Source organism: Molothrus aeneus, chromosome 23 (assembly GCF_037042795.1).
Source record: "Molothrus aeneus isolate 106 chromosome 23, BPBGC_Maene_1.0, whole genome shotgun sequence".
NCBI lineage: Eukaryota > Metazoa > Chordata > Aves > Passeriformes > Icteridae > Molothrus > Molothrus aeneus.
Genome location: NC_089668.1, coordinates 4,136,230 through 4,208,318, shown reverse-complemented (window position 1 = coordinate 4,208,318; position 72,089 = coordinate 4,136,230).

Here is a 72,089-nt window from a genome sequence, read left to right as displayed (position 1 = left end):
AATTCTGATCTCTAAGCAGGCAAGGCTATAGCAAGAATATGAGCAAGCCCTGGCACTCCTCAATATTCTTCTCTGGGGAAAAAAAATTGAGGGACAACCTCTTCTAGTAGATTTAAGGCAGGTAATTAATTTATGTGAATCTGATCATACTTTTGTTTGAGCATAAGGAGTATTTTTCAGGTGTGTGCAAACACAGGTGAGAAAAGGTATTTTCAAACTGCAGATCTCTACTCTCTCTTTCCTACCTAGTGCACTCTGTTTAAGCATGAGATGTTGAATCTCCCTAATTGCTGCTTTTATGGTGTGGGGAAGAGAAAAAAAAAAGGCAGACATTTCACAAAAACAAAAAAAAAAAAGAGGAAAAAATGAAGATTAGAAGATTAGCTTCAGGTCTTCTGAAAAATATCATCCTATAATTTGAGTCCATGTACCTACAAATTCCCAGCAGGCTCTGAGCCAAAGAAATACACAGATGAAATAAACATACAAAAAGACAGCTGCTTTTTGAAATCTAAGAATTGAGTTATATACCTTTTTGACAGCTTCCTGAATCACAGCCCACGTCCAAGATGAGTAAATAGGTATCTGGCCCTTTAACTAGGTTCCATTACATATAATTAAAGACTCACAGAATTAAATGGCCTACATGGAAAGTGGCTTTCAGTGGGCTAAATGCCTGAAGCAATCTCCTTGCCTGAGCATAGAAGTGACACTGGCTTGTGGATCAATATCATCTCTGTTATTAATATCAAAAGCACATTACTTTGTTTTTGCCTGGCTGGGCTCCAAGCCTTGAGCCCAGCTCACATCCAGCCATTTGCCTGAACCATAATTTACTTTTGTGAGTTTTTAAGGTATTGTTTTGTCAGGGCCAATCACCATGAAGTTATAAATGATTCTGAGGACTTGCACTCTCTGTTAGTGGCACACGCGGTGAAATTAATTTTTAAAAGTTTCATGTCAATTACTTCTGTCCTTGAGTTATGCAAGGGGACAAAAGAGCAGAGATTTAAAGACATGAGGGATATCAAACAGATGAGGTAACGACAAACAGAAACAGCAGCTTGGGACCAAATAGACATTACACTATCTTTAATTGATACATTGAATTAAACAATGCTAAAGTTAAATAAATATTGACCACTTAGCAAAAGGACCATTGATTTTTATGATGTACAACATTTACATCATATACTGCTCCAGCCTACAGATTTAGGCTGCAAGACTGTCAGCTCTGGCACAAATATTCTGCAGGACAGCTTGTGCTGCTGCTCAGTCCCTTTCTAGAATTAATGAGGTAAATGTTACCAATTTCCCCTGTTTTTTGTTTCCAAGGATTATTTGTTTTTGAAGAGTTCAATTCTGCCAAGTCAGAATGTGAGGTAGACATGGGACCATGGCCTGGTAGGCAGAGCTTTGCAGTGAATTATTTGGGTATGTACTGATTGCAGGGCTGGGGGCACTGGCCATTTCTGTTCCTCAAAAATCTGCCTTGTCCTTTTTATTTTTTGGGTTTTTTCGTGGGGAATGAAAGACAGGCAGATGCTGAATTTCTGTCAAGTGACAAAAGTGTTTTCTGCATTGCAGGGGACTCTGCAATGGCAACTGCATCCCTTACAGAATAAATCACCCTGTGCTGTAAACTGGAGAGCCCTGACTCTGTTGGGCATCCTCAGAGGGGTGACCTTTGCAAAACCCTCCCTGTATCTGCTTTTTGGAAGCTGACATGTTAATGCTTGCTCTATTAACATTCATTTAATTACTTAAATGTGTTATATCTTAATGATGTGATATCTACCTACCCTGGAAACAAACTAAGACAACAAAATAATTTCTTAGAGAGCAAGAGTTTCCATGTCTGTATCTGTTACAGCTGCATAGCAAAGGTGTATTTTTAAAAAATAGCTATTTTGTAGTCCTTTCACATGTGATGCGTCCCTGGTTGTGAAACATATACAAAATGCCAATCACTGGCATAGAGTTTCTCACAGAAAGTGTGAGGTCTCTTCCTGGCAAAGCAGAGATTTCATTAAAGCAAAATCTGTATGCTTAGTAAGGCCAGCTTTGGTTACATATAGCTTCCTGTGTCTGCAAGAATTGCCAAAACACCAGTTAATAGGTTATTATTTCAATTAGTCCATGATTACTGCTGCTAATCTCTAACTCCTCATTGTTGTGGCTCCCTTTGACTTCAGTTATTAAGAAGCATTTGGATTTTATTACAATTGACAGGAACTCCAGTCTTCTCCGTAGATAGAACATGGCCTGTTGCAAAAGAAATTCAAAAGTAATGAAATGGCTTTTTAAGTTCTGGGTTGGGGTTTTTAGGGATTCTTAAAGTTACACCATAAACATAATATAGAATTAATTAAGCTGGAAAATTATAAGGTTCAAGGAGGAGAAGTTGGATTTCTTAGAGACAAATCAAAATGTCTTTAATTAATTTTCAGTTATAAACAAATCTAGCTTGGTAAAATGAAAAAAAAAATTAACTAGCACAAGAAAAAGGAATTATTGATGACAGCAGGACAGGCAGCTAAGTAAAGCACCTCTGTACTCTGTTGCACAGCTTTCAGCATGGAGATTTGCACATGCAGTAGCGTGAGCTTGGCAATGGCAGAGTTTGGTTCTGGTGAGCACACGGCAGTGCTCAGCTTGTCAGAACCTCAGCTGTTAACAACTGTGTGGAGAGCAGCTGTAGGGATGGGGATGGTGATCAAGGTGTTTTATGTCCAATCTCATGGCTCAATTTGCAGATGGGAATAAACCTTCTAAAGCAATAAACAATAAGAAAAACATTTTGCAAACAGGTATGTACCCATTTTCAGTGTTCACACTGACTCAATTTCAATTGTTGCTGTCTTTAGCAGAGTGTTGGCAGCTTTAATTGCTGTTTGGTTGAAACTCTCCAGGTCTCTGCCCAAGTTTGTGGAAGGGTCAGGGTGAATTTGCCTCCCAGTGAGGGAGGAACTCCACGTGGAGTCAAAAGCTGGGGCTGGAAGAGCTTAGGTTTGATGTTCATCTCTAAATGTGGAAAGGTGCTCTTGGTACCTGATGTTCTACAGGGTTGCCAGCTCCCACCAGGTGCAAGGAAACAGTGAGAACATTATCTTTCACCTGACAACATCACACAGACCTTAACCTGCAGATGTGGGGGAGCACCTTATTATCATAACAAATTAACACCTGAGGGGAGCACATGAAGGGGAGAGTGCAAGAGTCTTCTTGTGACGCCTGGTGACAGAACAAGAGAGGGGGATGTTCTGTTTTCAGAGCCAGTGCTGCAGCTCACTGTGTGGTTCACAGCCTTGTTAGAAGGAACATGAAGTGCTTGACATTTTAACAGCAGGGCAGTGAACAACAAGGAGAGTTTGTTTCCCTCCACCCTTCCCAGCATGCAGATGCCCCCAGTTGCAAACGTGGCAATTTAAAAACATGTAAAATTCATAAATGAGGCCGCAGCTGTGTACAGCTTCAGCAAAATGTTAAATTGCTGCATCACTGTGGACTCTAAATGGCAATAAACCTTCCACCTCTCATAAATTAAGCAGGCTTTCAAAGAAATGGTATCTACGACTGCAACTTTTTATGGATGTTTGGTAACTTCAATGGTTTTGCAAAATGCAATTCCTGCTCAAAAATTTCCTCCCAGGTACATATTTATGGAGAGCTAAAGCTGTGCAGTGAGTTGATAGGTAAGTTTTAATATGACAGTGTCAAAAACTCTATTAGATTTATCCTGAGGCAGTGGCTGTCCAGTAATTACAAGAGGGCAGAACTAACAGTGGGTTTGAGTGCTAGGAAAGTGACTTAAAGGGTGTGTCAGAGGTTCAGGAGATGAACTTGGAAATACTGTGTACCTGAATTTAAAAAGTCATCTTTGAACCCACCTATGTTTTAAAAATTGGTTCAGTAAAAGTCAAGCCTGTCAGGATAGCTGTGACCTTCCCACATAAACTCTGGGAGCAAATACCTTATAACCATTCAAGAGAAGTAACAGAATTCTTTCCTTTTTTTTTTTTTTTTTTTTGGGTTTTTTTTGGTTTTTTTTTTTTTTTGTTTTTATTACCAAAAATGACATTCCTGTATCAATATGGCTGCCATTTTTTACCCTGCAGTGCTGCACTTTTTTCTCCCCCTAGCCTTGGTCATTCAGGGATCTCAAAACACTTCAAAATTCCATCTTTGTCTGTTGCTAGGTTAAAGATTCCTGTTACATGGTGGGTTGTTTAAAACAGGCAGTACTTTGCCCAATAGTGGAGCAAAATCAGGAATGAAATCTGGATATTCTGTCTCTCTTTGTGCAAACCATAGGCTAATTCTGAGGGAAGATGTACACACTTCCTACAAATAGTGGGAAACAGAAAAAAAGATTAGGAAATCCAAAACCTGATATTTTGTGTGCTTTTCCTATATTAAGTTCTTTAGCAGTGGACTAATTTGGAACAAATAATAATGACAGAAGTGCATGAACAAGGATGAAAGATGAGGGAAGATTTTCCTCCATTCCTGATCAAGAGCTGTGTCATGAGCTGGTATTGAAGTTCTTAGAAATGCTTCTGTCTGAATTAAAGTGCAAACGAGACCATATGCAAATACCAATAGTATGAGTTTTAATTGACAGTAAATATGAGAGAGAGAGAGAGAGGAAAGAAGAGAAAGAAATAGAAAAGGAGGGGACAGAAAGAAAGTGGCAGAGACAGAATAAGGAAAATATCACTGTCTGTGGATCCCAATTATCCTCTCCAGCTGGTCCTCTTGGTGGTGAAGGTCCCCCCAAAAAGCGTGGAATCCAATGGGTTAATTTAGGCTCAGGCCAGGTAGGAAAACCCAGGCACAGCCCTGCAGGGGGACTTTGCCACTGTCTCTTACAACAGATTCTGGGTTTGTTGCATCCCTGCAGCCCTGCAGTGCCTCAGGAATGACTCTGGGGGTATTTTGGGGGGTCTTTGGTGGATTATGGCAGCCCCTCAGCTGCCTTTCCCAGCAGTGTCCCCCAGATGTGGCCCGTGGGGTTGGGGGTTCCAGTCTGTGTAAGGGAGGAAGGGTGTTCAGTGCCTCTGAGCAGAGGTTACACCCAAATCTTCCTCCCCCTGCCTTGTTTTGTGGGCAGTAAACCTGGCTTCTGTGGGCTGTGGGAACAATTCTCCAGGGGAGAATTTCTGCTGTGCTTGGCTTTCCTCTGGATGCATTCCCCTCCCTCAGCCTTGTTTGTTGTTCCCTAGATGAACAAAAGCATATCCAGGTGGTTTAACCCAAAGTTCCAGCCAGGTGTCTTCAGAGAAACTTTCTTTGGCTGCAGCTGCTTTGTACAGTTTTTGTTACAATGGGCAAAACTCTTCAATATTAAGGTTTGAGGCATGAACTATTTCAGTCTGTGACAAGCTGCTGCCCCTTGTCATTCCCCATAGGAAGTGGTGCCAAGCTGTCAGGATGAGCCCAGGCACACCTGAGTGCAGGCAGCTGCTCTGCCATCAGCTCTTCCTCCCTCCTGGTCTGTGTGGGCTTTTCTGTTGGTTGGTTTGCAGAATAATGGGGGAAAAAAGTTCCTGAAGGGTGTTTTAGAAGCTGTTTGCAAACTTGCAAATGAGCTACAACATTAGTGGTTTGTGCTCTGTACAGGTCACAGCACTTGGGATCTCATTGTGGAAAGAAAGTGAGGGAGAAGCAATTCCAAAGCTTCCTGGTAAGATCAGCTGTGAAAAGCTTAGCAGAAATCCTCTGTTTTGATACAAATCCTTTGTTTTTAAAGTGCCCAACAAATAAACTATGTCAAATCCCATTTTACCTGTTTTTGGACACCAGTCAGCCATACCTGCATTGTAGCAGGTGTTCAAATGTCTCATTAAAGCAAATGGGCTGCACTCTGAAGAGGTGAATAAAATCCCTCCTGAAATGAGGTAGAATTTCAGACCTTTTGGTTCAGCCCCAAGTCCTCATGTGCAGGGCTAGGACATGAGCACAGTGCCCAGAAATAGTGCAGAGCTCTGAGCTGCACTGGAGCACTCATCTGAGGTGGCATTTGTGAATAATTTCCTTGTTGGAAACCTGACTACACTTATTCCTGCTCCTCCTCTGCAATGTATAATGAAGAAATGATATTTTTCAGTGCATGAAATGGTATCTTTGAGCTTGGTGTTCTGTTTCTTTGCTTTTATTTATAAAAGTCCAGTATTCAAGGGTTTCACAGGGAGGCCTGGCTAACTATGGCTCCTTGTTCTAGCTGCTAAATCTGTCTTGTGTACTTTAGTAAATAAATTTAATATGAATTGAAAGGCAGCAGACCATTCATTTAACAAGATAAAGCTTGACTAGTCAATATTACAAATGAGAAATTCAAATGAACTACTAATGCTATTGGAAGACTGGCTTTCCATATCTATAAAATTTTACTTTCTGCATTTCATATTTTTTAAAAAAAATATGTATCAGCTTATTGTGGGTTTTTCAAATATGTAAGAATGTTTTTATATTTAATTTTCATAGTAGGGGGTTAATAGCACCGCTGAATCCAGTTTATTGTCAGTTCCTCAGGGAGGGGAGTCTCTTACTAAAGCCACCTGTAAAGGGAATGCACAGATCTTGCTCCAGCATCATTTCTACATTTACACTCCGAGGTTTTTGTTCAGAGTTATCTCTGTGGGTATGGATCATGTTAATATCAAGTTACATGTGCATATGGGGAGGACAGCATATGCTCAATACTGGCTTTGTGTTCAGCTCCAGAGGCAAAGCTCATATCTGAACACTTACAGAGGAGGAAACCACGGCTCCTAAAGTCACCTGGGGGAGTCTGTGCTTGCACTTACACACAGGATCGTTTGGCTCAGGAGCAATTCTAACTTCATGTGACAATTTGAGGTGACATTTCCAATGCTGTGGAAGAAAAACCACTTTCCTGGACAAAAAATTAAAAAAAAAAAAAAAAGAAAAAAAGAAAGGATAGGAAAAAAATATACAAATGTATATCAGCATGAGCAAATGAAATGAATGATTCCAGTAGTTTTTTTAAGTGTGCTCCTATGAATAAACCATTTCTGAAATTGTAGTTTATCAAGTAAGGATATTGTTGTTATATATTAACAAACTGTCTGCTGGCCATTCTCATGTCTTATTCCTTCATGCACTAGGGGAGTGTTTTTAGGTTCAGGTTAACCTTGGTGAAATATATCATGGTTCAGTAATGTTTCTTCAACTGTCTGATAAAAGGCCTTGCCCCCAACAACATATGAATATTTAAATTACTGTTAATTATTTATAGTATTTTTTTATTAACACTGACTTACAGCATGGTCAAGTAGCAGCTAAAGCTCATTATGTTCCAAGGTTTAACATGCATCTCAAACAACATTACTGCTGCTGAAGGGAGAGAATATCCATGTTTTTATCCTGTGTTGGTATCTGTAGGGGTGAATCCAGACCACTGAAAGGAGGCACTTGTTGACTCAAACATTTTAGAGAAAGGTTCAAATATCTGGGTGCAAGTGGAATGAAAAGTTTCTGTTTCTAATAGAAACATTTGAAATGTAACACCTTAGCATGGAGCTGGGGACACTTAAAAAAAAATCAAAATCTGTCTGGCACCATTGAAGGCTCAAGTACAATGACTCTTTTTTACCTATTAAAGCCTCAAGTTTAATGAAAAACTTAACCTAATTGATCCAGTTTTCATTTTATCTTTTTTGTGCATGCTGTGAAGAAGCATTTCTCCCTCCTTGATAATCAGATATGTTCCATACTTGCCACTTTTTCTGTAAGCTCTTTAACCCCTTCCTGACCAAGCTATTCTACATTTTCCATTGTTTAGGTTTTGGTTGTTTTTTTTTTTTTGCTGTTGTCTTTTCAGCTCCCTGTTGTTTTTCTGTTGAACTCCCTTTGGGCTGTTGTCAGTTCTGCAGTGAATCTCCATGATACCCATCTATCCAGGTATTTATGTGCCAAGGCAGCGTATCCATATAACCTAACACAGTATTCTGTGTGAGCTAATAGGAAATCCCTACAAAACCAGATTTAAATCTCTCTGGTTGGTAACACAAGGTGGTGCCTCTGCATATGATGACAAGATTTCATTAGCTTTTTTTGTAGCTGCATCTCAATGCAAAACCATATCTAATCTGCAGTTTGCTGTCTCTGCTAGATGTCTTTCAGCACTGCAGCTTCTTTGGATTTCCTCTCTCTCACTGAGTCTCTGTATTGTGGATTATTTTCCCTGGAGGTATAAGTGTATATTTTTCCATATATGAAGATAATAAATGGCAGAAGTAGAGATGAAAAGAAAAACCATTACTTGAGAGCAGAAATAGAAAGAGATGCAAAGAAAAGACTGACAGGGAGATAACCAAAGAAAAATCAAGGAAGAAGAATATGGAAAAATGAAATAGGAGTTAAATAATCAGAATAAATTAATTAATCAAAGTGCAGATCATGTGGACTAGAATAGCAAAGCAGCAATGCAGAGAGCTAAAAGGAGACAGGCATAAGAATAATGAAGGAGAAGTTGAAATGTAATGTATATTTTCAAAATAATGCATTGACTTGCTAGACCTGACTTTTAGCACACTCTGGGAACCATAAAGCCAGTGGCAAGGGCTTATGAGAAACATCAGATTTTTCCCCTAACAAAAGCAGTGATTCTTACTGTGATCATGGTTTTGTTTGCAACTGTCTGATTTTCACAGTGACTCATGATTTTTATGCCACATCACAGATATGAAAATGTGATTTAAAAAGGGTAAGTGAATTGTCAAGTTTATAGAAGCAATTGCAAAGAAACACACATTTCAAATTCTCAGGCTGAATCCACTGTCCCTAAGTTTCTGCAATGCTGTGAAAGAAGAAAGAAAGAAGGAATTCTTGTCAATTCTCACTTCTTGTCTGCATATTATGCATGCTCTTATATCATAGAGACTAATTATGACTTGTTGACCTCTTTTTTTCACCATCTCGTCTCAAATACATGGTCACATGAAAGTGAAAGTATTTGCCTAAACCCCAGGTAGTTGCCAGAAGCGTTTGCTTTGCTTCTCCTCTCCTGGTGTGACCTTAGGAGCTCTCAGTGAGCATCCTGCAGAGATGGGGGGTCAGGGACCACCATTTGGGAGGTGAGGGGTAGAGAAGCCTGGAGCAAGCCCTTGCTGGCTCCTAGGAAAGGCTGCCAGGGAGGGGAATAATGCTGTCAGCAAATGAAAGCAGGGGGAGAGCAGGGCAGGACTCAGCTCAGGAGCTGAGCTGCTCTCAAAGAGCTGATGTACCAGAGATTGCTGCTCATGGCATTCACAGAATTGCCAGGGGCTTAATAGGATTTGCATAGTGCATATGGGAATTCCTAGGGGAGAATGACAGAGATCATTAAATGAAAACAAATAATAAATAAGCTCCTTACAGCCCCCACAGGTACATAAATGTGACTGTTGGTGGGGCAGGCGGGCGAAGATGGATGGCTCAGTGTGTGGAGGGGAGGAATCCAGAGAGGCGTCATGTTCCTCTGTCTCTCTGTCTGTCTGTCTGTCTGCGTTCCCCCACTGCTGAGGAGGGTCAAGTGGCTGTCACTGGCTGTGCAGGGAGGAGATGTAAGCTGTGTCACAGTTGCCAGCCAGTCTGGCTTGAAAAGGTCACCTCCCTGCCACGGGTGGCACTGTCACAACGTACCTGCATGAAGGCATCCCGAGCACAGTGGGGACAGGAACCCGGCAGCATCCCACCCACCCTGCCCTGCTGTCTGCCCATCGTTTGGGGCAGGGGAGAGTGCCTGGAAACAGCTGCCATGAGCAGCAATCTCTGGTACATCAGCTCTTTGAGTCCTGCCCTGCTCTCCCCCTGCTTTCATTCGCTGACAGCATTATTCCCCTCCCTGGCAGCCTTTCCTAGGAGCCAGCAAGGGCTTGCTCCAGGCTTCTCTACCCCTCACCTGCATTCCCAAATGGTGGCCCCTGATTGCCCATCTCTGCAGGATGCTCACTGAGAGCTCCTAAGGTCACATCATGAGAGGAGAAGCAAAGCAAACGCTTCTAGCAACTACCTGGGATTTAGGGAAATACTTTCACTCACTCATCTGGGTGTTATATGACCATGTATTTGAGACAAGATGGTGAAAAAAGAGGTCAACAAATCATAATTAACCTCTCCTCGTAAGGTCACACCAGGAGAGGAGAAGCAAAGCAAACACTTCTAGCAACTACCTGGGATTTAGGCAAATATTTTCACTTGATCCATCTGGGTGTTATGTGACCATGTATTTGAGAGGCAGACTTGTGTCTGATGGGGAGATGCAGGGATTTTCTTCATTAGAAGATTTTCAGGCACTCCATCAGGAACATTATGTCACAGAGGCAGAGCAGGGATACTGAGAGATTTCATGGCTGTAGGTGTTGTGACTCTGTTACTTATTCCACATGATGGGCTGCTGTGGTTGAAATTAGACTAAAGCTTAGGAAATTCTTTAACTGTGACCTTTCCCGTGACTCAGATCACAAAGATTTTCTGTCAGTTTGCTCTGGGCTAGATTTGAAATTATGTCTTAGAAGTGAAAGACACAGTGAGTGAATCAGGCAGATTAAACTAAATTATTGGCTCCAGACTTGTAGTGCTCTGTTTTCTACAAGAGATCAAAAATAAATGTAAACCACTGATATGACATACCCCGTGAAATGGTTAAGTATTTCTTTCATTATAAACATTATAGGAGAGTACCTATTTCCAGGCTTTTATATTACATGGCAGGTCATTTTGCACCTCACAGGAGTTCAAGCCAATGCCAAATCATCTCTGTAGCCAAACAATGTCATCTTTATTGTTTGCTTACAAAAATATCTAAAACATAGTGTTCGAAGAGCAGGAGGATGTTTTTGTTGCTTTCCAAAGAGAAAGGATAAAACTATTCTTATTTTCTTTTAAAATATGCTGATAAATTAGGTAGTAGAGAGAGAAATCTGCAATGTCAGAAAAAAGTTTAAAAGATTTTAAGCTTATTGGTTGCAAAATTTAATTGTGATCTCAGTATGAATGGAGATTAGCATGCAGCTTTGCAGTGTGCAGCATTATGACATGATACCTCTTGGGGATCCACTTCTATCATCTAAAGCTGTCTATTCCTAATAAATGTAAATAAGTCATTCACGTAATACTTTACAAAGTAACTTCACAATGTCTTCTGCATCCTTTAGTGGTATTAATTTTTTTATCTATATAACTGAACCTGCAAAAAAGATTGTAATGCAATGAGGAAAAGTCGCATAAACCCTTCAGTACAGAGCTGGAGGCAAGTTCTGCTGTGGCATGCACTGGTGCTTAGCACCTGGGGTGTCTCAGCTGGAATTGAGGGTGTTCAGGGCTCTGAGAGTTTGTCAGAGCTGTTGTCTCTTGGGACTTCTCAGATGCCAGGGCAGGATCAGGCTTGATAGTCACTTCTGATGATATTCAAAAATAACAGCTAAAAATATCAGTAACTTCTCTAGCTGGTTTAGTTTTTTCACTCATACTTCTAATTTCAGCCTGAAAAGTGTGTGGGGTTTGGGGACTAGAAGTGATTTCTGACTCTGCTTTCTCATTTGAAATTTTGTTTGGCGAATGCACCCATTACCCGACCAGCTGGGTGCTACCTTAGCAGGGAGCATCAGAATTGGCAAATAAAACCTGTCTGAGACCCATTTAACAATAGGTGAGAATGTTTCCATCCCTGAAAACGTTCAAGGCTGATTTGGATGGGTTGGATGAGATCAGGTTGAGGCTCCAAACAGCCTCATTGAGTTGAAGAGGTCCCCACTCATCTCTGAGGTGTTGGAATAGCTGAATTTGAAATGTCCCCTCCAACCCACTCTATTCTATGATTATATGAATCAGAACATTCAGACAAAAGGAAATATTTTCAGCACATTAGCAATCTGGAAGGATCTTCTGGAATCTTCTGGAAATGTGATGGTTAACCTGGTCACCTTAGAAGCTCTAGTGGTTCTAACTCAGCTGGTTTTAATGTGCAAGTTAAATTACATTGGTAGAAGAACCTCAAGTTTTTAGGAAGTATTAGATACCTTCCAAAAGAGCTTGAAATAAAACTAGAATATGCTAAATGACAGATGGAAGACATAAAATCAACCAGGATGTGATGACAGACGTTGGAAGGGGCTGCCCAAGGAGATGGTGGAGTCCCCACCCCTGAAGTGTTCAAGGAATGACAGGATGTGGCACTTTTTGCTAAGATTTAGTTTAGTTTAGACATGATGGTGTTCAGCTAAAGGTTGTACTTGATGGTCTTGGTCATCTTTTCCAATCCTAATGCATTGTTGGTTTCTTTTATATCTCTGATTCTTTATCTTGAAGCCTTGAAGAGTTGAGGCCATTCAAAGAGTTCAATGGAAGTTCATTTGAGCAGAGGACACCCTGCAAATGTGAAACGAGTGTTAAGTACAGATGTCTGCAGTGCTTAATTGCCCCTGCAATTTTGGGGTTTTTTTTCTGTCTATTCATTTTTCCTAGGCTGGCATTTTTGTGCATGAATACCACTGAGAGTTAAGGACTTGCTGTGACTCTCACTCTTACTTATAGGAGTTTTGCCTGCAGCAGTCACATAGTTGAAAAATATAGATCCATGTGACTGCTAAGAGACCACTGAGAAGCCAAGTAAGTAGAACTCATGGCCATTTTGCAATTCCATCTCATTAGACATGTTTTGGGGCTTATGATTGTGCTGTGAGGATAAATAAGTATAAATATTATATTTGCCTCCAGGTTATCTTTAAAAATGTATTTCTCTGTCTCCCTCCCGCTCTTTCTTTTCTTCCTTCTATTTTTTTCCCCCCTCCAATTTTCAGTGTAGTCTGTCAGCTCCTGGTAGGTGAGCTATCAACTCTGTGGTCTCACAGTATGGTGGCCCAGCATAAGGTATTTCACTGTAAAGGGTTGCCTTGTGGTGCCAATTACCTGAGGTTCTAGAAAGCAAAATGTGCAGCAGTGTGATTAAGTCCATGTGCAAATAGAAATTCACATGCCCCAAAAACTATTGGAAAAAGTATCGCAAAAAAAGTATTTGACTTGTCCTCAACGCTGCGTTTTCAAAATATTAAAAAAGTGTCAACAGCTGTCTTGTTTTTTAGCATTTGAGCAACTCCTGTGAATTCTCTTTGAGATACAGAATAGCAAGACAGTAGGGAAAATCTTGGGTAAACACACACCTAAATTTACATGGTTGCCCAGGTGTTGATCTTTCTTGAACACACAAAGTGCAAATGCTTTTTGTGGAACATGCACTGACCCGGTTTGTTACCTGCAGACCCTTGTACCTCCAGCGAGCCCATGGAATTATGCCAGTTGGCACCAAGTGGAATCTATCCCTCTTGCCTCAGATCCAAGGCCATACATCTGCAAAAACCAAATGGACAAGATTCTGAAGGAGAGATATTGAGGTCAGAGGTGTCTGGGGGAAGCAGTGTTTGGGGATTATTGCAGCCTCTCTTGTGTGTGGGTCTCTGCAGACACGCAGTCATGGCTGGTTTGTGTGTTCAGCTTGGGATGGTCACTTCTACACTTCTCCTGATATTGTTGTTATTGTTGTTGTGGCTGCTGACACCAATATCAGCACTGAGCCCCTTTTGACAATTCTTCAGTCTGCTTCACTACTTTTAGTCTCTACATTTTATATTTTCACAGATTTTAAGAGCTCCTTTCTAAAATGTCACCAGGATGTCATCATCAACTGCTGTTGTGTATGAGAGGACAAGACACAACAAGAAGGTTCCTTTAAAGCAGAGAGCAGCACCAGGTTTTGTGTAAATTACATGCTTATTTTGGCTCCTTGGTGCTTCTAGGAGAGGATGCCAGGAAATGTTGTTGCCTTTTCACATTCAAGTTCTAGGAGGATGTTTAGTGTTTTGGGGCTTGTGTAGTTCTAGAACGTGGGTGAGAATTACCACGAGGTGGCAGCTGCAAGCCCTGAGTGTCTGTTGATTCTACCACTCTCCTTTTACTCTGTTATCAACCTGGGTAACAGCTGGACTAGATGATCCTTGCAGGTCCTGTCCAACTGGAATTATTCTGTTTTATTATTCTGAAAATCTAGATGCTAAAAGGTCATGCAGAGTTCCTGAAGGATTTCTGGTTTTACAGAGGATATTTCCACCATTATGCACTGATAGTCAGTATGTGCTCAAGTTAATAAATGAGGCAACTTTGCACAGTGGTCAGGAGAAAACCTGGGATCTTTTATTCAAAAATCAGAAGAGGGTTTCAGAATCAGTGTTCTCTGTTTCTTCCTATACCAGCCTTCCACATTCAGAAGTCCAAGTGACACAGTGCAAAGAGACTGTGCTCTCTTAAATGGAAATGTTTGGGATATCCAAAGTGTTCCTCTGTCTGTGTGTGTACACACACAGGGAGAAAACATCAGAAACAATCTCTGCTGAGACAATCTCACAGATTGCCTTCAAAACATTTTCACTGGCACCATTTAAAGACCCCTCAAAAATATTTGAGGACATTGTTTGCATCTCCAGTGAGGGGCAGTTAGCTGGTAATCAAGAACCAAATGATGGCCAGCCTTGCCAATAAAAGACGCTTTTTGTTTTCCTTTTTTTCATAAACATTTATTCTTTTGAATAATTGCACAAAGACAGTGGGAAAAATTGCATCAAAAGCATTGGCTCAAAGTACATATAACACTATATATACATATAATACTATACATATAATACTATACATAATACTCTATATAATACTATACATATAATACTATACATAATACTCTATATAATGCCATACATATAATACTATACATAATACTATACATATAATACTATACATATAATACTATACGTAATACTCTAAATAATACCATACATATAATACTATACATAATACTATACATATAATACTATACATATAATACTATACATAGTACTATACATATAATACTATACATATAATACCTTAATACTACAGAGTACATGTAATACATAGAAATACTCCCCAAAGTAGGTCAAAACACAGTATGCTGTGAAGAAATCATTATTGCTGCAAAAGAAAAGCAATTATTTATTGCAGGAATTCTGAGTCTGCATGCTCAATAAGAAAGTAAAACTCTAACAGTGAACAGAGCTGATAAGAATTGTAGCTCTTCATGAACAAATGCTATCCAGAAGGCTTCACATGTTTCTTTTTGCAGTAGCATGCAAAGTCTCAGTACATAATGTCCACAGCAGAGAGATTGGCTGTAGCCCCTGGCAGGGAAGAGGTTACTTTGAGCAGCAGTGCTGTGTAGCTGGGAGCCATGTGCAGACAAGGCTCGTGCCTGGTGCTGAGGGAGGAGTGTAATCATATTCTCTCTCTGGTCACATCAGGCATTGGTCTTCTCATCACAGAAAGCTTCCTCACAATTGCAGCAATGCTTTTGACTTGGTGAGGGACCCTTAAGATAAATAAAATTGAGATGCAGCTCGCAGCAGTTCTGCAGTGTGCTTTCACTTTTGGTATACCCCGTAACTGTGATGTCCTTCGGTTGTTTGGGTCAGTTTTGGTTTCTTTCTGTTTGTTTCTGTTCCAAGGTCTCATTTCAGGTTTTAAAACCTCTAAAAAAATTAGTGTCTTTTTATGTCCTCATAGTGTCCTCATAGGCTGTTTGGATAATGAAAGTGACAGTGTTTTGGGGAGCTTTGTGGCACTGCAGTGAAATATATTTGCATTTATCATCTCATATTATTTCAAATAATAGTCTTGAGGAAGTCAGAAAACCTGCCCTAGGAAGTTATCTGACTGAGTACCTGTGTGGTGCCTGTAAACCCTGCAAAAGAGGCCATTTGGCTCTTTGTGTGTGGTATCTCATGGACCCATGCTGCTGAAGTGAGACAGTCTGATTTAAGCATCTGTGCCTTGCCCTATTTGTGAAACGCCTTTTCATACCAAGTACCACATTTAACAAAACTGAGCAAAATTCTGCTCAGCTTCACATGTTTTTCTTCAAACCTATGCATAATTTTTCAAATTACTTCTTCCCCTAAAATCAAGCCTTCTCACTACTTTTTCCCATTGTATCCTCATCCTCTCTGGCCCCCAAAGTTTTTGGTTTATTTATCATTCTCTGCCAAATAGAGGATGGTTCCAGAGCAGAGTTATGAGCAGTAAGGAGCTTGGCTAGGGAGGTGCTCTGGCTACAAACTTTAGCAAAAGCAGGCTGCTAGACTAGAGTGAAGGATACTGAAAAATTCAGTGAAAAGTATTAAACTACCAGTAGCTGATTTTAAGCCATACCCATTCCCTAAGAAACAAATTATTTACTCCCAGACTTCAAATCTTCTCACTGCTGCGCATAAAAGCATGAACAGGTTTCTTTTAAAATTCCTGAACGAGCACAGAAAGAGAATTCTGCAAACATTTAAAATTGCAAATTGCTTGTTTGCTCAAGATCAGATTTATTCAAAAGGGTGCCTGCTCCTTGGGGACTTGAAGAGGTTGTTTCTGAGATCATCTTTGTACAACATAAGCATGTTTTTCAGATTATTCCCAGCATAATGTGCCAAGAAGAATACAGTGCATTTGTTATTTCCTAAAAAAAGATCAATTACCTGAAATATTCCTTCTAGATCTATAACATTTATTTCAATGTTCTGTCAATAAATACAACAAGGTTATTTTTCTGTCAGATTAGTTGGAAGAATCATTTGAGGAAATTTCTATTTGGTGAGTTCAGTTGCAAAAAGCAATTAAGGAGAAAAGAAAATTCCCTTGCTGTTATTGGAAGAACCATGGAGCTCCAAGGAGTTGTTCCAGAGCAAGTATTCACATCTTTGCCTCAGAATTCTTTGGTTGCCCAATTTGCCTTTCTGCTCTCTTGCTTTCAAATGCCAGATGAGGGGAAATGAAAGCCCACAGGAAATCTGAGCAATGTGAAATACTAGGGTAGCGTTCTAGTATTGAAGTTCTGGTTGTTCTTAACAGAAAATCCCTGTTTGCTTTGGTTGTGCAGTAACCAAGCATCACCTCCTGCATCCCAGGCTCTCACCTGTCACATTCCCCATGGCACTTCTCAGCTTCAGGGAAGGACACAGAGAATTCTCTATAAGTAATGCAAAACTCACCATGTAGTTTTGCTATTTATATTTGCAATACCAGAGAGGAAAGCCTGGCCAGCCAGACCAGGATTTTTGTGTCCTGCTAGAATAATCTTTCCTCTTGTTGACTTCATCAACTCTGCAGAAGATGCCAGAGCAGCATTCCCAGCTCTGTGCTGCAGGCTCAGCTCTGCTGCTCCCAGCAGAGGAGGCAGCCAAGAGTCCTCTGCAGAGTCCTGTGCAGCCACATCACCCATTCGGCCCAGGATTTATCTCAGGAAATGAGAATTTCTCAGAATTTCTCTCAGAAAATGAGAATTTTTCACCAGGGCTGAAGAAAGTAAAACCAGAATGAAAACAAACAGAAAATATTTTTATATTAAAATGAGAAGCAGAACTTTGAGGATTCTACACCCAATCACTCTAATCCTACATCACATCATCTTATTTCGTTCTTATTTAGCATCTTCAGCTCAAAATAGTTTGGGGGACAAAAAAATACCCACCTAACACAGTTTCACATATAATGACACAAAATTATCATCAAATATTTCTGTTTATTCTACAATATTTATTGGAAGTTGTTATTATTATAAGTGTATCTACAATATCTGTATTTCAAATCTGTCTGTATTATGGTTTACAATCCAGTTTTTGTCAGGGCCTGCCTTCTATGGAGTTTGTTTTCACAGCACTCTGTGGAATATGAGGAAGGTACCTGGCTTCTTGCAGGTGGAAGTAGTGGCATTAAAAGACCATAAATGGAGGAGGAAGGAAAACCACAAAAAAATTCCTTAGAAATGATGAAATACTTTGTCAACCATGCTGAGACTGACCTGCTGCACGCAATGGTGGAAGCTAAAAGAAAACCATTTCTGCAACAGAATAATGATGCCCTGTGAATCAAAAAGAAAAAAAAGCGCTAGAAAACAAAATTATTACCACTAATTTTAACATTTAATTAACTGGTGCCACAGTTCTGAACTCTCTTGACTTGGCACCAGTGCACTTCTGTGTGTTCCAGCCCTTTTTCTCTTATCCTAGATGCTTGGTTTAAGCTGATTTCTTGATTTCAACTGCAAAAATCACAGTACATGCACTTAAAAGTGGGATGGTGCAACCAGAAATGGACTTATATGCAGAGTCATGCTCTTCAAATTCCTTTCTCCTAATCATTTTTGCATGAAACATGGTAACAGGAACATCACTGCTCATTGCCTTAGGCAGCTACTCATGCTAGTTTCTTGAATTCATATTTGATTGTTGCACAGAAAAATTATATAGACTTTGGTTTCAAGTAACAGCATAATTATCTCCTTGAGATAGTTGGACCTACCTCTACCATTGAGTTTTCATCTCCTCTGCCAGTGGAGGGAAGGAGGATCAGGTGGTGCCTGTGTTTGTGTATGGGCAGCAAGGCAGGAACCTGAGGAGGGTTTTAACCCCTCTGAGCTGGACTCAATCTGTGATTCTTCTTCCAGAATAAGGATAGTTTTGGGGAAACATTTCTATTTATTCTGTAATATTTTTCGGAAGTCATTGTTATTATTATAGGTGTAGCTACAGTCTCTGGATTTCAAATCTGTCTGCATTATGGTTTGCAATCCTTAATTTTGCACTTAGAATGCTGTACCAAGGTTCATGCTGGGGACTTGGCTAGGGATTTCCTGTCTTATATTAAAAATGATTTGCTTTGGTAGGGAATATTCTCAGGGGATGGCCACTGGCACTGATATTTTCTGCAAAACCAAAACATCTGCCTGTGAAATTTACTTTCAGGCAGAACTGAAGGCACAACCAGAATCCCCAAAGATGAAGACACTGAAATAAATCCATCCCTGATTCATAAGGTTTTCCTGTAGTATCAGTGTTCTGACAGGCTGAATTGGAAATATCTCTGATTCCATGGCCTTTCAGCTACTGTGTGTTTACTTGTGGCCAGGAAGTTCAGTACTGCTCCAAAGAGCACAGAACTGCTCCTGCGGGAGCTTCAGACTGCAGAAACATTTATTTTTATTTTTATTTTATTTTATTTTATTTTATTTTATTTTATTTTATTTTATTTTATTTCATTTCATTTCATTTCATTTCATTTCATTTTATTTTAATTATTTTATTTCATTTTATTTTATTTTATTTTGTTTATTTTCATTTATTTTCATTTCTTTTCGTTTATTTTCATTTATTTTCGTTTATTTTCGTTTATTTTATTTTGCTGTTTGAAATAATGATGTGCATAATGTACTCCTCTTCCTCTGTGAGGCTGTGGCTGTGACTCAGCAGGTACAGTCTGAAAAGCACTCAGGTCTGGATGTTCTCCAGGGTAGCTGCAGCTGAAGGTTAAACATGCACACACTACTCACATGATAACAGCACCTTACATGGATAGAAACCAGAAGATATTATGGAGAAAATAGTGAAGAAAAAAGAAAAAAAAAGCCTATAAAAATCAGCCTTTGGTATCCCCATCCTGAATGCTGTATTTGGGGGCAGAAGCAGCTCCCCTGCACTGCTGGCTGAGCTGGGCGGACATTGTGAGGCTGCTGCAGACATGGACGAAAGCTGCTGCCCACATATCTCTGACAGAGCACCAGTTGGCCACTTTTGTTCCAAAAGATTTGCATAAAGCTGGTATTTGCAGAATTCTGTCAGTCCATCAAGATGGCCCAGGGACTTTGTACATGTGTTTTTTCACCAGGCACTTTGTACATGTATTTTTCCAGCATTCCACCCATACAGGAGCCCCTATTGCACAGCATTATCTTGCTGTAATGCCAGCAATCCTTCATGCTGCACAGCAAGCCTAGAAGAAAACAATGGTGATCCATTTGCTGTGAGATTTTAATCTTTAACCTAAAGACTTTTTCATAGCAAGAAGAAATTCCGAGTGGAATCTTTTGATAAGAATGCTGTGCTTCTTGAGCTGCTTTGCTCATAAGCATGAGGTAACATGCAATGTGGCCCTGCTCTGTTGTTTGAACTCATATTGCTAGTTTCAAGCAAAAGCACATTTTGTTCACTAAAGTCAGCAGTATAGGGTGGCCACCTCATGAAAGCTAATCTCAGAACTCCAGAAAGTAGAAAACATCCCATAATTCCCAAGCTGTGCTTTTGTGGTTTTTAAAAGAATGGTGTTGAATCTGCACTTGGAACAGGGTAGCTGAATCTTATTTATAGCTCTGTTCTGTCTGGTGCACTTCCTCTCACTTCCCTACAGAATGATATGAATGAAAATGACACTATTGACAATGTGGGTAACAATAAAAGAGCTTATAGAAATATGATTTTTTTATAGATTCAAGACTAAGAGAATCAAGCTTCTAAGTTATGATCTTTGAGAATAGGGGAAGGATCAGGCTGTGCTGGTTAGAGAGGCCCCCCTGGTGGGTCTTCTTCCCTGTAAAGGTGCCAGGTTTACCCTTTCCCTCAGACCTTCTAAACCTGACTAGAATTGGCTGTAATGAAGGTCTAAGGGACTAAAAGAAAAGCAGAGTGTAAAAGATGCTAATCAGTCTTTGTTCTTTTCAGACATCACATACAGGACCTGGAGTAAAGATTTTGTATGGAGTGAGATAGATTTTAATTAAGCATCTTAATAGACAAATCCTTCTTGTTTTTTTCAGAATAAATTAAGGAAGTAACTTTGATGCAATATCATTTTCATCTAATCAGTAACATTCTGAAATTACCATGTTGTTTTCCATTAGAAATACCATCATCCAGCAAATCAGATAAAATTATTTAACATAGCTGTATTGCAGCCTCAGCTAACATTAGCTTGGGCATGTGTACACACAGAGCAGCAGACAGCAAGTGAATTGACAAATGTTTATAGGGAGAAAAGGGCAGACAGTATCAACAATTTTATATACTCCTTTGAAAAAGATGCCTGTATTGCATCTCGATTCACTAATAATCAAATAAAGGCTTATCAGGGTTTTGCCATTTGCATATAGTGAATACTGATTACTGACACCAATAAAAGGCAATTGTCCTTAGCCCTTACTTCTATGCACAAATTATTAATATCTCCATTAAAAAATTCAACTTTATATTTGGCATGAATTCAGAGGTTTTTGTTTGATGTAAACCAATATGCTTAACATAGAGCTTTTATACCAGAGTGTATGCTATTTTTTAAAAACAAAAAAGAAAGTGCATGAAGAAAAATCAGCTTGCAAACGTGGGAAAACAGTCACCAGTCTGGAAAAGGGATGAGGTTGGCTGCTGCATGACTGTGTTGCTGATAAATGTGTGTGGTGGTTATGGCAGTTTTACACAGCTGTAGCTCCTGTGGGCAAATTTGCAACTCATTCCCAACAGCCAGAGGTAGGCCACAGTCAGCCTTGCATGTCCAAGCACTATTAATTGTTATTAATATTTATTTTTCTATTACAGTAATGCCTTGAGGTGAAGTCAAGTGGGTGCTGTATTTGCCCAAAGTGAGAGCTTGACAAAGTGAGCAGGAGTGGGAGGAGGTTGGGACACCTGGTGACAAGAGACTCACTGAAGAGTACAGAGAACAGTTTTGTGAGCTGGGAACAGAACACTGCTCATCCAGACAGAGTTTTTCTTGACCCACATCACAACATTTCTGTTTCTAGTGGAAGTCCTTCCGAGGAGAAGACATTCTAAACAGAGTTGTAGGGAGTGTTATCTCTTGATCCTACAATTCAGTCACATGAGGATCTGGTTTAGTAAGGATCTTTCATTTAGATCTTTAGTAAAGATCTTTCCTTTAGAAAGGAAGGAGGGCAGCACTAATCACATGTTCTATTTTTTCACCTACCATAGAAGCCAAACTAAGGGGGTTGGGTGTATGAATGTGCATTACAAGAACCAGCAAATGTCCCTCTCAGAACAGACTTTCATGATTGCTTGCCACATTGATTTCTTTGGTTTGGCTAGATTTCTACCAGTTCGAGCAATAGGAAAACCTAAAACTGCCAATAATTTTTGAGATGACTTAAAATCTGTGTAATGGGTTCCATCAAAAAAAAAAGAGTTGCTTTTATTGCCATCATAGCTGTAATGCAATTTCATGGGGTGTCCTTACGCGTGCTATAATTTCTCATATAGAGCTGTCAGCAATAACCTTTTGTGGCAGCAGAGAGGAAAAAAAATCCCCAAAATACATACTTGTCTAAGATATATGTGTAGCCCTTAAATCCTGGCTGTGTTTCTCTGATCTTTCCTGTAGTGGAGGAGCATTGTGCCTTTTGTAGAGCAGGAGCAGCTGGCAGGGCTTGTGCAAGTGAGGCCTTGGTTCTGCTTACCTGGTGCATGAAAGGACTTGGCACCCTCTGCACTCCCATGTATGCACAAGAACTTAAAATATTTTCTGGTTTTGTCATTCAGTTTTCCTTCTTTCATTCTGAGCACAAATAACAGCTTAACCCAATGAGAAGTCACAGGAAAAGAAAAAACTTAGAAAGTTGGTACATGTCAAGAACAGGGGAAGGCTGCAGGACCTCTGAGCCTCAAACACCCAGCAGCCTGTTTCACTCCCTGCTGCCTCTCCTCCTGTCACAGACCAATTTATATTTTGTGCCTCAACAGGAGATGTTCCAGTGCTGGCAGAAACTTTTAATGATTCCGAGCCTCCCGTGCTGCTCTGGAAACAAATTTGGAAGAAAACGGAAGATTTTGCCACATATTATTCCTATAAACAAAAATGTCTTTCTCACCAGGAATTCATGTTCAGATACTCTTCCACATTTTAGCATTGGTTTTTTCCTCATCTGGAGATGCATTATCCCTTATTCACATTCTTTTTGTTTTTTCAGATATCTCTTTGCCTTCTGATGAACTCTGGTAAACTGTAGTGTTGTTAGTGGGATTTTAGAGGATTGATTAGTGTTAAGATTCTTCCCAGCTTCCTTCTACTTATGCAGTTGTAGGATGTCCTTTCCAATACGTAATAAATACATTACCTGAGCACTTACTATCAACATAAGTTGATAAGAAGTTGATAATATAACTTACTATCAATATAAGTTGATAATATAACTTATTGTCAATATAAGTTGATAACTAACTTAGTTTATGAGAAAATTTCTCCTTGAGCATTTAACAGCCTAACATGACAAATTGGTCCATCCTTTTTCTGGAATGTCTCTGTTCAACCACCTTGGAACCACCAAAAAAACAAAAAAAAAAACCCAGGAGAATTCTGATTGGAAGAGACCTCTGGATGCATTTAGTCCAACCCCAAAGCACGACCAGCTCTGACCAGATTGGTTAAGGTGATCCTGCAGGACACCAAGGGAGCACAACCCAGCCCATGACTGATGGAAAGGCCAGACCTGGGGCTGTGAGATGAGCTCAGATGAAGCTCTGTGGCCTGAGGCAGACACTGCTCAGTTTGGGTAACAATCTCACAGCATTTCTCATGATGTGCCAGTGCAATTACCCATTTCGGTTGTCAAATTTTATATACGATTTTAACTAAGGCCAGATCAGCTACAGAGACACTCACTGAACAGAAGTGAGGCTTATTTCACTTCATCCTTGTCAGAGACCACACAGGTCACCTCCACAGCGCTGTCCTTGCTGAGTTTTTAAAGCTCATGTGTTTTCCTGAGTCTCTGTCTTCCTCACCTGCAAGTTCAGCCCTTTTTTATTCTCTCTGCCTTGGCTCCAGCACTCCCTAAAGCTGTTTAGGGGGTTTTATGCTTCCCTTTTATGAATACTGTACTCAAGCAGTGTATGGCTAGCAGGCACACAGCTCTTGCAGATGATAATGTTCTTTATTTTCTCAATGTGGTTCATTTAAAGGCACTTAAAGAAAACATTTTCCTGCAGATTGCTAGTGAAAGGAGATTGCTTTGGGTAGTTTCTTTATATTCAGTTTATCCTGACTTTTACATGAAGTGGAAATGTACATTGTTAATACAGGGAAATGGTCAAAAGGAGAAATTATAACTGCTTGCATATGCTTTTTTAAAATGTGTTTCTGCTCTGAAAAATAATCATGTGAATTTGACCTGGCCTCACTTAGCTCTTCCTCTCCATGAGGGTGAGGGCTGCTGACATTACTGGAATGGTTACTGTTGGCAGAATGGTCTTCCTGGCCACTCTTGGGGAGACCGAATTACATTTGAAATTTTATGCATCATCAGCAATTTATTTTTTTTTTCCCTGTAAATCACAATTGCAGGAATACCTCAAGCACTCCTGTGCCTTCAGGATATGGTTGACAGCACTGCATGAGTGTACCTGAGATCCTGAGAAGCAAATGAAATGACATGGATGCATAAGTTGACCAAAAAAAAACCAGAGCTGAGAGAGTTTTGCTGAGGAGACAGGTGGAACAGTGCTTTGGTGAAACGTGGATTGAGGGTGCTCTGGCAGCTGTTCCAGCTAAGAATGCCACACAAATTCTTCCATGTCAGGGTGTGTGCTGCACCTATATACACCTCTGAATTTTTTCAGAACCCCTGAAGAATCCTAGGGCACATGTGTTTGGTCACGTTTCTAATTTATTTGTTAAATTTGGGCACGAGCTTGAACATACAAATTTTGGCTTAGGAAGATGAGATTTGTCTTTTCAAAAATCAGAGGTTATTAAAAGGACTCTCTTTTCCCCTTGAAAATTGCCACCAGCCACCCCACAATGTCTCTTGGCTTGGAAACATGAATTAGTGGTTTGTTTTCTATGTGCAAAGCTGATATGCTTTTCCTCTCTGGAGGAAGAGAGACCAGTGACCACTTCAGACCCAATCCATAATGCACATTTCCAATCTTCTCTCTATTTCCACCACTGATGCTCCTACCTTGCATGTAAAGCAAAGCAGCTGTTACTAGATTTCACAGCAGAAAGATGCACACTAAGTGATTGCCAGAAGATTGTGTGCATTCCAATTTGCATAGGCTTCTCCTCCTTTCCACCCTCCTTTGCCTGACTAAAGAAATTAAAATGTGTGAGTTTAGAAGCAGCATATAATATATATTCCTATTTTCAGTGATTCAGAAATACATGATCAACCCCCTAGATTTTATTCAAAAATAACATGCAGTTAAGGGGATTTTATTGCATAAGAAATAGTAACAATAAATATGATCTGTGCTTAGATGGTACACAGTTGTTTTTTACCTGAAGAGATAATGATAACTTAGCAAATGGGTAGTACTAGAGTGTGGTGTGTCAGGCACTACATAGCAGGATTTATTAATGCTAATATCTGTTAAGAAAATGCACTGTTAGCCCTGTTCTACATCTTTCTATTGACATCCTACCGTAGAAATAAACCTGTTTAAAAGAATTTCCTTCGGTGGCACAACACGCCTTAAAATTTGAACAAAAGTCAGCGTGATAAAAAAATTGATCAGTTCAGTGAACACATTTCTTTGCCTTAAACTGAAATGTGCATTCTAGAAGAGCATGGCTTGTGAATTGGAGATCCATGAAAGGAACAGACCTGCTAAAAGAATAACATTTTGACGAAACAAGCTTATTTGCTTAACAGCTTTCCACTGCAATTAACATATGCACCAAATGTGTCTATTTAATGTGACAGTCTGCTCAAATAACCCTCTTTCAAGAGTGGGATTATATAATCTGGAAATAGCAGAGTTACACCGAGATTAAAATTATCGAATATCTTGCTTATCGAAGATGCCAGCGGCACTGTCTCCTCCTTTCCTCTGTACCTCATGCTGACTTGTAAATGATCTGCTTGAGCTCTGGTGTCCTTAAATTAATGAACTGTCTGACAGCAGCATTCGGCACAGGACTGCTATTTGGAACAAAAGAAAGAGAAACTGAAAGAAACCCTGGGGAAGACAATCTGTGCAGCAGCAGTCCTGGAGGTGTTTTCCTCGCCACGCTTCGTGGGATGGCAGGGGCATTGGTCCTACAGGACTGAAACTGTGAGGGTGCAAATGGCAAGGCATGAAAAAATAAAGTGACAAGATGTATGGTCCCTGGGGCTTGGCTGATCAATGCTTAGCCCGTGATCAGTGGCTCCACTGAGACCATTTGCTCCTGGGACACACTCTGGGCACGTTCTGACCTGAGCAGGGGCTGGGGCTGAGGAGGGGACACAGCATGGCCTGCTGCCCACTGCTCAAAATGCCATGTGGGACATCCTGAGCAGGGCTGGAAGTCACAGCAGCTGCCCCCAGGTTAGCCTCAGGAGGTTGTAATCATATTAAGGAATCCCTCATGACATCATAAAGGATTTGATATTTCACTGATGTTATTTCAGCAGAGTGAAGCTCTGGCATTTTATAGGTTTTACTTTCCCACAGTATCTGTCTCATTACAGGAGGGTTTTTAATGACAGAAACTCCTTGAGTTGTCCCCAACCCTGGAAAACTTCCAAGTATTCCAAAAAGAATATAATGAGGCTCTAACTCTGAGGCATCGTGTTCTCAAAAGTGGAGGGGGCTGTTTCCCTTCTTGTCACAGGACCTGGCTGTCACTGCATCTCATTTGGACCATCACCCATTCCAGGTGGAAGAAATGGGTGCAATGTAATTTGATTTCACCCCTTTCAGTGTGGTCATTGCACTATGGAACACGCAGTTGGCTCTCTGGACAACATGGAAAAAGCTTTTGCTTCAGCCCGAGGATAAAGACAGCAACCACAGAATTCATTTTTCCCGCTGTGCCCACATTTTAAAAAAGTCTGAATTGCCAACTTGTGTTGCCTGTTGCCCAGAGAATGGCAGGTCACCTCCAAGGCAGTAATGTTGTCTTTTCTACATGCTAAACTTGCAGACTCTTCAGGCTGCAGCACCCGAATTTCCCTCAGGTGCACTGAATATTTCAGGTGATGATTGACCGCTCTCCCTGATATTTGTATGATTATTAGTCTCTTCTCTGTGTGCTATTCAGAGGACAGCACTGCTCATAAAAAGCAGATAGGAGCAAGCTGGGCTGCTGCCCCTGGTGAGTAGGAGAGAGGATGGGCTGATTGATGACCCTTGGCTGTTTTCTGATGTTGCAGTTGTTTTTTATGATGTCATTAGGAGGCTATAGTCATATTAAGGAATCCCTCATGACATCATAAAGGACTTGATATTTCACTAATGTTATTTCAGCAGAGTGAAGCTCTGGCATTTTATAGTCTTTGCTTTCCCCATAGAATTAGGAGTTGTCTAACTACAACCTAGGAGAAATGCAAAACTAGTCAAATGTCGACTTCAAAAGTTATGGTTAAAGAATGCTAATATATTTGGCTCTTTTGGAGCACATAGCACCTTTAGGTGGAGGACATGATGTGTTTATAAAAGATGCCATCCCTGAATCATATCCTCACACAAAGGAAGAATCTCAATTTTGTTTTTTGGTGCACAGAAACAAAGAATTCTTTTTCCTGAGCACTGACAAGTGTACCACAGGACAGCACCATGGCACCCTTTAGCACGAGAGCACTGAGCTGTGATGCAATGGTGCAATCAGGGCAGCACTGACAATGGAGCCCAAAGCTATCATTTCCTGACATAAGAGGGAAATCTAAACAGTACTGAGAAGAGATACTGATGTGATGGGTTTGGTGTAGGTGGAACAATCAGTGTTAGTGCTGTTGCAGCTGTACCACCATAAGGGGTGTGTGAGGACCAAGGCTGGTCAGCCTTAGTGACACCTCCCTGTGCAAGCTCAGCATCCTCCTTGCAGCAACACAAACATTCCACCAGGTAAAAGTGCTGTTAGTTTGGGATAGGGACTGCATACCCAAGGGAGAAATCAAATTACAGTTTGCTTTACTGGAGTATTAAGGGGTTCCTTGGCAAGTCTTTATGCTGGTTCCTCCTGCCTTGCTGTCCTAATGCACTCAGTAGTATAGAAATATTCTTCATGGCTCCTTATCCTTTCCTTTTTTTCCTTCTTTCTCAGAGGAATTACACCTCTGGTTTTACCTTCCTTCTCTTTGTTCTCTGAGAGTTCATAATGCAAAGAAACTTATTTTTAATCTACATTCCTATGATTTTGGCACTATTCTCTCTGGTTGCCCCCAGTTTACGTAGTAAATAGCAATGATATTTATTGTAACATTTTAAGATATTTCATTACTTCTTATCTGTGATTTTGGAATGGTGCTGGAAAGCCAGCCAAGTGGCAGAGCACCTGAAGCCCTACTGAATAGCAATAGGAATTGAACCTTTACCTTACACAGATGCTTCCAAAAATCCTTCCTGTTGACTGCAAAATTCCACTTGAAGCTGTTTTAAGAGCTGTTGAAAATTTTACCCATAATGACAGGCAGAATACTCCAGAATCTAAAAGACTGCCATATGCATGTTAATCTGAAATGAACACTGTTTTATTTCACATAGAGAAGCACACAAAATTAAAAAGCCCCTCTGAGAACCCAGCTGGACTTGTGGGAGATCCTTTTTGGCCTGAATCCATCTGCATTCTGAAAAATCAGTAAATTAGAATGAAAGGGTTTGTGGTTTTTTTTTACCCCAGAGATGCTACTGCAAGTATGAGTATATAACACCTCAAAGTTATTTTACAACCCCCAAACCAGCTAATTGAAGTGTTTCATATGAGGCACAATGCCAGTACCTCTGCATACCATTCTTAATCTGGAGAGGGGAGGAGAGGCAAGAGAAGAGCATGCATTTCAGCAGCACACTGGTAGCTCAAGGTATCCAAAATCTTGCTGAGGAGATTGTCCTTCCTCAGTCCTTGTGGTGCCCATGTCCTTCTGTCTGTCTGAAAGTGCCCTGCTCATCACTGCTGCTGAGCTGTGGCCCCTTGACAACCATAACTCTCAAAGCATCAGGTTTTTATTATTGCCAAGGGTACAAAAATGTGTGTCCAAGAGCCTCCCATCTCCACTGTTCAGCTGATGGAAGAGTCGCTGGCTTCCAATCCTGCAATCCAGAGTCTGTGCCTTGCTCTTCCCTGCACTGACACAGAACTCAGTGTTGCATCAGGGCTGAAAGGGCTCCAGGGACCAGCAGACACCTGGCACTGGGTTCCTGTGTTGTTCTCCTGTGGTCAGGGCTGAGCTCTGCCTGTAAGAAGACTCTGTGCTGGAGGCATTTGCTGCTTGTGCTCAGCCAGGCCCTGTGATTTCACAGGCAGCTGGCAGTGGTCCTGCAGGTAGCCTGGGACTCCAGACAGCTGAGGACACAAACCTCTGAGGAAAAAAACCAGTTTTACTCTAGTGTACCAACAGTGGCATGCACGGTGAACATGAATACAAAAGAGAGTCCTCAGAGGAAGTCCTGGCACTTGGCATTTCTCAGGGCCATTGGTGGCTTGGTGATCCCTTTTTCTATGCATCACCAATTAAATGTCTGTTTGACAGGCTGCACCACCCTGGACATGTCTGGAGATGCCCCAAAGGAGGAGGTGGGAAAGGGGGAGAGTTGCCTGAAGCCTGGGATAGTTATCTGTTTGCTTTGAACAGAGCAACCAATCTACCTCTGGGGTTTTGCTTTCACACAAGTTCATCCAGTTCACCTACTTACACTGCTCGTTATTAATAGAATTGTTAGCAGGTTCACTCCACAGCTGGTAGGGAAGGTGTGCACATGGGTGGCACCTGAAGACAGAAAGTATCTGATTATATCTAATACTATTTGGCTCATCTTCCCAGGTGTTCAGTTTTACAGATAATAAACCAGACAACTTCACAGAGGGAGGTACAGGCACACCCTAGCTGTGGGCTCCAGCTCTATTCCAGCATCAGCTCACCAGGGGGGTACCTGTGCTGGTGAGGAGTTAGGGCTGTGCCTGCACACACAAGGGAGCACAGCCACGGATGCCATGAGAGTGCAAATGTCACACATGAACAGATTTGCAGTAGGTCTCCAGAGGCACCTGTGGTGTGAGAGTGCTCTCAGTTACTCAGTGACACTGAGACTCCACTGTCTGTGGACACAGCCTTGCCCTTGTGCACATTTTCATTTTCATTTGTGGCTATTTATACATGAGCCAGTCATGGCATGACACACTTTCCACAGGTGCAATACAGCAATCTGTGTTTGCAGCACGGGCTGTGCCTGCTCGGGGTACAACAGCTGCACAGATGTGACTGTCCTGTGGCAGAACCCAGCTCTGATGTGTGCACAGCAGGAATGGATCACGCACACTGCCCCTGAGATGAGAGCAGCTCTGTGTCTTGGTACAAAAAAGAAGGAGGTCTGCCATGGACTTGAGGTTCTTCTCTGTCTTACATTCTGTGCTCTTCCTCTGGCTGAGTGCTGACACTGAGGGGTCAGGTGCAAGATTTTCAGCTGGAGGAAGCTGAAGAACAGGCAGGAAACAGAGGAAAGAAAGTCTCCCAAAACAATCCCAGTTCCCCACCTCTCCCAGTGTTATGTAGAATGGTACATTCAACCTGCTACCCTGCCTGTGAGAGGGGAAGGGTGAGCAGTTCATTGGTGCTGAACGTTCCATCCTGCCCTCACAAACAGATAGTGATCTTGATTTAGCTTTTCAGCCATGGATGCCTTTGAATTCAGACCTAGCAGAGAGGGAGGAATCTTTTCCATCTGATTAATATCCAGAGCTTCTGCTATTTACTCAAGCCTCTTGGGTGGAGACATTGGGCTGGAGAGCTTGTGGGAACAACTCCCTTCAAGTTCTAGCTGCAATTTGAAAGCTGTGGTGTAGGAAGAAAAACAGGGTAACCAGCCTGTCTTCAAAGTGAGCCTTTCTTCTCCCCAGAGCAAATGGAGCTCTGACCCCATTTAACACCAGCTCTCTCACAGAGGTTGGTACATGCAGGGTTTCAGGCTCAGAGAACTTCCCTGCCTGAGTGGAACAGGTACATGTGTTGAATAAGCTCTTTCTTCAGTACCATTATAGTAAGGGTGGCGAGTAATTTATTTTTTTCTTTTGCATCTGGACTGCGAAAGTTTTATGTCAGCCAACATTTCTTGCCATGTTAGCTTTAGAAGGAATATATGCTGCATGCATTGAGTTACCCTTCAACAAGTTAATACTTTCATATCTAGCTCAGGGTGAGCTGGAGACCTCTGGCCAGAGCAGCACTGCTTTAGCTTGTCAAAATGGGTTCATCAGAATTTTCATCACAAATCCAGTGCATGAAATAAGGTTGGCTTCCAGCCTGGTGACTTGTCTCAGTCACCTATGCTTTTAGTGTGTGTTCAGGATGAGCAAGAATGTCTTACTCAGTGGTAATCATGTCATCTTGGATTTTTAAAGCTCACCTTTATTCCTGGCAAACCAACACATAATTAGCTTGATAATATTAAACGCACTGGATATTTATGTTATCAGTTATTAATGTACATTGCTGATATGTGATTCTATTTGACTTGAACAAAGCACCTTTTATACTCTAGATGAAACAGGCACTACTTTGCTTAACTACTGGGCAGATGTAGCCTGATAGTAATTCACCTGCCCCTAGAAAATGTTGCAGTAGTGGACCAGTTTCTTGGGCTCTGTCTCTGTGCCTCAGTGCAGGTCATCAAGACCTTCCAGCTGTTGGAATATCATTCTTACACATCTTTGAACATAAGTTTAAAAGGTATCATGGAGCTCTTCAGACTAACTATGGTGTAGTTTTGAGAGCTATGATTGGAATATGCATGATCAGGAAAAAAAAGAAGGGAACACACAGATTAATGCCCCTCTCATGTGGACCACTCAGAGTAGATGCAGCACAGTGGCTGTTTTCTAAATATTCACAGGCACTTGACTCAGTGGAGCTGGGCCTCAGGGCTGCAGACCACTCCATAAACAGTGGTTCAGGTGTTCTTCTTGCACAAAGAAAGTCCCTTTTCCAAGGAATTTTTAACGCACCTGAACTTAACAAATAGGAGCAATCTGCAAAGGTTTGCCAGGAATAAAGGTGAGCTAAAAAAAGGGCAGGAGCTTGAACAAATAAACTTCACAGTAACACAGATATTAAAACGTTTTTAATACCATACTCTTTCTATTTATGAAACCTTGACATATTTATCTTTTATTTAGAAATTATTAGTCCCAAATTGAGCTCAGATGCTTCATCTCCTGTTTGAATTATGGGCACGAAAAAATAGTAGAGCAACAGTACCCCTGGAGTGAAGGCTGTACATCTTTAATTAATTTGTGAGCATTTCCAGGGACTCCCTACTACAGCACCTGAATGCCTGGAAATCCTGCATTTTAAGAGCTTTCCATTTCACATTTTTTTCTTCCTGCTACTTTGGATCTCACATCTCCAACCCTGTAGTGTTCAGCACATAGAAAAGTGGTATTAACGTCTTAGTGCTTATTATGTCAACTACAATTGAATCAATTTCTCCTGAATTGTTTGCTGGTTATGCCTATCTTGTTCTAGTAAGATGCTCAATGATAGCAGGGTAAGAGGTCCCTGTTTGTGGCTTCTCCTGTTCTGTGTGAGGCCTCACCTCTGCTTTGTTCTCTGAAACAGCAGTAACCAAAGCACTGATGTGCTTTCTTCAAAGCCTGTATCACAGGGGCTGAGGTTCTTTTGAGTCAGTTTTTGTAGGCTTGCAGGAAGCAGTGGTAGATGTGGTATCCTGTGACATGTCAGGGGTATCCAAACCTGAATCATGCTCCCGTTTCCCTCATTGGCAGGTGTGAAAGAAATGAAAAACTCCTGAATTAGCATTCCCCGTTTGTCAGTGCCATGCTCCCTGACAGAATCAGACTGGTATTGGCTCTTTCTCCCACCCTGTTAATTAATTTTGCTGTGCTGAGCAAGCGGGCTGCACAGGCTGGCTGCTGCAGACTGATCTCCTCATCTGCCTTTGATGTGCCTGCTGGGAGGGGAGGGTGCACTGCAGAAACTCAGAACTGAGACCTGCTGGAGCTTATTTCCATGCTGCCTTGGGCAGAGCCCTTCTCTGTCCTCTACTCTTACATGCTTCTCTTTTAACAGCAGCTCTATTTTCGTAACAGAGCAGAGGTTTAAGGCCTGGGAGCTCTGGGGGCCTGGGCCCTCATGGGCTGTGGGGTTGGTGCACATGGGCGCTGTCCACTCATGGCCAGGTGAGGGTGTTGGAAACTGCAGGGCTCTCAGGGTGCCCAGCACCTTTGGGTCCAGAGACTGCAGCTCTCCAAGCCCACAGCTGAGGGCTGGTGCCACATGGCAGCTGCTACAGCCAGCCCACCCCAGGGTGAGGACATTGCCTTCCTTCCTTCCTTCCTTCCTTCCTTCCTTCCTTCCTTCCTTCCTTCCTTCCTTCCTTCCTTCCTTCCTTCCTTCCTTCCTTCCTTCCTTCCTTCCTTCCTTCCTTCCTTCCTTCCGCCACTTCCTTCCGCCACTTCCTTCCGCCACTTCCTTCCGCCACTTCCTTCCGCCACTTCCTTCCGCCACTTCCTTCCTTCCTTCCATTGTGGCTGCCAGGACAGGGTGGAAGGGAGGTGAAACCTTGATCAGGACTGTGAAAAACGCCAATCACTTGTTTTTAAAGTTTTAAAAGTTTTATAGTAATAAAATGGTTATAAAAATAGAGTAATAATAATTTGGACAATTTGGATTAGGACAATATGAGACAACAGAAACAAAGAGTTATGGACAGTCCGGGTACGTTTTCTGGGCAGCATAAGCCCAAAAAAGGACCCACATTAACAGAGGATTAACCCTTAAAAGCAAGAACCTGTTGCATATTCATACACCTCATCCATGATGCATAAATTCCATTCAAACAAAGGATTCTGTCTGGTCAGTGTCAACTTCTTCCTCTTAATCCTAAATGGCTTCATGGCTGAGCAAGGCGGGAAGAAGTTCATTTATTCTGAAAATGGAGCTATAAATTCTCTTTCTCTGAACCATTTAGGTGTCCTGTGGCTGCTATCTGGTGCAAGTACCTCATTCCTTTCTTAAAAAAAAAATCCCACGTACATAGTTCCTATTTTAACTATAAATTTACCTTTTAACTACAAAACTATATTTACCATCCTATCAAAATGTTAACACAGCAATACTAATCAATACAACACAATACATATAGTAAATATCTGCATAGAGCCATATAATATGCACTTTTCACAAGGACACTGCAGGGCCACTCAGAGCAGGGAGGTTGCCCACAGCTGTGCTGGGAGGGCTGAGGGCTGCTGAGCTCAGAGCTGGTTTTCCATGGTGCTATCTGGGGATCTGCTGAGAGCTGCCTGCTGGCATGAGGGAGGAAGGAGCTGTGGGAAAGGCTGGTGCCTGCCCCTACGTGTATGGCTGCATGTGTGCAGGGCAGGCACCCAGAGAGAGCCATGGGGCACTTGTTTTTCACTGCACCAAAACAAGTAATCACAGCTCTTTTTCTTTTTATCTTTTTTTTTATTTTCCTTGTTGGGTTGGTAGGTTTTGTTGATTTTTTTTTCTAAAATTGCCAAATATTGTCATGAATTGAATCTGGTTAGATGCCAGATGCCTGTGGAAACCCAGAGCACCGGGAATATTTCTCTGTCTGCTCTGGGGTGCCCCACTGACTTTGACCCTCATCCATGGAGAAAGTTTCCCAGACTTCGAGATAACTTGAGTCCACAAAAGTGTGAAATAGATTAGAGAGAGTAGTGTAAGTGTGTCACTTGGTGAGAAATTGAGGTTTTGGGACTTTTAGTATGTTGTGGATGGAAGCAAGATGGAGGGCACAGGGTGTCATCTTGAGTTTCTTCTTCATGCTTCTTCTTCCTCCTTTCTCCTGGGTTTGGGTGGCATTTTGTAATTGGGCAGAAAAGTCCTCATTGGGACCTCTTTGGGATCAGTTATTGGCTTAAAAGGGAAAATAATCCAGGTGTCAGCTCTTCATTGGATAGTTCAGTCTTCAAAGACCTTGTACCAAGAGATTGTTGGCCATTTTGTGCCTTCTAACGAAAAGCTGCTGAACTCACAGCAGTGAGGCTGTTTTAGTGATCAGAAATAATGAACACCTGAGTCTGAACATGAACTGCTGCCTCAAGTGCCTTCAGTGCAGACCCAGAGAAACCCAAAACTGGGACCCCCAGAGGTGCCCATCAAAGTCACTCCATCACTCACCTGCTCAGCTGAGCAGGAGAGGGACAATATAATGCAGAGGACAAGGAGAGATTGCTCAGCAATTGATGGCATAGGTAAAACAGACTCAGCTTGGGGCATTGAGTTTCCTTTGCTACCAATCAAATCAGAATATAATAATGAGAAATAACCCCAAATCTTAATGTCTCCCCATGGTCTTGGTCATGGTGAGACATTAAGATTTTTTTTTTCTGAAATGAATGCTTCTGTTCTTGCTAAAATACTGACCATTAATGGGATTTAGGTCTTTCCCTGCCTGTTTAGTTTGCAGAAAGCTGCAAAGCTGCTCAGATGGCCATACAAAAAGCCTAGAACTACAACTTGGTTTTGTTGGGTTTTTTTCCTTAAATTTCCTGAGAAAACACATTCATAAAAGTTAGATTCTGGACTACATTGAGGTGAAAGCTCTCAGGGAAAGATTTAACTACTCAATCACTGTTCCCACTTTCTGCTATCAGACTAGTCCTTGTGTGAGTTGCTGGTACTTGAGCTGCAAGCATGCCATCCTTTGGTTCAGTTCAGGAGCTCCCAGATTAAGCTTAGAGATTTTCCAGTTTTTATTTTAAAATGAAAGAGAACTCAGAATATTCTTTGAAAATCTTATTTGCACATCAGACATAGCGTTGTGCATAACTTGGGTAGAAGGGAAAGGAAAGAAGGGCAGCAAAGTCTGCTTTTTTTTTTAGTTCAGATTGCTTGAGTCATGAGTATTCATCATCTAAATGAAAAGATATGGAGTTTTATAGGAACTCCACCCACCAAACTGAAATAACTGTTATAGTCTTTGCCAATGAAATGCCAAATTAAATGGATAAAAAATGAAGCCACATAGATTGTATGAAGCAACTGTTTTAAATCCTGAGTTTGGTGGTCAGACACAAGAGGCTTCCAGCAGCAAAACACAGTTCCAGGTCTTGTGATCAAATATCTTTTAGCAAACACTGAATGTGGAGAGTGTGGCATCGATTGCCACTGCCTCACACATCCACATCTTCATGAGCACCTTGGGGCACTCTAGCACAGGTTTTCCAGGTTTTCCTCATTGTTTTATACCACTGTAGTGATCCACTCCTCCTAACTCTGCTTGCTTTCTATGTCAATTCTCTTGTACTAAAACACCTAAAAATCCTTCACTGCTGGTTTTAATTACAAGTGTGTTAGCTGCTTCTCTACATGTAATTACTAAAATGAATGGAGAAAGCAGAGATGAGAGAGTGTAAATGCTCTTCACACAGAAATGCAATTAGACCTGCAGGCATCTTTCCAACTACTCCATATGTTATGTAAAGTTTGGTGTATGTATATATGAATTAATGAGAGTATTTATGTTTTCCCTTCTCACTTTCACAATGGATTCATTTCAGACATATTTTAGAAGGTATTCCTGATTGTTAGGTAGACAGATGAGTATCTCCTCCAGGTATTGTCATATCCACCTCAAAAACCAGAGAAAAGAGTACATGATTGTTGCAGTGCATGTGCACTGTAAGCAAACACCTGATGAGTGTTCACTGCCTTGCTGATCTTCTGAAGTCAGTCTGAGGGAGTGCACAGCCTCCTGGGAGGGGTGGCAGAAGGGAAATATCTGCATCATTTTTCTGAGGACTTGCCTTCGCCATGAAATTAAGTCAAGTCTGCACCCGAGTTTCTTCTCCCAGTTGATCTCAGTGAAATAACCAAAAAAAAGCTGCATTTAGCAGCCTTATTTGTCCTGAGACTGGCTGTGAGCTGTTGTTAACTCTTTCCAGCCCTTTTGGGATGTGTGATAGGATTCAGAGGAAAAGCCCAGGCTGGAGTGGCAGGGTCCAGCTTACATGAGTGTGGCAAACTGTGCTTAGTTAAGCTTTGTCCCATGTCCAAGCTGAAGAGGTTCTGCCTAGGGAGAGCATCTAATAAGGAATGGGTTTGTGGCTTGGTCCATTTGTATGGCTGTTGTAGGGTCTGCTGCTCTCCCCAGGTCCTGGCAGGGTGAGGTGGTTGCTGCCTCTCCTGTTTTTGTGAGGATTTTGGCATCCATCAGTCTCTGCTCAGCCTGTGGCACACCAGACAGCGTGAGGAGCTCCTGCCCTGGCTGTTCCTGATGGAAAAGTCACAAGAAATGAGTGCTAGAATGCTCTCATTCATTCCTCAAAGGCAGGAGCTGCAGCAGCAACCTGGTCTGATGCAAGAGTGAATTGTAGAATTAACTAAGCAAAAAAGAATTTTGGGTTTGGGGATTTTTTTTTTTTTTTGAGATTTTTCATCAAAAAAATTGGAAAGTTGAGTAAATGCTGTTGGGAAAAAAGTTATAGATACCTGTTCAAAAAAAGAGTTTTCTTTGATGTATTTGACTTAAAAAGCTTTTGCAGTCCTTTAGTGAGTATGAGTTTTTACAGGAAAAAGGATCTTTAGTCCATGTTCAATATTTGCAAAAGTGAAGCTAAAATGCCTTTTCAGGAAGCATTTGGACCTGAAATCCTTTGATGTCTAGTAACTTACAGAGAACTGGGGTCAGGAATGGTGACATGTGACTCATGTGAGGCAAATGGAGATTTACTTGTGGACCAGAGAGTAAATATAATCCACAGAGGGTGTTGGAGCATCATTAGAAACATGGAACAACTTGTGGATAGATCTAAATCCTAAATCCTACACAGATGAAGAAAAGTGCATTCATCAGATACATCATTGTTCTGAGTAATTTTAATTTGTTTCTAGACAAACAATAACAGTCCCTTTACTGAGTTGATTCAAATGTCCTCGCACAGGCAGTGCTGAAATAAATGCAAGATGTGGTTCAATGTTGGGGACAAGAAAATCACAGATCATTTTTATCATTCAAGATAGAACCCAAAATCTGATATCACTGAAGCCAATAGCAAATTTCTTTTTGCTGTGCCACTCTTAGAAGGAGGTTCTTAAATAGAAAAGAGATTTGATTGTGCACAGAGGGAACATTCTGGTGGTGTCATACTTACTAAAATATCCAGACTGTTATGTAGTAATATCCTTTTTGAAGAGTAGAATATTTAAAGAATATTCCATTTGAGTGGAAATCACTCACATTAAAATTGACTTCATTTTTAAAAATACACTGTAAGATACATAAGAATATATTTTTAAATGGGAAAAAATATACTTCAAAAAATACAAAAAATTGCTACCATAAAGCAAGTAAGATTTTTCAGCACAATGTGCTGTTTGTGCTGCCTCTGTTTTCCATGCTAAAAATCTTTGTTTCTCATTTCCAACCAAATTTTTGGTTTGTGTCATGACTCCTCAGGAGTGTTGAGAGGAAGTTTTTATGCAAGACAGTGGTTTCTGAGATTTATATGACAAGCCTGGGTAAAATTCAAATTACTCTGATTTAATCCATTTGGAGCTGCTGCACTAAATCACTGTAGCTGCTGCTGACATTCCAGCCCACAGAAACCTGGAAGCTGATGATATAAGTTTATCTGTGTATCTACAGGTGAAAGCTCAGGCAGCCTTGAATTGCAGCAAGAGGTGTTTGCCTCCCTTCTGAATATATTTGGGGAAGGAGCAGGGGCTGCTTCTTTGAGCACTCTGGGAGAAGTCTAACTGTGCTTTTCCTCTTGAAATAAATTGGCCTCAAGGTCGTGCTATCTTTCAGAATATACAGTAGGAACTTTCCCTTTCCCTTATTTTTTTTTTTCCCCACTGACACAGGCCACAACCTTATTTATTTAAGAAATACACATCAGGGAGCCAAATATTCATAAATTACCTCATGCTGCAGTGAGCATCCACTTGACAAGCCTGCAGCTGGCCTCAGCCTCCTGATGGGAGGTTCCAGTTGGGAACCTGGAATTCCTGAGGTCACCCTATCTGTGCTCTCTCCTCTTTGAGGGAACCTCTGACTTTCTAGGCCAGGATTTGGCTTACAGGTAAAAGGAAATAGAAAATGAAGAAGTCTTTAGGCAGCTGTAGAAATCCTTTTGACATGGCTTTGAGTAAGTGGGCAGTATCAGCCTCTTACCATTCTGATGCAAATTTTGCATCTGCTGTTATTTATAAATAAACTTTGAGGTCTCAGCCGTTCCACTTTAAGCTGATTGTGTTACAGGACAATTGCAAGATCAACAATGTCTGGAATTGCAATTAAGGGTGTGAATTTTGAGAAATAGTTCATAGAAGCTACTTGCCCTGTGGGCAAAGAGACAACTGTGGATCCTGTGAACTGTCAGGCTGGCACCTGATGCACCTTCCAGCATCCATTACGAGGACTTAAAAATTTATATAAAGAAACAGAGGGAAAAAGCTGTGTTTCATTCACATCAACTGCCAAGTGATACTTTGACCAAGCAGGGTTCAGATGCCATTTCTCTCTGGGTTATCCTCTGAGGTGATGCTGTATGGATGTTGTGAATAGGAAATGGAAGTTTCTGGGGGGCTCTGTGTAAGTCACCAGATACAGACTCAGGAACTTGACTTGCAGCATTTACCTGCCACACAGGATTATGTACAGAAAGCTTTTGGCTGGAAGAAGTATGGTGAAATGTTAAGGTTTAGTTCTGCTCTTGAATATATCCTTTCTGGCAGCTGCACTGAAGTGCAGCTATTGAGCCTCCCCCAGTGTGCCAGAATCTCAGCCTCTCCTTCCAGTACAGAGGGCTGCAGAGACAGACACATTAAACATATTTTTCTCTTTAAAACCATTTTCCTAATTTTATTTTTGGATGAACCAATAAATAAAGAACTCTATTAGGATAAACAGAGTACTTACAGCAGCTATAATGCACACATTCAAGTGTGCACTGGAACAGGAGGTTTGAAATGTTTCCATATTTCATAATAGAGCTTTAGTCCGTTCTGTCATCACTGTGCTGAGCCAGATCATGTCTGGGAAGGAACACAGGAGAGCTTCCCTGTCCTGTTTTGGGATAGAAATGACAGAGGTGCCAAGCTGGAGCAGGTGGAGGGAGGTTGTTGCTTTAGAACATTCCTGAGCCTGAGTGCATGTGAGGTGAGGGCAGCCCAGCTCAGAGAGGCTCTGGACACATTTGCAGCTCATATGCAGTGGCCATTACATCATGGGGAGGGCAGCTGGGGAATGAAACTGCTGCTTGGACTGGGAGTGTTTCCAAAACAATATCGAGCTCTTTTTCTCTGTCCTCTCAGTTATACCACCTGTGTGCCTGGGAAAAGCGAAGCCTGTTGAACAACTCCTGTAAATTGTAGGTGTGGAGTGAAATGCCTGGAGAGTAGAGAGGATAGGCAGTGCCAACCCTAGCCACTACCTTATTAAATTTAAGATGAAAGGCCTCAACCCCTTCAGTCTCTCTTCAGACAGCTCCAGATTAAAATTTTTGGAATCCTGCAAGCCACTCTGCTTTGCTCAGGAAAGTTAATAACAATTTTAAATACCCGCCTTGTGGTGGAGGGACCCCTGACAAAGGTAGGTGGTTGGAACAGATGCCAGATCAGGAGTAAATCAATTTCAGGATGGCATAACTTCTTCCAATTGTGAAGTGTCTTGATCTTGATCTCTCTCACATGCCCTGCAGAACTGGCAAGTAAAAAAGCCAACCTCCAAATTTTCTTTGTGTTAGTAGATATCCTGCTCAAATGCATTTTTTTTTTCTTTCTTTCTTGCGTTAGGTTCATCAGCTGCTACTCAAAAACTTCTCCCACTCAAGGGTCTCCCACTGTGTAACTCCCCTAAATATTGCCATATTCTCACACTACTATATGATTCTGTTGTAGTTCCCAACTTGGATAACCTCTGCTGAAACAGGTCCTGAGTCCAGAAAAAGATCTTTTTCCTTTTTTAAGGAAGACAACTTAGTACCTGTGAGAAGTAAGGAAGAAAGTGAAACTTGTCTTGTTTTCCTCCCTTTTCAGGCACCCCAAAGGAGAGCCCAGGGAAGTTCATCCTCCAGTGTATTGTGTCCTCTAAAGGGTCTGTCCTGTCACCTCTCCCTGCTCTGGTCAGCACCAAAGCTAATTTGCTTTTGCATTTCTGTGTGGTCAAGGCTGAGCCCTCAGCTCAGAGAGTAATTCCTGGTGAGGGGCAAGCTTGCTAATGAATGAGCTGCTCAGTCACCTCTTCAGAAACACTGCTGAAGCTCATAGCAGAGCTCTGAGGTAATGGTTAATTTTTTGCCAGACAAAAGAATCTTCTCTCTGGCACAGATTTGGTGTGATCTACCTGAGCTGTGTCTCACATTGAGATGGGAGGGTCAGGAGATGGGAGATGTGTTTCTACCCAAGTGCTGCTGTCAGGGCCTGAGCAGAGCTTGCACCTTCTCAGCAGCATGGACACGAGTTCTCTGCTGGAGCAGCTCATCCCAAGTTCAGGGCAGATGCTGCCCCCAAAAACCTCTCCTGGAACAACACTGGAAAGGGGAAGAAATATGTCGCTCTTTACCAAGGGAGTATTAGAAGATGTCCCATGTGTCAGTTGTGTAAGTTGTTTAAAAAGTGTTAGTCTTTTCTAGAAACATAAAAATATCTGAGCTCTTAGATGATGAAGACTGTGTCATGGACATGCTCCTTTTCTGTGTTCAGCTCCCCTAGTCTGGCTTTATATGTGTAAGGGAAGTTCTTTCACAAAATATCCAAATATCTCTGCTGTTCTTGTTGTGAGGTGATTCAATTTTGAAAATAAATTTAATTAAAAATGGACTAAACTAGATAGAAGAAATCTAGTCCTCCTCTACCTGCTCTGCCTCCCAATCCTGAGCTCATTCTCATTAGAGTGTCTGCTTGGGCATTTCTGCTCCCCATGTGCAAAGTGCATTTTCTCTTCTGCTCAGCCTGACAAGGGATTTGCATCTTGTGCTAAACAAGTGAAACAAAGCCCTCTTTGAAGTGCATGAAGCCATTTATTTCAAAGGGGAACCATGGAGTGTGGCATGTTGGCAGTGCACTTGGCTTGAATTTATCTTGAAATGCCGAGATGTCTTTTGTGTGTTTTTCTAATGACATCATTAGCACCTCCAAAGACTATTTCGCTATCTTGCAGGTAGAAATTCAGACAGAGAGGAATATCTGAGTGAATGGAAGACAGTCAGCTACACTGCACAAGCTCATTTTCTTGACCCAGTAGAGCAGCAGCAGCAGCGCCCAGCCCCTGGGAGGACAGAGCTGCCTGCTAGTCTGCTTCACCCACGAGCAGCACATGCTTTACCCACAGGCTATTTCTTGTACATACATAAGGGAAACTCCCTTAAAACAGTCACTTCCTTAACCTTCATTAAGGCCCTCAGCAGTCTCATCTTTGATGCCTGCACATCCCTGCCAGCTGGCAGTGCCTGGCTGCTGCTGAGCAGAGAGTTCTTCATGTGAGATGCTGCTTGCCTTTCCACTTCCTCCTCCTCCCTCCCCTCGAGTCCGTCTCCTCCACCTGCTGCATCTTGTTCAAATCTGGTTTGTGAGCACTTTGGGTCAGGGACTGTCTAATTTACAGCGTGTCTGCATGCCCCCCAGCACTAGGTAAAAGCTATTAATTCACATCACCCTATACTTAGAGAAAGTTTTATGGGATCAATAGAGCTGTGCTATTAATAATACAGCTAAAGTGAAGTAACTTCATGCTGTGCATCACCTCAGAATAGCCCCACAACCTATTATAGAAAGAGAGTAATTTCCTCAAAGCTGTGGCTGTAACCAGACCTGGGGTTTAGTTCTGCACTGAAATATTTGTTGAACCTGAGAAACCTTGTCACAAAGACAAACCAGGCTGGGTGTGGTGCTGGCAAAACTGATTTGAACTGGAAGAATTTCAGAAATGCTGGAAGTCTGAAGGAAACTTTTTCTTCAAATTACTCTAAGATTGCATCACAGCTTATTTTAAAGCTTTCTTAATTTCTGGTTCCAACTTGCAACTCACATTTAGCATTTCTGCTAATAGTTTAAAACTGATTAGCAATGTTTGCTTAAATGTTTCACCTGAGGTTTTTTTTTTAATTCCTACATAGATGTTGACTGAAGAGAGAAGTAAGAAGTAAGACTCATTGATAGTCTTGCTTTGCTGCTTTAGACCATAATGCTGCATGTGGCTGGCAGTGTGACATTCTTTCACCATCATATTTTCTGAGAAATCCTCTTTGCCCAGGATTTCTCTCCTGGGAAGCTGAGAAGCCTCAGAGGAAAAAGGAAAACAATATTATCAATATAATCAAATATAACAATATATCATTTACTTCTCCTGAGTTTTGCTGCTTAGGAATGTGGTTTGGAGAGTGTTTATCCAACAGGTGGGTGTTTGATTGGTTTCATGTGAATTGTTTTGACTTAATGACCAATCACTGTCCAGCTGTGTCAGACTCTGGAGAGAGTCACGAGTTTTCATTATCATTCTTTGTAGCTTTCTGTCTGAATCCTTTCTCTATTCTTTAGTATACTTTTGGTATAGTATAGTAGAATAGAATAGAATAGAATAGAATAGAATAGAATAGAATAGAATAGAATAGAATAGAATAATAAATTAGCCTTCTAAGAACATGGAGTCAGATTCATAATTTCCTCCCTTTGATGGGGGACTCTGAAAATACCACAAATGGTGGTATTTTCCTAATTTTCCTAATTTTATTTTTGGATGAACTTTTTGGATGAATTTCATTTTATATATTTTTTTATATTTTTGGATGAATTTTCTTTTTGGATGAATTCCTCGGTGTGCCCAAACCTGAGTCCTGCTCTGGAGCTGTGAATGCTCCAGGCTACAGCAGGCCCTTGGCAAGGGTCCCACTGGTGACCAAGGCAGAGGGGCAGACCCTGGGTGTGAGCTGGGAGCTTTCACTGTCACTTGGCCACAAAGAGCAGCAGCAGCAGCTTTGAGCTGGGGAAAGCTCTTTTACCATCCAGGCACCAAGAGAAATGCCATTGCCCCTCTCTGGTTTCAGGCTGCTTGTCATATTGACTGGGACTGTGCACTGGTGGCTCAATATCCTCTCATCTCAGGTTATTTTTTGCAGACTGCCAAAGGCAGTGTCTTGGTGTGACAATATACCCATGTTATTAAACAGATGTACCCTGAGACAGCATCACAAAATGACATCCTGTCTTGGGGTGATTTTATCATGATTAGTCTGTTCCCTGATCATCTGCTTTATCCCAAAAATGGTTGCTGTGGCTTGAAGGTGGGTCCAGGAGGAGCCTTGGGTTTTTCAAAGCCTCACTCCTGAGGCATCTGGTGTGCTGTGTGGTCTGGGGTTTATTTTTTTTTTTGCTTGGCTAGCTTGGTTTTTGGTTAGCTTAGGCTAGAAGGTTTTTTCCCTTTCCCTGGCCTTGGAGAGGCTGCAGCAGCAATTTTTGGCAGCTTTTTTGAAGTGAACTGGAAGGCTTGGTTTGGTTCCAAGGCCAGAGACTGGAACCAAATGCAAAGGGCCTCTCCATTTTGGCCCTAGGTCTCAGAAAAAGCTGAGCCAGTGAGAGAAAAGCACACCAAACCCACCTGCTTCATCTGCTGTGAAGAAGGGACAAACACCAGACATTCACCAGGTTCCCATCTGTTCACCCGAGCTGCCGTGTGAACCTTTTGGTTTTTGGGGTTTTTTCTCCCTGAGACAGGAGCTGGCACCATCTTGCTCCCCACCACATGGCTGGACATTGTGTTTTCTTTACCTTTCCCTGGCATTTTGATTTTCTGTCCCAGTTTGTGTGCAGGGTAGGCAGGTACAGTCTGACAGCTCAATATCTAGCATTTATTTACCTTTTTTCCCCATGCTCTGTGGACATTCTGTCAATAAACAGTCAGTGTTTTTCACTTTCATCCACTAGCATTCATTTCTTTTGGTGGAAAGGGACTTGGAACCCCTTTTTTTTAGAGGAAACACTCTGGAATGAGTGTTTTTCTCCTAAACTTGTCTCCAAGCTGAGACACATCCTCTGAGCAGTGAATTGTTCCACAGCCCAGACAACTACATGAAAATAGAGTGCTGTAGAGCTTTTTAAGACGAATACATGAAAACAGAGTGCTGTAGAGCTTTTTAAGACAAATACATGAAAACACAGTGCTGTAGAGTTTTTAAGGTGAGGTTAGATCCCAGACCTTGGGCAATGTGCTCCAGACTATCACACTTAAACCAGGAAAGGATGCTGCATGCAGTTATACCCATGCACTGCTGTACATGCAATTATACCCATGCAATGGTGTAAATGCAATTACAACCATGCACTGCTGCAAATGCAATTATACCCATGCAATACTGTAAATGCAATTTTACTCATGCAATGCTGTAAAAGCAATAATACCCATGCACTGCTGTAAATGCAATTATATCCATGCACTGCTGTAGATGCAATTATACCCATGCAATGCTGTAAATGCAATTATACCCATGCAATGCTGTAGATGCAGTTACACCCATGCACTGCTGTAGATGCAATTATACTCATGCAATGGTGTAGATGCAATAATACCCATGCACTGCTGTAAATGCAATTATACCCATGCAATGGTGTAGATGCAATAATACCCATGCACTGCTGTAGATGCAGTTACACCCATGCACTGCTGTAGATGCAATTATACCCATGCACTGCTGTAGATGCAATAATACCCATGCACTGCTGTAGATGCAGTGGGTGGGGATGAGCCCTCTGTGCAAGGAGCCACCTTAATGCACTCTAACAAGAGGGCATTTGTCCTTTGCTTTGCCTCCCTTAAGTAAGTCCCACAAAGCTTCAGCAACATCTGTCTGAGCCTTCCAGCTCTGCCAGTGGCCCCTGGGGAGTTTGTGATTGCTGGACAGGTACCTGCTCCCCTGCAAGGCTCTGCACACACACAGGGGTCTGAGGAGTCCATGCATATTTGTGCACAACTGACTTTCTGCCAGGTGATTTTCATGTCAGAAAATTCCATCTTGCTTAACTGTAACCTCATCACGACGAGGAAGTAGAAACACAAGCTTGGTTTGATGCTCCTACACACACACAATGTGATTTACTGTCTTGGAGAAACCAGCTGGGATTCATTTTCATGCTGTGACTTCCTTCTTCCAGGGCTTCACAGGCTCTTGGCACAGCTTTGATATCCAGCCTGGAGAGTCAGGGGCACTTTTGAGAGAGGCAAAAACAATGGCAGAGCCCTCGAGCTGGCTCTTCCTTCTGATGCTAGACAGCCAAATAAAAAGGGAAAAGAAAGCTGGGGGCAGCTCCTTTATGTCCTGACTTCAGAGATCATGAGAGGAATCTTGCTTTGGCATTGTTTACAATGGAACTGGGAATATCTTAGCACTTGGCTACTGATTTTGAAGGTGTAGTATAAACAAATGAGTCTTTAACAATCAAGGGGACATTTATCCTGTGACCACTGCTGCTACGTTCTCCTCAGGCATCCTCATCTGAAACAAGTTCATTGTGTGAAACACTGTCTCTGCTGCCTGGGATATGTTACAGCTGATGCCTGCACCTAGCTATGCATACCAGCTGCACGTGTAATTCATCTTTAATAGTATATTTATGATTCAAACTGGGTCTTTCTGTCTCTTCTTTTTTTTTTTTTTTTCTCAGGCTATTTTTAAATTGCTCAAATGGCAGGGCATTCATTATTTCCACTAGATGACTACATTGTTTTGTTCCCTAGTAGATGTTTCAAAAAGGAGTGTAGTGGTTTACTGTCTACTGAAAGTGGCTAATTAAGAACTGTATTTCTCAAATTAGTACTTGGAGCAGTTTCCCTGGACTGTCATGTGAAGAAAATTGTTTTAGTAATTTTCCTAAAAGGTGAGAAAGCTGTGACATAATGCAAACTTTCCCTATTTTCCCTATTTTTCTATTGGTGAAGCTTGTTGGTAGATAAGGCTTGAGTTGTAATCTAATTAATCTGTGCTACAGGATTGTCTTTTGGTAAGTGTGGGTATATATATATACCGTATATAAAATATATAATTTTATTTTTAGAGGTGAGCACACTGTGTGCCAGCTGAAGAACATACATTCCACTCAATGTTGCAGAAATGTGTTGGGAACAAACTTGTCCAGAAGAAAAGCATGGTGTGCTGGTGACTGAATAATGATTAATGTGTTGGCAAAATCACTGTTCTTGGGGAAAATCACTCAGCAAAGAACTGCTGTGTTTAAGAAGAGTCCTAAAAACAGGATAAAGGGATCATACTTGCATTATCAATATGTTGATGACTGCTTTTCTTCTCACATTTTTTGATAAGAAGTCACTGTGATCCAACCTCTGAAGTGTCCACACTGCCTTTTAAAACATGAACTAAGACCCATAATTGCACAGAAATTCAGTAAGTTTTTACAGCAAGTTTCCTCTTCGTGGCCCACTTTATTATTTATCATGAAAAACCCTTTCTCTGTGATCTGTGTGTTTTCAGACACTCTGAGTGACAGCCTTCTCTTGAAAGCAAATCATTTCCTCTGTCACATGAAGGGAAAGTCCTGTGGGGAACTTTCCAGGATAAGCAGGACTCCTCCCCAGCTGTGCCCTTCTATTTTTGAAAAACAAACCATGTTTCTTTAAACAAAATGGTAACATTTATACTCCTAATTCTGCTTACCTCCTGGCCTGGGCTTTGTAAATGTAAGTGCAGATTATGAATGCATATGCAGTGTCTGATATTTCTAGGAAGAATACTTTATAACTGAGATCTCTCTTCTCCTGGGGATGAAAGCAAAACAAATTTAGGGATTAAATCACACAGAGGTATAATCCCCAAGGGAAACTTACTTTAGTTATTATGATTATATTACGATGTAGGCTTCAGTACAGCAAAAGCTGTGTGAATACCATTTCAATGGGGAATAATTTTTACTCTTACAGCCTCTAGTACATTATAATGCATTTCTGGGAGCTTGATGAACTGTAACTGCAATTCTCAGACATCTTTGCTTTCTGGTATTCCTAACCTTCTCCTCTAAAAGAGAAAGAAGCAAGATATTCATAAAAGAAAAGATTAAAACAATTTAGTTAGACACGTTTTAATCATGCATTGATGACATATCCCTAAACATGCTTCATGTTATGCAGTGTTTGTGTAGTTTATGGGAAAATAATAGGATGAAGCATTTCAGAGAGTCTAGTGATGGTTTTTTAAAGGTGTAAAACCTGAGTGATCAACCCAGGCCAGCTTCTGTGCCTGTGCTGGGGCAGTGACCTGTGCAAGGTGTGAGATGTGGGGGATTAGATCCTCCTGCACACAGTGGCTGAATGCTCTAACATGCTTTTGCTCACCTGGTGTGCCTTGAGGCAGCAGATCAACCCCCAGAGCCCCTGTAGACCCAATACTGGAGTACAGGACTGTACTCACAGCTGTGTTAGACTCTATTTTGCATCCCACTGTGCCCAGGAAATCTTCAACTCAGCTGTTGGGAAACAGAAGTTTGCAGATTTCAAATGACTTTTTTTTTGTTTTTGAAGATGCAACAGAAACTGGTCCTGATGTTTGAGTGAATATGCAATAAATGAGACTAGCTAAAAGTAAAACAAAATTATATGGTCACAATATAGCAAATGGTACAAGTCCTATAAACAATAACTGGCAAGGCACTGTTGTCTGGCAGTGTTTAACAGATTGTACCAGGCAAAAGCTACACAGTGAATGAACTACACCACAAAACTGCTATTTGGTTGAGTATTTGGGCTTCCCATCTACACAGCCAGATCCTTATTCTGCCACACACACCATCTAATTTCACTGTTTGTGTGTACCAAACAATGCAGTGTTTATAGACACTTAACTAAAGAAGAGAATAAATTACTAGCCCAAAGTCACACAAAGAGTCCCTCAGAGTAAGAACATGAGCCCAGGTCTTCAAAACCAAGTCTGGTGCCCTTAGCATGAGATCAACCTTCCTGTGAGGACTGAAAATCCATACTGGTTGCATTGTTGCACTGTGTGCAGCTGCCTCTAGAATACTGTGCTCTTTACAGAGCACTTCATTACCAAGAAGGTATTGATTGACACATTGGAGGGAGTTCAGAGAAGAGCAACAAAAATAATTAGAGAGTGAAGAGATTGACTGGAAAGATTGATTTAAGAGGGAAGATTAAGTGAGATAAATATGTATAGCTTGGCTCACCTGCAGCACAGTGCATAAGTCCACAAATATTTAAAGGGTGTAAACAATCAGGAGGAAGAAGTACCAGTACTGGTCCAGTCTATTTGTGATTTGGTGGTGCCATGTGCTGTTGTACTGAGATTTATCAGCCAAAAGCCTTCCTGTCAGCATCCTGAGGGGAAAAATGGTTATTAGAGCTATGGACCAGTGTGACAATGTATGGGCCCCGGGGAGGGGACAGAGGTGTCACTTAACAGAGTCATGGATGCTGTTCTGCCTAAGTTTGGAGGGTGTTTCCTGATCTAGAACAGCAGGATTCACACCAAATGTGTGATACACTGTAGAGGAGACATTGTAGTTACCACCTTTGGATCAGGTAATATCAGTTGCCATGGTAACTCTGATACTTGATTACTGTGGAACAGCAGAGCAAGAAGCCAGGTAAAGGTTGTGGAAGTTCTTAGTGAGTCTGGATTGGACCATCCCAGCTTTGATCAACTATAGAATGAGTTGGAAACAAGCTACTTCAAAGAGAACTTAAAATAACATTTGAGATTCAATATTATTTTTGAAGGAGAAAGTGGATTTCCAAGCAATAATAAACCCTCCATGACCCTGTGGCTTTAATAGTTTCAGGTGACATTTAGTGGCAGCCATCAAATAATCATGGCACAGGCTTTACTGGATGTCACTGCTTATCCAAGAAAATTTCCACATCATTCTATGAATTTAACAGGCACGTCTTGCTGCTGTCCTTGCAGCAGGACAGGGCTGATGTTCCCATGTCCTGAGGCAACCCACACCCAGTTGTGCCCATTGGTGCTGCTGCACAATAAATAGATCAGGATGGGGATGGGGGAGGATGTTGTGTGAGATGTGCTTTTTTTTTTTCAACAGCATATCATTTTGCAAAGACAGAATGTGCTGATCTGTGAATTTATGCCTGGGAATTAAACATATCTACGACAGAATCACATCGATGTGTGCAGCTGTGAGGAGATGCTAATGCATAGCTGCATGTACAGAACTTTTTGATGAGCTTCCCTGCCCTCCTTTTCTTCCTGTGCAAGTAAAAGAAAAGCCACATCTTATTCTCCCATCACAACCACTGGCTTGTACATTCCCCTTTTCTTTTCTTTGCAGCCTCTGTTTGTAGTTATACAGTTAGGTCTCCACAGAGTAATTTACTGGCTGAATCTCTCCCAGAATCCAGCTTGAAACCAAGCTGTAAAAACAGCTGAGAGTGTAAATAATTCATGCAGACAATATGACTTTTTTATGTAAATTCGGTGCATTAACCCTCTATTATAATGATGGACGACAGATATGGGCGACGTTGCCTTGGTAAGAGCTAATGGATGGCCGCCATAAATTCACTGCACATTTTATTGTGTTGCTGGAAATTGTGCCTTCAGGCAATGCTGTTTACTTTTATGTAAAACTCAGGGTTCCCTAAATATTACAAATATTTTACATCCGACTCCTCAGCATTTGGGCACAGCACACAAATCAAGCTTTCTTCATTTGAGCTGTAATTAAAGGTTTGGGTTTTTTTCAGGGACAATTATCTAAAACTATAAAGAGAAATATGTTTTCCCCTTTAGATGTTCAGTCATTGATGTATTAACAAAACCTTTGAAGAAAGATATTAAATAACTGCAACATATAACTTTGCATTAGGCTATATGCTGTATGCATACATAACAAATTGGAAATAGTTTCTTGTTACTGGTTTTTATTTTTTACCATTTCTTGTGCTTAGTTACACATAAAAGATTCTTTTTTTCCCCACACATATGCTTCTCTCTATAATTCATATCTGTTTTATCAGTGTAATTCTCTGAGCAGTGTCCTTGAGGAATTCTGTCTCTCAGTAAACATGGCAACTTCAGTTCATTTCAGGGAATTTTAAATAAAGAATTCCTGGTTACTTTTTGTTTCCACATGTTACTGTTTTGTACAGACTTAAGTACATTGGGATGACACATGTAATTTTTCTCCAAAAAAAATGGTCTCAGCAAAACAGAAACTTACTGTATATAATTAAAGTATTTTCCTTCTTTTTTTTAATATATAATTATGATTACAAGTATACAATTAATTCAGCTTAATCAAACATTCAATTAAGTCTCACAGTACACTGTGGCTTTGGAAGAAGAAAACAAGCAAAAAGCAAAATATGTAGAAAAGGACCCTGCATCTTCTGAGAGTGTGAGCAGGATCTCATTCCCAGCAAAGGGGGTCATGCCAAGGACAATGGCACCTTTGTCCCTTGGCATGATGGTCAAACACCACTGGCCAGAGGACCTCAATGACCAGAGCAGTCCCTGGGAAAGCACCTGTGTGAGAATTTATTGAAATCTCTATTGGAATTGCTGAGGGAAATCTTGCAGATTAGCAGTGATGAAAGCATGCTCACTCAGTCTTCTTTCAACAGAATGTGTCAGTTTGGGCAGCTTTGTTGAGATATCTCTATGAAAAACCACTGCACAAAGTTGCCTAGGAGTGACCACAATTGAGCTGGATCCAGTAGAAATGCATGACACCTTCCAAAGCAGCCCAGTTCCTGAGGAATAAATGAAAGGCACACTGTAAGAGAGGTAAAAACCACTGAATAGAAGGGGAATGCAACAACTGGGCAGGGGGGAAAGGGCTAACAAAATTAATCACATGTATTAAGTCTAGCAGTATAATTACACACAAACCTATTTAATAATTGGGTTTATTTTGTATCCTGGCTAAGCATGCTCCTTTCAACTATATTAGGAATGTCACAAGATAAAAGGACAAAACCTATTACCAAGGGCATTTACTTATTCTTAGTCTTCAATATTGACTGAGACTCCTAAATTTGGACTTTCAGCTTTTGCACTTTATTCTTCTGACGTGCCCTGACGTGCTCTACTGCCCTGAAGCCACTTTGCAAAATTCATAGCAGCTTTCACATGCTCTGATGCTTCTTGGGACCAATTCAATATCAAACAATAGATGTGTGTGCAGTAGAGCCAGGAAATGTTACACAGGAGATCGTAGGCTTATTCCCCAATAACATTTTGATTTGTAAAGTATTCCACTACACAAAACACACACAGGAGACAGCATTAAAAAGCATTAGAGACCATAGCCAGCAAGACAAAAAGGTGTCTTAAAATACAGATTGACAGCAAGGCCTGGGATGTAAGCAGGACACAATAAATAATCAGTGGAAATGTTATAGAAAGAGTTTTCAACATTTTATATTATTCAGCCGTTTAAAAAAATCTCTCCTGGGACAGAATTTGGCCTTCAAAAAAAACCAAACCCCGACTTTCGACTGTTTAAAAGAAAGGTGTTTTTGTAATTCAGACATCAAGAGAAGGCCAGTTTTCCAGTCTAGTTCTTTGTCCAGTGCATTTCCATGCAGAGCAGACACAGACATGGATTGCCAGGAGGAGTTATAGGGCAGGTTTGATCTGTTTGAAGGAAGTCTGGTCTATGATCCAGGACATAACGCTCAGTGTGATCCCACTCTCTCTTCCTTATGTAGAGCAGAGTATTCCTCTGGTTAAGGACACACAGATCATAAGGCATCCCACTGTCCAGGTATGCAGTTTAAATGTCAAATGTTGTGAGCTCTTGGATAGGAGTTTATGGCTGTCACTCTGTCTTGGATGGTTTGCTTCTGTGGAATTTGTTGTAAGGATTACAAGACTTTGCTTGCATGGGGGAAACAGCACTTTCCTTCCTGTGCTGCAGTAGCAGCTGTGTCACTGTGGATCTCAGAGGTGATAAAACAAAAGGGAAATGGATTTTGAGATGGAAGCAGAGCTTGAAAGCATATGGGCTGCCTTGTAGGGTTACAAAGAGAACATTTCTCTTCCTCATGATAAGCACATCCCTGGGTCAGTCCAAATACAATTACAGCTTGCTACAAAATCTGAGTCCATAATGAGCCTTCCTTAATTTTCTATATTCACAGAATTCACAAGATCACAGAATGACTGGGTTGGAAGAGACCTTCAAGACCATCGACTTCAACCCAGCCCCAGCAGCTCAACTCAAGCCTGGCACCCAGTGCCACATCCAGGCTTTGTTAAACACACCCAGGGATGGGGACTCCACCACCTCCCCAGGCAGAACATTCCAGAACGTTATCACTCTTTCCATAAAAATCTTTTTGCTAATATCCAACCTGTATTTCCCTTGGGGCAGCTCGAGGCTGTGTGCTCTGGTTCTGTCAGTTCCTGGAGAAAGAGCCCAGCCCCAGCTGAGCACAGGCACCTTTCAGGAGCTGCAGAGAGCGATGAGGGCACCTCTGAGTCTCCTTTTCTCCAGGCTGAGCACCCCCAGCTCCCTCAGTGGTTCCTCACAGGGCTTGTGTTCCAAGAACAATAATGTTCTTATATTCTTCATTGAACCATGGATTGTGTTGGAAGGGACCTTTGAAGATCATCCAGTCAGACACTGCTGCCATGGGCAGGTTCCACTGACACTGACACTGGAACAGGTTTCACAAAGAAGTTGTGGATGCCCCATCCCTGGAAATGTTCAAGACCAGGTTTCAAGCAACCTGGTCTGGTAGAACATTGGAACTGGATGATCTTTAAGGTTGTTTCCAACTCAAACCATTTCTGCATGAACAGAAAGCTCCACGTACACTGTAGAGCAGGTTTCACTTTGGTTAATTTAGGGCTCATGAAAAGAATGAGGCCTAGATTGCCCACCCATTTCTCATGTCCAAATGCAGCATTGTCAATACAAAGATTTTTGTTAGCCCCCTTCTTCTGTTTAATACATTTAAGTACTGCACTCTGCATATGAAGAATAGTGATGTTATCAGAAAGCATTCAAAAACATATGTTTTAATGAAATGTGTTGACAACTGCTGAAGTAAAGTTTTTGTTAAGTCTCAAGAGTTTATCCATGACAAGCAGTATTAATGAATTGAATTAATTAAAAAGCATTTCAAGATGAAACAGGACCTGTTCTATGTAAAATGCTCTATACATTAGACAAGCATTATGGAAATCACTGCTTTGTACTACACTGTAATGCAGCCATTTATAAAAGCTTCTCAAGATCCATGGATAGCAGTAATTTGGGTTTAGCGTGTCTTTGAAATTCATTGAATACAGCATGTGCTATTTAAAAGCATGAAATCTTGATGGTTACACTGCTATCAACATTTATTTGGCTTGGAGAGGGAAACAAGAGCTCAACGTTACTGGAATGAGTGAGTGGGCATGGAACAGGGTGAAAGGATGGAGGACCTGGCAAGCCCTGGCAGAGGCTGGTGCTGACATTTTTAGGGAGCAGACTTGTCTGGCCATAACTCAGGGTCCTGAGCTGCTTTGAAATGGGAGTTGTTTCACTAAAAGGAATTTCTCATCTCTGTTGCTCCTCTGCTGTAAACTCCTCTCCTTTATGGACCAGGCTTGTTCTTCACCATGTCCTCTCATTTTTTGGTTGTTTAGTACTGGAATGCCCTTCCCAGGGAGATGGTGGAATCACCATCTCTGGATGTGTTTAAAAAAAGCCTGGACATGGCACTTGGTGCTATAGTCTGGGTGAGGTGTTAGGGCATAGGTTGGACTCGATGATCTTAGAGGTCTCTTCCAACCTCATCATTCTGTGATTCTGTGCCCTCTCTAAGACTAATACCATCAGCAGTGACCACTGGCACTGTGAAATATCTGTATTTCACATCATGAATCACTAAAATGGACAAAACAGTCTTATATGAGTGTGTGCAGTGTGGTTTGTGAGAGCTTCTGGCCATGGCCCTGAGAAGCCAAGCGTGAGCAAGGGGAGTGCAGTCCTGCAGCAGGACCAAAATATGGGTGTCCACTGGCAGCCAAAGGGCAATTCTGCTTCATAAAATGAGAGTTCTGGGCAGGAAGCTTGTCTCAGAGGGAAATATCTGTTCGCACACAGGCAGAATTCTTACTTAGGCTAAATTACGATTGTGGCTTGGATTTGGATGAGTAAGGTAACAGTACCTACACACAGCACATTAAAACAATATATCTTTAAAATATTATTTGTATCTTTAAAATATTATTAAGTATGTAACATATTCATAAATAAAAATATAAAGAGTAAAAGAAAAACTGAAAAACAGTATGATTTCATACATGCAAGGTGAAGTTTGTTTCACTTGATGTGTCTCAAGGTTTGGCTTGTAGGAGATTATTTCCAATGGATCCACCTTTAGCTATTTGTTTTGGAATTCCTCTGGATCTTAATAAAGGAAATTACATCCTTCAAGGAGAACTAGCCAAAAATCTGTTGGTATATTTGAATTATTATAATATATTAATGCTCACAATTCAATCAAGAATATGGCTGTGTAGTAAAGAAGAAAAACATCCTAAATACAAAATGAAGGTCAGGTTCCTCAAGCAACGTACACAGATATTTAAAGGATGGTAATGTTTGCTACTTAGCTACTGCACATGCCTCTAAAAATTCGTTTAAGACAGTGCTTGGAATATCAGTAAATCTGACAGGCAGCCTCATTGGTTAGAAAAAAGGGATAATTCATTTGGCCCTTAGTGTATTAGGAAAAGAGAAGCCAAAATTGCATCCCAAAGTGCTTTGGGAGATTCACCCTCTAAGCAGGTATGAATCTGCTCTGTAAAAAAAATAAGAGAGCTTGTTCTGCTACTTCACTATAACATGAGCAATATGTTTGCACTTGTCACAGGTAACATTTGCATTTATTATCTGCATGTAGAGAACTTCTAAGCTTTCTTATTCCTGCTAAACCGGCCCAGGGAGCATTTGGGCCTGACCAAAAGAAGTCTCTGCCCACAGGCTGGGTGCTGTGCTGCCTGGAGAGCAGTATCTGCCAAGATCAGGACTGGCACTTTCTGTTTCCCTTCAGACTCTTCTTGCCAACAGGATTCCAGGAAGGACCAAAAAGCCTTTTCTGTGCAACCATTTCTGAGGGCTGAAATAGTCTGGCTGCTCCTCAGTCTGTCCAGAGTGCCTGGCTCACTCTGTCAGGCCAAGTGACCAGACAAGACCTCGATAGGCAGCAAAATGTGGCGATGGAAATAAAAGTCTAAGATTCTGGGCAAGAGCTGGTTTTTGCTGGCTGATGGTTTACACTGAAGTGTCCTGTGGTGGTGGTGGAAGAGCTGGGTTTGTAAGAGCCATACACTGTAAAACCCTGTCCATGAGCCCAGCTGAGCCTGGGCTCCCAGAAGACACAGATTTTTTAACCAGATACTTTCATAGCCAAACTATCATCTCTAGGGTTACTTAACAGCTGATCCTAGAAATCTCTTGAAGATATAAAGATCAAGACAAATTCTGACTGTTTCCCTTACCAGGAATATTTGCTAATTTTTAAATTATCTGTCTGTCTGCATACAGGTGTCTGTTTCTTCTCTGTTGTTTCTCCACTTAGCAAACAATTTTTTTTGTGATTCAGCTCAGTTCTGTGCTGTTGGACTAGCATGTTTAAGTCAAAACATCCAAATTTTCCTCATCAAAATTTTTACAAAATTTTTAAAAATTTTTTACATCAAACTTTTGAAATTTTACAAATTTCAAAATCCAAATTGTGACTTGCTCTGTGCACAGGTGGGAAGGTAAATAAAATTGAAGAGGAAAACTTCTGCAGAAGAAACAGCAGTCAGAAGGGCAAATAGACATGGTGGTAAAGAGATAAGAAATATTTCTGATACCATTTCATTATAGAGAATAATAAACATCTTTAAACCAAGACAAGATATGCTGTGATCAGAAAGAAGGGGAGAAAATTGGTGTTTGGCTCTCTTGTTATTGCCAGAAGCCCTGAGACATTTGGTCAGACATGATGCCTTGTATTTGCATTTACTTCTAAGAGTAGCAAAACCATTCTTGTTATTGGAAAATTATTTTCTCTGGCTTTTGGGAAGGATGACTGGCTTTGAAACAGTTTCTAAAATACAAATTGGAGAACAGTCTCATAATGCATTTGATGTTTTTTTGCTTACAGCTGAGAATAGCATATGTAGTAGTTAAATGAATATTACTATTAATCACTTCAAATTATGTAACTTACCCAGACTATGTAAAAACTGCTATTTGAATTATGTTTTGCAAGTAGTGATATTGTTGACTTCACCCTGAAATCCTGTCTGGAACCTATATCTAATCCCAGGTGAAGTAATTTTGCATTCTCAGTTCTACATGCAGTAGAATGGTATTCAGAATTGTGATATCATCACTGAACTGCTTCTAAGGCACTGGAATATAATGATTGTTAAATCAAAACAAAATAAATCCTTGTAGGCTCCTCTGAGGAGAAATTGCTCTATATAACAAGGCAGAAAGCAACACTTCAAAACCCAGGGCACCACCCAGCCCTGCCTGTTTGAGATGGGGCCAGTGGGTTCTCCAGACAGTCACAGGCTCTCTCAGGCAGACACAATGCACTCCTGAGGAGCAGGAAGGCTGATCCCTGGCTAAAATACTGGCAGGGAGGGTCATCTGAGGGGCTGCTTCTTCAAAGGAGCAAATAAGCAGGCTTGCCACACAAACTTGAAGGGAAAGCACAGCAGAGTTACCAGTTCTAAACAGTCCACAGCCTCACAATAATACAACAAAAGTCTAGTCAACAGCCTTCAAAAGAGGGTGAAGATATTCATCAAACCTGATGAGGCTCCTATTAATTAGTGTTAAGTGTTGTTACACTTTTGTTACTATTCCTATTTTGAAATTTAACTAAGAAACCTAATGGGGCTACTTCTGCACGATGTTAATTAGATATGGCAATTCCACTTACCCATACAGCCCCGGCACACAACACCACACATCAATATTTAATTTAATTACTGATGTTGTGGTGCAAGTCACATCTGATTTAGGAGATAAATATGCTTAATTAATAATGAGATAAAACACATACAGTATGTCACCTTTTGTCATTTGAGCTTTATTAGGAGCAGTAAGAGAAGACACACATGGACATTGGGAAGGCCATGACATGGTGCTCCGTGTCTCTGCATTGTCTCTGTCCTTGGATTTACCTGAGCCCACACTGCTCTGTAAATATGACAAAGACATCTGCTGGTGTCAAGGGCACCAGCCTACATAGAGACACGCTTGTGTCTTGAGTAATTCATCATTTACTCCCATTTTTCTGCATAATTAAAAAAAGGAACTTTCATCTTGGATTATACGTAGCATCTATAGAAATTCATTCTATCAGGTTTGATCCCAGTATTCTCATCTGTGCTGAATGTGGCCTGGCACAGTGCAAGAACTCATTCTGCACCAGCATCCTTTGGAACTGAACCTTCTCCCCATTGGCACTGGACATCCTCTACTCAGAGCTTCCCTGCAAGAGCCTGCTGAGAATAGTGGGTGTGATTGTACCACGAGACAGAGCTCTGGAAAGGTATAAGCAGAAAGATTGCTTAGCACTTTGTAAAGCCTGGGGGGAGAAGAGGACAGACAGCCAGGCCTTGAGGCTGGTTATGATGATGAACCATGTTAAAGCAGCTTCCAGGCAGGACTAGGTCCCCATTTCATAAAGAGCTTTGCAACAAGGACTGACAGTCAAAGGCTTACAGTGAAATTAAAAACAAATGGATGAACAGGTACCACACAACCAGCGCACCAGATCTGCTGAAGTAAAGGAAATTACTTCTGTTCATTTTTGATAGAACATCAAAGCCTCAGCAGGTCCCCCTCTGTTTGCACGGTCCTTTCTAGGCCTGTGTTTCCAGGGGTTCACAAGCTAGCACTAGAAGTTTGTGTGGGTTGAAACTTGCTGTGCAAGATCTTTACCTGGGGGCCATTTGGTTTGATGTGTTTGACAAAATTTTAAGAGCTCCTAAGTGAACTGTGCCAAACAAATAGTTTCCTAGAGGCTGAGAAGGTTTTTGAAACTTCCTTCAGGGAAAATTCCCAGTTGGCAGAAAACCTGTGAAAGCAAAAGCATCTCACAACACTGTAACACATACTGCTCTCAGATCCATTTGTGGTCCTTTTATTTAGGCTATATATAGCTATTTTAGTATTAATATTGAGAATAACTTATACAATTGGAAGCTGTTGGGCTATCAGGAATGATTAGTGAAGGAGACCATCTCAGTATGGTCTGAAAGCTTCCCTTAGAAACACGAAAGAGCCAAGAAAAAAATAAAGACTGGGGAAGCCTTCAGCTGTCCAAGCCTGCCTTAAAATCCACTCTTCCAAGAGAGGGGAAGACTGCAGTCAGTGTTTTACTGCTAACAGACAGGGAGAAACGGAAATGCCAGTGATTGCAAAGGGGGAGACTCTTCTTTGAGGATAATAAAATAAGACTGCTGTCCTTTTCAGCTCCATGACCTGGTATCACAGGTGGTCACCGTGGCTGGCACTGGGACCTGTTGGTACAAAGGATGTACTGCAGAGTTTCCAAAGGGTGTGACTGAGCTGTGGAATTCAGCTGTGCTGAGCTCACACCTTCTGTCAGCTGCCAGAAGTGGGAGAGGCATCCTGGGACCTGTTCCCTCTAATTACATTCCCTGGTCTTGACAAGTAAATGCATCCAGAACTGGAGAATGGGGGATGGAGGAATTTGTGGAACCCACAGCTCCATCAGCCAAACTGAGCAGTGAGGAGTGGTGTGTGAGGAACACTTTCCCCATGAGAACAGGAGAATGGGGAATGGAGGAATGTGTGGGACAGGAGAATGGGGGATGGAGGAATTTGTGGAACAGGAGAATGGAGGATGGAGGAATTTGTGGAACCCACAGTTCCAGCAGCCAAACTGAGCAGTGAGGAGTGGTGTGTGAGGAACACTTTCCCCATGAGACCGGCAGCCTGCATGAGTAGCTGAGAAATGTGTGGGGAATGAGAACTAATCCTCTTGGAGAAGAACCTGTAATTTTCCCCCAGGAGAGAAACAGTGCTACAGCTGGAAAGGCAGGTAGGAGCTGCACTGCCTCCAGCTCTGTCTGAGCATTCTGCTTGTGCAGGAACTCTGAGGCCAAACGTCACCAGAGTGCACAGGACAGTGTGTGCTCATCTGAAGAGAGAATGGAGGAGACAATGGAGCACCTCTCACAGGGATTGACTTCCAGAGAATATGGAACAGCTTGTACCAATACCATGGGAATACCACAGGATGTGGTAGTTGTACCAGGATCAGTACCTAAAATGAAAGTGTAGCATTAAATTAGGTTCTTTCAATGGAGATGCACAAGTTGAGGCTTTATCCTACTGTGTGCTTAGCAATTGTATTGATATGTGAGGCACAGGATTCCTATTCCATCTTCCTTACAGGTGCTTTGGTAAACATTCATTTCTTCCATTTATATTGCCATGGGAATGTTTTCTAGGTTCTCCTGTGGCAGTGTGGACTCTGTGTGCTATCAATTACACCCATGAGCTGAGTGGACTAGAAAATTGGCCACCCCTTCAACAGAGCCAAAGGCATGCAGAAAAATATTAATATTCTTGGTTTGTCTTCTTATTCTTCCTTCCAAATTCATACCTGGCCTCGCTGAGGAACAGCTGAGTACAGCGTGGCCCAGACCAATGATTCCAGTAAGCACATGTAATACCACTGGCACCTAAATGTGTGAAATTCCCCTCTCCCTCCTTCTCCTCCTGCATGGGCCCATGGCTCTCTGTGATGGTGCAGCAGCAGCAGCCACTCAGCACAGGCAATTGAAGTATTTCTCACCTGCCCAGCCTGCCTGAGCCTCTTGCCTGTGGGATATGAACTCATGTCTCCAGCCTCCTTGTCATTCACATGCTTCCTTGAGGCTTGCTTTTGTATTAAAGTGTCTGAAACTGGTCTCAGGATTCAGAGGCAGCATGTCACTCGTGACTGCTAATAGCAATTACTGCAAACTAGGATATACACCTGCAAAATAGGCTGGAACAGATTGAAGATTAAAACAGTCATTTGACAGGGAAATAACAGCCACCCCATCCTTTCAGTACATAACTGTGTCTGCCTGCTGCACCTTAGAGTGCCTGCCCAATATTCTCCCTGTTTTGGTCATTTTTACTTGGACGTGGTTTTGAGAAGCCACAACTTATTTAGACCCCCTTTTCTGTGAATGAGTGGTTAAAAATTGTTTCTTCCAAGCTTCATTATTTTGCACTTGTCTATACTAGTAGGTAATGGAATTGTGTTGCAGGAGACTCACAGCTGGATATGACAGTCAGAACCAGATGTTCACACAATAGGCCAGACACAGCTGGTTCTCTTTAGCTGGCGAGGGATGTAGAACAAGTAACTGCAGAGACAGCAAGCCTGAAAAAAAATCTAAGGTAATCAAGCTAAATATGCCTGGAGTTTTAGGCCATCTGGAAGATTGCCAGAAGGCTATTTATTCTGATGTCTACACCTGCTGAATGGGAATGCTTTGTGTGAACTCAGAGCTTGAAGTAATACTGTTTCTCTCCCTTTTTCAGAACTTCACTCCCTCTAGGCAGTGTTTCTTGCTTGATAAATTGTGCTCTACAACTTAGGTTTGATGTAAAAAAAAAATCGAGAAGCCAAACCTTAAACTTATTTCCAGGCTGTAGATGAGCAGAGCAGGAAAGCAGTGCAGCACTGGAGAGCAGAAAGGGAGCACAGAGTCACAGATTTCCCCTCAGAGAGTTCAAGTCTGCGGGCAGTGCAATCTGCTGGATGCACTGAGAGCCACTGGGAAGATTTTCTTTGTCCCATTTCTAGTGAGCTGGGAGGGAAATTCCCACAAGCTCTTTTGGCTGTGGCTGTGTGCATGCTCACCTCTCTGTGCTCAGTGACAGATTGCTCCCACAAGGCCCCATCTGGCTCAGCCCTGCTGGCTGCAGCCTCCTCCTCACAGCCCAGCAGCACCTGCCTTGCTGTCAGCATGAAAGCTCCTGGGAACTTCCATTTTACAAAAAGTTTTGGTGGTGTTCACGCTCCTACGGTGATGAATATTTGACTGTGATGATATCTCAGTGTCAAGGGAGGATTTTTGGATTAACAGGACCAAGAAGATAAGAGATAGAAGGATGGCTGTCTTAAAGTTGCTGACAGGGTAGAGGTCTTTTTGAAGACACAGGTTTCCCCAAGCTTCTGTGCCTCTGTAAGGAAATGAGAGCATCTCACATGTGAGCCACCAGTTACCTTTAGGAGTGATGCCCACTGCTCTTGGGGCTTTAGCTGCTCACAGTGACCCCAAGATACATTAGAAAGTCTCTTTTCTCAGCCTGGTGGTCAAAGAAGGAGTCAGAGCTCTTCAGTTCTTGTTCTCAAGGTTGTTTATTGTTTCTTATCTATAAAATTCTTTCTCCTGGCCTGCTGAGGTCCGTTCAGCAGGACAGACAGAGGCACTCTGGTGTTATCTTTTTATACTAAAAACTACCTGTACAATATTTACAATAACTTCCCAATACCTATCACCTATGTTAGACAGTGAGCTTCTACTCTAAACCAATCCAAAAATGCCACCATCACAGCAGAAGATGGAGGCCAAGAAGAAGAAGGAGAAAGGCTGGACACACCCAAATTCCTCCATCTTTCGCCCTGAACCCCCATTCTGAAAACCCCAAAAATCTATTTTTCACCCCATGACATACTAACTATTATTCTACTTAGACTTTTGTCGCTTGCAGATCCTCATCTAAGGTTGGTAATTTTTTCCATGGGTCATAATCAAAGTCACAGGCATCTTGGGCTCTGTGCCAGGGTCTCTGAGCCCCCTGGCAGTCCAGGACAGCCAGAGGGATGTCCTGAATTCCAACACACTGCCACAATAGTAAGCTCTTACAAATGCACAAAAATCTGTCTTTTCTTGTATTTGGTTGTTACCAATATTTTCCTGATCACTCTACTGATGCCTGCAGTATAACTCTCTGAGAAACCTCTCACACTCTCCTCAGCAAGCAGCAACACAGATTTTGCCACCTCTGCACCCCAGTGTGTGCTGAGCAGTAACCATGCTCTGCCTGACTTGCAGCTGCACTGGCAATGATTGTGCCCACTGCTGTCAGTACCATTCCTGGTTCTCAGATGCAGCAAATGAGCATTTCCTTCTTTTTGTTCACGCACCTGATATTTCTTCAAGTGTTGTTACTGCTCTGTGCCAGTTTTGGTGGGACTGGAGTTAGTTTTCTTCATAGAAGCTCCTATGGTGCTGCCTTTTGCAGTTGAGGTGAAAAGAGTGCTGATAACACACTGATGTTTTAGTTATTTTCAAATATTGCTTACACAGCATCAAGGCCTTTTCTGCCTCTCAGACTACTCCTCCCCTGGGGGGAGGCAGGAGGTGAAGGAGAAGCTGAGAGGGGACACAGCTGACCCCAAGAGATTTTCCACAGTATACAACATCATGCTGTGCAATAAAAGCTGTGGGGAAGGAGGAAGAAGGGGGGACATTCAGAGAAATGGTGTTTGTGTTCCCAAGTCACTATGAGGAGTGCAGAGCCTGCTGTCCTGGGGATTGCAAATACCCGCCTGCCCATGGCCAGTGGGGAATGAATTCCTGGTTTTGTTTTGCTTGCACATGCAAAGCAATCCAGGAATTTTACCTCTTAAGCTGTCGTTATCTCAACACATGATTTTTCACATTTTTACTCTTCTGATTGTTCCCTCATCTCACTGTGGCAAAGTGAGTAAGCTGTGGCATGGTGCTGAGCCTCCTGCCACGGCTGAACACAACATGTCCCAAAGGCAGGATCAGTTCAGGGGATTCTCTGTAAATGCACCAGAGTTCCCCCTCAATTTCCTCACCTTTGCTGAAGGATACAGTGGACTTCCTAAAATTCTTGTGGAATGTCTGTTCCTTAACCTGACCCAGATAACTGATGTGTTATGCTGTGATGTTTGCCAGAAAGAAATTACAGTTTTTCTTTATTTATTTGGTTTCCATTAGCAGAGAGGTGAACTACAGAGTACTCAAGCTGATACCTTTGAAGGACATGAGATTTAAAACCAAATAAAAGATCTACTGTGTGTTATAAGCAATAATCAATAATTAAAAGCCTTGTTAAAACATTGTTGAAGAGTATTTCAGAAGAAAAGTAGTTATACTGCATTTCATGCTTAATTCAATGTCAATTAGCTGATTGTTAACTTCCCTCCAGCTAAATCTTGTTCAGCACAGAGAAGAGAAATCAAAAGCATTCTAGCTTTAACAAGCCTGGTGTTTCAATCATTCATCTCTGCCCGCGGGCTCGAAATCAATGTCAGCAGACGTTTCACTGCCATTTTATCAGCCATTTCTGTATGTCACTGCTTTCTGGGCTGCCCTGATTGTCCCTCAGAATCGGCGGTGGGAATCAGAATTCACCTGGAGCACAAAATCGGGCAGCTCACACCTGACCTGCTGCAGGTCACCTGAACGGCCCCGAGCGGCCCCAAACGGGTCCAAACGGGTCCAAACGGGTCCAAACAGCCCCGGAAGGCTCCGAGCAGCCCCGAGTGACCCCGAGCGGCTCCGAACGGTTCTGAACGGCCCCGAACGGCTCTGGACAGCTCCAAACAGTCCCGAATGGCTCTGAACGGCCCCAAACGGCTCCGAATGGCCCCAAATGGCTCCGAACGGCTCCAAGTGGCTCCGAGCAGCCCCAAATGGCCCCGAACGGTCCCAAACAGTCCCGAACAGCTCCAGATGGCTCCGAGTGGCCCCAAACAGCTCCAAACGGTCCCAAACAGTCCCGAATGGCTCCGAGCAGCCCCGAACGGTTCTGGGTGGTTCCGAACGGCTCCGGACAGTCCCGAATGGTTCCGAACGGTTCCGGACGGCTCCGAACGGCTCCGCGCTCCCGGGAGCGGGCCGGGCAGGGCAGCGGGGCTGGGGCGGCCTTCAGCACCGCGGACAGCGCCCGCCAGCCCGGCTGCGGGGCTCCCTCAGCCCTGCTCCTCGGCCTTCCTCCTGCTCAGCCCTTCCCTCAGCCCTCCTCCTCTTCCTCCTCATCATCCTTCCTCCTGCTCAGGCCTACTCTTTTTCCACCCTTCCCTCAGCCCTCCTCCTCCTCAGCCTTCCTCCTGCTCAGCCCTACTCTTCTTCAGCCCTTCCCTCAGCCCTCCTCCTCCTCAGCCTTCCTCCTCATCAGACTTCCTCCTCCTCAGCCTTTTCTCTCCTCAGTCCTCCTCCTCAGCCTTTTCTCTCCTCAGCCTTCCTCCTCATCAGACTTCCTCCTCCTCAGCCTTTTCTCTCCTCAGTCCTCCTCCTCAGCCCTTTCTCCTCCTCAGCCTTCCTCCTCCTCAGCCCTTCCCTCAGCCCCTCTCCTCCTCCTCCTCCTCAGCCTTCCTCTTCCTCCTCAACCCTTCTATTCCTTGGTCTTCCTCCTCCTCAGCCCTTCCCTCCTCCTCCACCTCCCCCTCCTCAGCCTTCCTCCTCCTCAGTCTTCCTTCTCCTCAGCCCCCCTCTGGCTTGGGAACCAGCCAAATTCACACACAGAGAACAGCTTTATGTGTGGGAATAACTCTTGAAAGGTGAAGAAATTGAGGGGCTCTTAGGCACAAAAGTTTTCCTACTTACATATGCTGGAATTGCCTGTAGAAAGTTGAGTCAAAAAATAGCAGGTGACCACATAAAATTTATAAAGCATCACAGGCATTGCTGTTTGCTTCACAATGCCACCACACCAATAAATTGTGAGATTCACTTCTGTGAACTGAAGAGAGCCAGGCTGAAGTCTGAATTTGGATGTTTGGGTCTTGTCAAGATCCTACAGAACTGGAATTGATAAAACCTGGGTGTGTGATTGCTGCACTTACACTGCAGGTGCGTTCAGGAGTGACAATGAAGTGTTATTTGGTACTTCCTGCTCTTTCCACACCTGGTCCAGGGTGCTTCAGCTTCAAGTCAAACTTTTTAATATCTGATTCACTTTTGGGATCTATGGTTTTCTGCCTACTGCAGGAACAGGGCGCATCTGGTGAGAAGAGCAGACTCACCATCGTTACGCTCAACACACAAATTGGTTCTTCAGCCTCACCCACTTTGGACAAGTGATTTAGTTAAATGATGGGATCCAAATGTCTTCACCAAGACTAAGAGGAACTTGGCACCTGCCCAGGCAGTATTTGGTCACTGCTGTTTCTGAGCTAAATGGGAGACAAGCCAAAAAAAAAAAAAAAAAAAAGTTATTTCCCTGGCTCAGAGATGTTTGCAAACACTGACACAGTGCCCATGGATCAGACAGAAGTTATGGAAGTTCATTAATTTTAATAATGATCAGGAGCCTCACTCCGTTCCTCCAGTTTATGTCATGTTGTTGTGGAGGCATCTACAGACAGGCAGAATAAAGTACAGGCTGTGACAAGCCCACACTGTTTACCACACGTGGCTGAAGTGAATTCTACAACTGATCTCCGAATATTTTCAAGCATATTTGCCTTAATAGTAAACACTAAGTTTCTGTTTTCAGGATTTTGCTGCAGGTTTGATGACTACTTTTGTGACATTTCAGTTTCAACAGAAGCGTTTTTTCCCTTCATGAAACAATGATATTCACTAGGTGATTTTACAAACGTTCCTTCACTGTAATGGTGCTAGACCTTAGCTTGGTCATGAATTTTCTTTTATTTTTTCTCACTTTTGTTTCTCAGTTCCAACTGTGACTGCATGTTCTTTGTCAGGAGCTGCTTCTGGTGTTGATAGAACCATGTAGAACCCAGCAGGATGGGAAATGGGGGCTGACAAGTGCCACCAGAACACCAGCAGAACCTGTGACATTGCACAAATTTGACTGTCAGAGCCCCAGATCTCCTTGATTCTGTCTCACAAACAGCTAAAATCAAGGCTTTCTCAAGAACTTCTGCTAAAAAAAAAAAGCTGAAAGTGCAGCAGTGTGGCATTCACATTCTCTGGAAAAATCCCTTCCCCCAGGATTTCTCTCCTGGGAAGCTGAGAGGTCTCAGAGAAAAAGGAAAACAATAATTGTCTGATTTGCTTCTCCTGTGTTTTGCTCACAGGTGGAATGTGTTTGGAGATTGTTTAGCCACAAGTGATTGCTTTATTAGGTTTCTGTGAATTGTTTTCACTCATTGGCCAATTAGTACCAAGCTGTGTTGGGACTTTGGAGAGAGAGTCACAAGTTTTCATTATTATCTTTTCAGCCTTCTGTCTGTATCCTTTCTGTATCCTCTAGTATAGTCTAGTTTAGTATTCTTTAATATAATATAGTATAATAAAATAATAAATTAACCTTCTGAGAACATGGAGTCAGATTCATCCTCCCTTCCTGCCACGGGGCAACGCAAATACAACACAACAGGGTGAACCAAACTCCACCAAAATTCCAAAATGTTTTCCTCAGGAAGATCCCAACCTTGCTGTCACCAGTGGAAGCAGCAGCTTGCTCTGAACTCGATACTGCATTGATCTCATCTGTGCCTTCATGCAAAGACATCAAAATGAGTATTTGTTTTTTCTAGTATAAACTTTTAAAAAGAAACAGCCAGTCCCTGTGGAGAGGCATTCATATGAGGTGACAAGAAGTATCCTCTCTTTTCAGGTTCCAAAAAGTGGTGATTTCAGTGCAGGAAGGTGAGACTTGTCTCCAAGCCCTTTTTCTCTTGGGGCTGCAGAAACAACAGCCGACTTTTTTGTAGCCTAAATTAGCTGAGGATAAAGAAAAAACAACACTCTGGGGAAAATTCTGAGGGAAACAAAAAGGGGGAAAGAAAAAAAAAATCTTCACCTGAAAAAAACAAACTTTTTAGAATAAAACAAACTTTTCAGAATAAAATTGATTTTTCAATTTCTGAGACTTTTAGGCTAAAAAAAAAAAAAAAAGAGGTGTCTTTTCCTATTAAGAAAATTGCTTTCACTTTCCTGCAATGAAGAGAGTTTCTAAGGATGGGAGAAGTTGAGTGTAGCTGCTGAGGAGCTGAAGTGGGGATCCAGCTATCAATGCGTCACCAGCTAAATGTGATTTGAGATGCAGTTTGCTTTTCTGTATCTCAGATCTCAGGGCTAAACCACAAACTGTACATGACACAACTAAATTAATATTTAAAAATAATTACTTGCTGCCTGAAGGTAAACAGAAAAAGGGTAAATAATTGATAGCACTGGGACTGCCACACTGTAACTCTGCTGAGCGTTTATGATGTGCTGTGAAGGTTCAAAGGGATTGCTCGTCTGCTGCCTCTGAAGGAGGGTTTTTGCTAATCATTCCTGGGCTTGTTTTGTCAGCCAGCAATGTTTTCAGAGTTTGAAGCACCAGAATAGAATGCCAGCTTAATTTAGGTGAATCTCCAGTTTAATTTACTAACTTTCATTCCAAGATTTGCATTGTAAATGATAAGGTGATTTTCATATATATTTTTTTTCTTTTAATTTTTTTTTTAAGCCCATCAACATCTGAAGGGAAATTTTATGTGGTCTGCTGCCAAGAATGCAGAGTAACTTGCATTTAAGGAGTTGTTACATAACATGCCACCCTATGACAGTACCTGTCTGCAGAGCCTGGTGATGCCTTGAGAGTTGGTGGCTCTCCTGTTTCCAGTGGTAAATATCCATCCTCTCACAGCCCAACACAAGAATAATCAGTATTCAAAGTGGCAGATGACTGTAAAGAAAGGTCAGTGATTTCAAACTGATTCATTTTTCCCCCTCAGTCAGAAAACCTCTCACACTGATTATTATGATTATTTTTATTATTATTATATCTGCTGCCTCCACAAAGGACATCATTGTTTTCAGATGTTAAAGCACAGCATGAGCAAACACACAGGTAGTGAGGGTGGGGAGTCAATAGCTACAGGTCTGCAGGATATTTAAACACAGAGCCATGCACCTCTGTGGAGAAATGATCATTAGGTAAAACTACAAAAAGAGAACAAAACTGGGTTGGGCGAGCCAAGCACTCACAAAGTTTTATTTGCAATAGATATCTCAGTGCTAGGGATGGGAATGTGGCTTCTTGTCTTTGTGCCCAGTCAGACCTTCAGTGATAGCAGCTTTGCACTGCCCAACACTTTGGTTTCATTGCTTGAAAATTCAGTCTAAGCTTTCATTTCCATTTTGAGAAAAGAAAAATCGAATTCTGTACTCAGATGCTCGTGCATGAGGGTCATTTGAAGGCACAAAGTAATTCCCACACTCCACTGAACAGTAGCCAGTGTTTCAGTGAAATCTGGGAGAATTTTTCCAGCTGCTGTGCATCTGGAAATGAGCAGGAAGGATGACTAAACAGAAAACATGAAAACATGTGGAACCTCTGTCACTGGAGATTGGCAACATGTAAAAAAACTTGTCTGTTGTTTAAGAGTGCTCTGGTCCTGTCTCTCTCTTTCAGCCCTGGAAGCCCAGGTCTGTATAATAGACACATAAAAACTGAGCACTGAGTCTCAAGTGGGACATACAGGTTGGTGGATATTAGATCCAAGCTCAGTGTTTATAGCAGGAAAATCAAATTGCCAGTTTTCATGTTTTAAAACTATGATTGCAGCATTTGGATAGTCCTGTATGTTCTAGCTCCACCAGCCCTCACTTACATGAGAATCCCCATTCTCATTGTAAAAAAGAATGCTATTTCTAGCCCTGATGGTTTGAGAGGAAGGCCTGGAAGTGTGGCAGGAGGCTCTTAAAGCAGAAGGGGACACATCACTGCTGTGCTCTCATTCCCCTTCTGCTGGGCAGGGAACTCCTGCATTTGCATGCTTGGTGTTCCCAACGCAAGGAAAGGCAAAACAAAACAAAAAAAAGAAAAGAAAAAAAAAAAAAGAAAAAACCCAAAAAGGAAGCCAAAAAAAGTCTGCTCTGAACTCCATTCCAACATTCAGGTCACCACCCTTCTCCTTTCTTCCCCACACCCAAGACCACACACTTGCACCTCCAGGCACGCGTCTGCCTGCCAACCCAGCGGAGGTTACAATCTCACCCAGCTCTGGTTATCTTTCAAAGGAAAATGTCCTAAAAGAAACCCCAGGAGCTCAGTGGTGCAGCCCCACCCCTGGCCATGGAGCATGGCCACACTGGCAGCTCACAGGCTGTGCAGAGAAAGGGATTTCTTCTTGTTGGGAAGGTGGCCAAGGGGTGTTATAGGAAGCAGCTGCTTGGAGGCAAGTCATTGCTGTTAAAGCATTTGCTGCTCTGAGGGAATGAGGAGCACTGAGACACACTGGGGCATCTCCAGCCAGTACAAAAATCACTGGGGAATTTCAGTTTTTCTTCTCTGGATTTATTTTAAATTAACTGCAGGAGTGTTTCATCAGACCCAGGCCTTTGTTGTATTATCAGCTTGAGAAATAGGAAAATTGGGATTCTGTCTTGAACACTGATGTCTTCATTCTGCAGGACTAATAACATTATTTTAGTTTAAAAATCTATGGGAATATCTACAGGGCTGACCACTGTATTGCTTTGTCTTAATGGGGGATTAATTGGCATTTCTAGAAGCAGAGAACAGTATAATGTGAATTTTGTTAAATGAAGAGATTTCTGCCAAGGTAGTAATTTGGTGTATTATGAGGTTAGTCCTATAGAAAGGACAGTAGTGAAAATAACTACTTGGGCCCTGACTGAACTAAAACCTAAAAGCTTTCACCTTGAAGAGAACTTGCCTTGAAAACATTTATCCTTTCAGAGGAGTATGCCAGCAGCAGAGCAGCCGTCCCAGTGAAGCTTCCCAGAGAATGCAGTAATACATGCAATAAAGAGATTTTTCTAGTGAAATACCCCACTTGTGAACTGTTCATGGGTAGAAGAAAAATGGATCTGAGGTCTTGCCACCTGAGTTCCCTTCCTCTCCCTCAGTAGGTTATCAGCATGAAAACAGGAAATGAATTGGACACCATTAATAAAACATGAAGCCTCCGTGTTCAGGTTCTGTGCTCTGTCGTTCAAGTGAAGAAGACACTGTGTGAGAAGGAAACAGAGGAGTCACATCCACAAGTTCATTTACTCTTTTTAACTACACAGCAAACTTTGGCTTAGACTTGGAACTAAACCATTCTTTTCTTCCCCTGAATTTATTGAAAAGATTTTAAGCCCTCATATAGAAAACCTGAGGGATTGTTACTGAACTGTGAGTAGTCTTTCAGAACATAAAATGTTTTCCTCATAGATTTCACCAATAATTAGATATTGTCAATACTGATTTTTTACTCAGAAGTGTCTTTCACTGTGATATAACATTTTAGACCTTGATTTTTGGAGCTGTTGGCATGGCACAGACTTTTTTCACTGTGATAGATGTCCTTTTCTTGCCAGTTGCTTGTTTGTGATTTCAGCCACATCCTGACACATGTACCTTGCTCTTTTTTGGGGGCTCATTTTGCTAGAGGAAAATGTATGACTGACCCATCTCATAAAATCTTTTTTTCACCAAAGAACAAATTACTAACCTCAAAGAATAGAGACCTATATGAAGCAGACTGAAAGATCCCCCCACTGCCAGCACCACCACCTTTTCTGTCTGTACTTTAAAACCATCTCATGAAAGCTCATGGTCCCAGCAGCAATCCAGGGATGGGAGCTTGCAAACTTGTTAGGAAAAAGTCATGGGAACAAAAGTAGAAGACCCGGTTCAGCCAGACAAAGAAGACTTCTGCAGCTGTAATAAAGGCTTGGTTTGCTCTATGGGGGAGTTTAATTGCAAAATACTTAGCATAGGTGAATCATAAGAAGCCTAACTATAGGAAGAGGTTAACCACAGTTATAGGAAAGATTCATCTGAGGCTACAATAAACAAGTTTTTTGGTGGGAAGGAACCAGCAGACTCTCCTCAGCTGTGGACAGGCCCACTCCCGAAACTCAAAGGTTGAGCTGTGAGCCCAAAGCAGCTCCTCCTCGCTTGAGACAGCTCTTTTAGGAAGTAGCTAAGGACAAGGCCAGGTGGAAAGATAAGATATTTGTTGTTAGTGGGAGTTTTTATCAGACTGCTGTGGCTGGAACCACTAGTTCATCTCCCATGGGAGGCAATGCTTCTCATTAAAGCCTACCACAACTATAAGGGCAACCTTGAGATTGTTAGAACTTCCATATATATATTTTGTACAAACTGACATATTCTTACTGTTAAATAAATATGGAAGCACTGCTTCCTGGATCCTCATCAGGAAAAGGAGGCTTCAGTCTCAGAGATTGTAGGCCAAGTCCAAATTTCTTCAATTATTCCTGTGTAGTCTCCTCCAAAATAACCTGTTTGCCAGATGTGCCTCTTGCTTAATTCCTGAAATGCAGAAGTGACACCTCAGACTAGGGGAGAAATCTGAGCAGTAAAGGAATCCACAATCAGCAAACTT